The following is a 56,550-nucleotide window of genomic DNA, read 5'->3' as shown; positions in this document are numbered from 1 at the left end:
TAAACAGCTAACAATTTGTTGAGTGCTTACTACGCACCGTCATAACCACTTTACACATATTAACCCATTTAATCCTCACAAACCTATGAGGAGACACTGTTTTTATTCCTCTTTTTACAGGAGTGAAAGCCAGACCAGACAATTAAGGAACTTGTCCAAGGCCAAACAGCTTCAAACCTTTCCTCGGCCTATCTGTATCTTTTTGTTTCTTTTAAATGATTTGACTATTTTAATACTCGTTTTCAGAGGCACTTCAGAGGATCAGTTCCCTCAAGTTCTCGATGTAGGGACATTCTCCCGGAGGCGGGCAGGGAGCCAGTTAGGATGCTCATCTTGTATAACGAGGGCCCTCAGGTCAAGGGTATTTTAGCATGTTTGTTGGGGTCCCTTAGCCCTGAAAGACAAAAGATTGTCATTTATAAGGCTAAGACAGTGGATGGGGCGAGAATCAGAGTGTGCTACTAACAGACACATTTGTTTCCAGGCCCAAACCTGGCATGTGTTTCAGGAATGGTTAAAGTTTGGGGGTTAGGGACAGGAGAGGGGGACTAGTGATCACAACTTTGCAGTCAGATCCTTTTGGGGAACGAGAACAGAATCTAAAACAAAAACAAACCAAGAATGAAAACAGCAAGGGCTCTCCCACCGGGGCCTCCCTGAACACCCAACAGCGAACACCCTTCTTCAAGGGCTTCCAGCGCTGGGCCTCTCCCAGCGTCCTGGGGACAGCTCTCTTTCTGGATAACTTTTCCTTGGAACAGAGCCTGTTGTCAACAGGAAAGGCTTTATTTGGAATAAGCCTTCACGGAGGTCAGTGGATTGAACTTTGAGTATCAGGTCATGTGCTGTGAGGGACACATGGGGGGATGAAGAGAATATTCTCTGCAGTGGAAAACGAGACCAGGGCACAGAGGAGGCCCGCCCGGGCTTCTTGGTGGTCAAGCGACTTGGGTCTACCCTTGGGGGTGGGGGTGGGGGACTGATTTCTGAGCGCTTGGGGGGGGGGGTGTGTGGGGGGAAGTCCAGGCTTATCAAGGTATGATGTGCGCGCTCTCTCCGCCTGCAGTTCACCTGGGGAGGGAGGCCTGGTGAGTGGAGGCGCTGGGAGGGGTCCGGGGGACAGGGAAGGCTGTGTGCCCTGGGGCGCGGGGGGGGGGGGGGTGACACAGCGATGATGATGATGATGATGATGATGATGATGATGATGGTGCGCGGGAGGCTTGGGCGGATGGCGATGCCGAGGGAGGGCTCGGCACCCAGCACCCTGCAGCTTGGGCGGGGCTGGCCCGGGGCCCCACCCGGTGGCTGCGGAATCCGCAGGGCGAGCGGCGTCCGGGCACGTAGGCCAGGCTGTCCACGTCCCCCGGGCGAACCCGCCCCGCGGCGCTGCAGGGCCTTATCGGGGCCCGGGGAGGGGAGGGGCTGGGGCCGCGGGGGTCGGGGTCGCGGTCGCGGTCGGGGTCGGGGCGGCGCGGGGGGGCGCTCCGGACCCGCCCCCTGCGCCCGCCGCTCGGGGCGGTCCTCGGAGGCCAGACCTTGGCCGGCGGCCACCTGCCGGGCGGGGCCGGGCCCGGGCCGGGCTGCGGGGCCTCGGAGGCGGCCGGGGGGCCTCGGAGGCTGCGGCCGCGGCCCCTCCCTCGGACTCTGGACGCGCGCGGGGCCTCATAAGGCGGCGGCCGGGGCTCGGCGCGCAGGGGCGCCCCCGCCGGCGGCCGCGATGGGCCGCTATTCGGGCAAGACGTGCCGGCTGCTCTTCATGCTCGTGCTCACCGTCGCCTTCTTCGCGGCCGAGCTGGTGTCGGGCTACCTGGGCAACTCCATCGCGCTGCTGTCCGACTCGTTCAACATGCTGTCGGACCTGCTGTCGCTGTGCGTGGGGCTGGGCGCGGGCCGCGTGGCGCGGCGGCCCGGCGGGGGGCTGGGGGCCACCTACGGCTACGCGCGCGCCGAGGTGCTGGGCGCCCTGGGCAACGCCGTGTTCCTCAGCGCGCTCTGCTTCACCATCGCCGTGGAGGCCGTGCTGCGCCTGGCGCGGCCCGAGCGCATCGACGACCCCGCGCTGGTGCTCGTCGTCGGCGCGCTGGGGCTGGCGGTCAACGTGCTGGGGCTGCTCATCTTCCAGGACTGCGGCGCCTGGCTCGCCTGCTGGGGGCCCCGCCGCCGCCGCCGCCGCCGCCCGCCGCCGGGACCGCGGGCCGACCTCGGGGCCCCGCGGGGCGCGCCCGGACCCCGGCCCGGCCCCGGCCCCGGCCCCGGCCCCGGCCCCGGCCCCGGCCCCGCCCGCGCGTCGGCCGGCGGGAAGGAGGAGCAGGCGGCCACCGTGTTCTCCAACGTAGCAGGTGCCTTTCGGTTGCATCCTCCGGGCCTCTCCGCCCTCCCTCCTCCCGCCCGGCCCGAGCTCGGCATCCACGCCCTCTTTCTCTTTCTGGCCGTTGCGGCTGCTTCTATTTTGTTGGGGGAAAAAAAAAAATCTATGCCTTCTGCAGCTTTATTCTCCGCTGCTAACGTAGCGTCTTCCCCACGGTCTCCTTTGTTTCTCTTGGGTCCTCAGGCCTGACCTCCGTCCTTCCCTCCTTCCTTTCTCTCTTTCTCGCTTTCTTTCTCCCTCCCTCCCTCCCTCCCTCCCTCCTCCCTCCCTTCCTTCCTTCCTTCCTTCCTTCCTTCTTTTCCTTCTTTCCCTTTTCTCTTTCTTTCTTTCTTCTTTCTTTCTTTCTTTCTTTCTTTCTTTCTTTCTTTCTTTCTTTCTTTCTTTCTTTCTTTCTTTCTTTCTTTCTTCTTTCTTTCTTTCTTTCTTCTTTCTTTCTTTCATCTTCTTTCTTCTTTCTTTCTTCTTTCTTTCGTCTTCTTCTTTCTTTCCTTCCTTCCTTCTTCTTTTCCTCCTTCCCTTCTCTTCTTTCTTCTTTCTTTTTTTCTTCTTTCTTTCTTTCTTTCTTTCTCTTTCTTCTTTCTTTCTTTCTTTCTTCTTTCTTTCTTTCTTCCTCTTCCTTCCTTCCTTTCTGTCTTTTCCATCCTTCTTTCTTCTTTCTTTCTTTCTTTCTTTCTTTCTTTCTTTCTTTCTTTCTTTCTTCTTCTTTCCTTCCTTCCTTCCTTCTTTCTTTTCCTTCCTTCCCTTTTCTCTTTCTTTCTTTCTTCTTTTCTTTCTTTCTCTTTCTTTCTGTCTTTCTTTCTTCTTTCTTTCTTTCTTTCTTCTTCCTTTCTCTTCCTTCCTTCTTTCGGTCTTTTCCATCCTTCTTTCCTCTTTCTTTCTTTCTTCTTTCTTTTCCTTCCTTCCTTCCTTCCTCTTTCTTCCTTTTTTTTTCTTTCTTTGTTTCTTTGTTTCTTTCTTTCTCTATCTTTCCTTCCTTCCTTCCTTCCTCTCCTTTCCCTTTTTCCCTTTTTCCCTTTTTCCCTTTTTCCTTTCCTTTCCTTTCCTTTCCTTTCCTTTCCTTTCCTTTCCTTTCCTTTCCTTTCCTTTCCTTTCCTTCTTTTCCCCTTCCCCATTATTCTGTCTGCCTTGGAGCATTCATTTTCTCAAAAATCAGTTATTATTGGGCAACAGATAGCACCCCCCCAACCCTTAGCCCCTCATTGGATGCTGTCTGCACTTTATTTTCTCCCTCCCCCTTTGTGCATCGTTTTTTCCCCCTGGGAGTTAACGGGTTGGGGGATGGGGGTGGGCTCCCACTTTGCTCCTTTTTGTTTGTTTGTTTTAACTTGGATGGAAGTGTGAATGGAATGTAAAAGTGGCTCACAAGGCTCATGTCAAGGCCCAAATGTACTCTTCTGGGCCGTGTGTGTGGAGGGGGTCTGAGGAGCTTAGGAGTTTAAAATAACGGAACTTTTTTTGAGTCCATTGGTTCTTTTTGTTTGTAGAACTTATACACAACACAAGGTTTCTTCTTTGAATGCAGGTGATTCTCTGAACACCCAGAATGAACCAGAAGAGACTATGAAAAAGGAGAAAAAGTCTGAAGCCCTGAATATCAGAGGTAGGGTCGACTTTGGCTCGATTTGAAACCCTTTTCTGTAATACATAATGACTGTGTTGTACCCTTCGTTTCTGTTTGCCTTTTAATAACGTGTGTTAGAAAGGAGGCCGGTTGCACGAATAGACTATGACCCTAGCCTCTTGCCTAATCATTGCATTGATTCTGAGTGACACACTAGTTGCTAATGATTTATCCTTGCTCCACTTAGAGCCAGGCCAGTGCTACCTGCTTCAGAGCCTCACAGATCAGTGGCATGCTATTACTTTACTTGGTTTTGTCCACTCCTAGATATTGTTAACGTAAAATGAGGCCTGTCTTAATTGAATGTAATTGTGACACAGGTGAGAAGAGGGTAGGTGGCTGCTGTCCAACATGACATTGCTGATTGACTCTCAGGCCTCAACGTATTTCTGCCAGAAATCTGCGTCTGTGATGGATCTCTTGACTTACTTGAATCTGTATTTCCAGGCCCAAAGGGGAGGGTCTGGTGAGGCACATGAAAGGCACATTACTAGCCTTCTCTCTACCATGCGCTCAAGGTCACCAGCGCTGGGCAAAGGTTAGCTCAGGGAGTTCAGAGGTGCATCTCTCACTAGACACCAATATTGTATGCAGCATCTCTTCCAACTTCTTGAGCAGAGGCTTTACTTCAGATTCACTCCAGAAGGGTCAGTCCCCAGTCTCGACTTTGAGGATTTCAATAAAGATTATGCAACCCTTTACTTTCAGATGATTTGGGGGAAGCCTATGATAGGGCTTCAGTGGAAACAATATTTTTAAAAAGTAATAATCGGGAGACATTTTCATTTTTGAGAGACTCCTGGCTTTTTCTATAGTGTGATACCTGGAATGGATCTCTAGGGCAAAATCAGAAAAAACCCCAACAACAATAACAGCCATACACGAGCTTCTAAAAATTTCCACATGAATCACTTTTTAAAAATTGAACAGCAACAGGGGAATTTCTAAAGTGCTTGGTGGTGAATCTTTCTGGAAAGAGACATCTAAAATGAAAAATCTCTACCCTTTATCTTTCTTTGGGTTCAATATAAAAATATGTATATAGTATATGCTATATATAGTGTGTATCAAATACATACTATAATATTATATATGTATCATAGATTTTCCATAGCATTTTAACTTTTCAGACAACATTCAGTTAATTATTCATTCTTATGTTGCAGAGAAGGAGAACAGGTAGGTGGAAAGATGCTAAGAGGAATGAAGAGTGGGACAGTACATATTGTGACCCTGTTTGGGAAGCATGTTTTATGGCAAATTTGTATGATCTGGCTAATCTTTAAAGCTGTTGGAACTCCTAGGTGGAAAAATCGGGGGGGTAAAGCACCTCACTGTACCTGGCTCAGCCCTGTGGTCCACAGGTACTGACCAGTGTCCATCTCTGGTTTCTGGCAGAGGTGAATAATGCAGTGCCTGAAAGATTGGGATTTGGGCTCAAGATGCCTGGGTTTGGGATCTTGGCTCTGTCATTTAAAACTCTGATTTTGGGAAAGTTTTTGGACTCTCTAAGCCTCCAGCTCGCTCTCTCTAAAATAGTATCTACTTCACAGGTGGTTGTTAGATAAAGGATGTGATATGGGAGGAAAAGCAGCTACCCTGTTTAGGGGGTGCATGCTTGTGCCAGGCACCATTCATGAGTGAGTTGCTTAGCATTTGTAAGAATCTCACCGGGTGGGAGCTGTTGTCTCTCAGGTAGTGAGAGGAATTGCTGGGCTCAACCCTGTGCTGCCTCTGCTTCAGTGGCCTTTCCACTTTCAGGCCAAGGGGGAGGCTGGCCTCAGCTTAGGTCCTACGTCCTCATCTCCGAGCCACAATTCAGAGAAGGCCCACAGGATGTTACAGCTGGAAAGGCCTTAGTGGGAATGGACTCCACCCCCTCGCTTTGCAGGGTGGGAAGGTTTCCTTTGCAAGGAAACAGGGTCCCTAGAGTCCGGTGACTTCCCAAGTCACCCAGGCTAGCAGCAGAGGCAAGTCTGGCACCTGCCTTCACATTTCCACCGCTTCCCAGTTTTGGACGCTGCCTGTACGCTCCAGGAAAGATGGTTTGTTTCTCCAGTGTAGACAGTCCACTGAGTGGTTACACTTTTGCCATTTAAGTGGTTGCTCTAGAAAGCACGACTGTCCTCCCAGATCTGCAGGGGAGCAAACGACTGATGGGGATTCTCGTGAACAAAAATCATTTCTGGATTTTAATTAGTGTTTCTCTTATTTCAATGGAATAAAACAAATGCCTTCTGAGAAACACAGTCCATCTTCTGCAAAGCACAGTGAAAGCACAATCCTTTAAAGATTCTCGTCAATTGTAGCGGTTGGTTTTATTTGATGGGATCAAAAGGGATACATTAAAAAATGTTGCAACAGCATGTCAGAAAGATAATTAACTTTTTGTATTTCAGTATAAGTATAAATAGATACACCACAACCCTGACATCATTTGAAAATAAGTCTCCTTGGATGAGATGCTTCTTTCTGATTGTTTTTTTCCAATAAGAAAGATCTCTCATCTTTCCATAACCACTTGTTATTGCCCAGGGCTAGTGCGCTGTGTTTCTGGTTTACCAACAAACTCAACGACACTGATGGCTTTTCCAAATGCTGGGACACATCAGATTTCAACTTATGTCAAATTGCTGTGTTATAAGCCAGTTTTTCTGAGTTTTTTAAAGAATCTCAAGACAGGAAGTGAGGCCCAGCTGTTAAGATGTCCTGTCATTCATTGTAAAGCTACCTTGGGAGCAGTTTGACTAATTGGATGATTGAGCTGCCTGCCAATCCATCTTTGTCTCTCAGGTAATGTTGCCTGGCTTATTTTCTGAATCAGAAAGGTGATCAGATCACTTCAGAATCTGCTCAGAGATCTTCACCGCCTCCAGAATAAGGTCCTAACACTGCTGACATTCGCGGGCTTGCTGTGCCAGTGTCAGCACTCCTTTCTAGGCATTTCTGCCCTCTTCTCCTTGGCTGCCCCATCATCTCCGAGACCTGTACTGTCTCTCTCCTACCCCCGCCCCTATTCCCATCCAGTGCACACTTACAGTGAGATGAGAAGTGCTCAGTTCAAGTTGAGCCTCTGCCTTTTACTAAGCTAAGTGACCTTGGACAAGTAACTTAATGTCTCTGAACTTCAGTCTCCTTATGGATCGACTCTCGGGACTTTCTCTTCGTGGCTCAGAACAGGGCCTGGGGAGTAAAAAGCTCTCTCAGGGGTGTGAGGGGAAAGGGGACACAGAATTAGAAAGAATGGAATTGTTTAATGTATTTATTGAATCAGGATCCTATTCTAATACCTAAACACTCAGCCAGAAGGAGATACATTTTACTCCTATATTATTTTGGGGCAACGTGGCCACAAATCGCATTTAGTATGTCCACAGAATGCCATTTTGTCTCCGATGCTACTCAGCTACTCAGAATCCTAAAAAGTATTGCCAAGAGGAAGCTTTAGCTTCATTAAAGCATTTTCCAGGTGAGACCATTCACTTGTAACCATGAGTGAGCTATTAGAATTTTGGATTATTATTAATTCTACTGAATGGATCTGTGGGATACTTGGAGAGGCAAAATGAATCTTTTTTTTTTTTTTAAGATTTTCTTTATTTATTCATGAGAGACACAGAGACACAGGCAGAGGCAGAAGCAGGCTCCTCACAGGGAGCCCGATGTGGGACTCAATCCCGGGACCCTGGGATCACTCCCTGAGCCCAAGGCAGCCGCTCAACGGCTGAGCCACCCAGGCGTTCGGGGCACCGGATCTTCTCTGTTAGGATTGCATATTTTCTGGATCATAATTAAAACCCTTAAGAGTGGTTCCCTGCGTTAAGGGCAGCCACAATTTGGGTTATTGTCTCTTTGATTTGAATCTTATTGTGACAAATGGCTCTTTCTTCAGTGGCAGTGCTGCCGGAGGCTCTTCCCGAGGACGCCTTGAACCAGATCCAGTTTGAATGACTCGGGCTAAGGGGGGAGTAGCAGAGGCATGTAGGGAAAGGGGAAACAGACTCAGGAAGAGAGAAGACAAGGAATAATAAGAACCGCTCTTTTGTTATTAGTTCCCTCTCCTCTTCAAAATGCTTAAAACAATTAATTAATTAATTTTTAATTATTTATGATAGTCACAGAGAGAGAGGCAGAGACATAGGCAGAGGGAGAAGCAGGCTCCATGCACCAGAAGCCCGATGTGGGATTCGATCCCGGGTCTCCAGGATCACGCCCTGGGCCAAAGGCAGGCGCCAAACCGCTGCACCACCCAGGGATCCCTGCTTAAAACAATTTAATACCAGATATTTGTCTCAAAGAATAAGAAACTATTTGCATAGCCTCTTTTCCGGTTTGGTGGCTTCTGATGAGTGGCAGGTGGCAGTGGTGTAGCATTAGGAACCCGCACGGTCCCTCTTCCCACGCGTGTCTGCAGCTCAGAATCTTCCGAGGCTGTTGCAGGTTCTCTGGGTTCTGGGATGGTGGCCTAGGGCTTTGTTTTCTATGAAGTAGTTGACTTTTTTTTTTTTTTCATTTGAATCCATCCTGCTGTCCTAATCAAAAAGAAAACAAATAACAACTGATATATTCTTAGACTTGGGAACCCGGGTCACTGCGTGTTCCCAGCTCCCAAATTTGGATCTGTGCTTTAGTGGCCTTTCTTTCTCCCCGGCAGGTGTACTTTTGCATGTGATGGGCGATGCCCTGGGGTCGGTGGTGGTGGTGATCACGGCCATCATATTTTATGTGCGTCCTCTGCAACCTGAGGACCCATGTAACTGGCAGTGCTACATCGACCCCAGCCTGACTATCATCATGGTTATCATCATTTTGTCATCTGCCTTCCCACTCATCAAGGAGACTGCTGCCATTCTGCTGCAGATGGTCCCCAAAGGAGTTAACATGGAAGAGCTGAGTAAGTCAGATGCTTCTTATCTAGAACCATGCCCGCTTAATGCTCTTCAGGCCAAAGGGCCAGCGCTATTTCAAAGCAGTGTTTGATTTATGTATCCTGAAATACTTTAAATCACCTGGCAAAAGAAACATCTATCATATGTTTTGTAGCCTAGTAGGATGACTCACAGCTCCAAGAACCAAAGGTCCTTTGCAACCCATGACTGATTCCACTGCAAAGTTTTGAGTATATAATGCTTGGGCAGTACCTGTTCCTCGGCTTTTACCTTCATGTCAAAGATTTATTTTAATTCCAATAAGATTACCCTGCCAAGAACTTGATCTTTAATCTCCTTATTCTGAAAACATGAATCACTGATTCGTATTCTAGATCCTGCTTTCTTGTTAATTGATTTTTTTATGGGCACGCAAGTCACCATGTCTAATACCATAAAAAGGACCGTGTTTTAAATTCAGATCATTCATGACCTCGTTCAGTAATGAAATCTGTTCCTTTGCTTTGCTCAAACAGAAAATCAAACTCTTACCTTAGTCAGGCGCATCTGTCCCTCCATATTTTGGAGACTTTGCAGAGTTCTAAATGAGAACTATCCAGATGTTGACAAGAAACTGAATGTGCGCCTTTATTTCTAATGGTTCTAAATGGAGATTATGTTTTTATAGAAAAAAAGCTTTCTTGCATATTTGCTGTTACACTCTATCATTGCTTCACCAGTGAGCCAGGAACCATGCAGATAGAGCCCAGCCCTCTATGAGGCTCAAAGTTGGAAGACCTTACATCATGTCAGATCCCTGAAATGAGGTGTGAATGGGTCTTAATACATTGTGTGGCCACAGCTAGGCTTTCCCCTGGGAGGGTGTGATTTATGGTGGTCAGTGTAGGTCGTAGCCCTCCCAGCCCCCTGTTCAGTAGCATGCACTGGGACCAGCTGGTCCAGCCATTGCTAACAGCTGGTGCTTCTACAGTCCTTCCCCCTGGATGTTCTTTTTGCGTTTTGGAGCCTCATCTTTGGCAGCATTGCTTACTTTACGGTCTCAGAGTCAGTTAGGTGTGGCCAGCGCTCTGGCTGCTTTACTGTACAGAGGTAAAGTAATCCGCCTTCATTTCCTGCAGTCTGCCCAGTGCTGCAGGGAGAGGAGCTAGGAGGTGGGGAAGGAGATACCGGGAGCAGATACGCAGCATTGTCTCCACCTTCCAGAAACTTGTTTCCCAGCTGAGGGAACAAGATAAACATATCAAAACAATTTGTGATATATAATGGCTTATCTTGCCTTTTAACAAAGTAAGATATATATATTATATTATATACACACATTTAAAAATAGATGATAATGGCAGTAGCAACACTTCTCTGGCACTTATTACGTGCTAGTAGTGTTCTCGGTGCTTTATTTATATTCACTTATTTAAATCCTGAAAGTAAACCTATGGGGAACTATCATTATTATTCCCGATTTACAGATAAGGAGACTGAGGCACTGCAGGTTAGGTAAAGTACCCAAGACCAGTCTAAACTGGGATTCAAACTCTAATTGGCTACAGGGTCTTTGCTCATAATCATCATTCAACATCATCTCTCTAAATACATGCTCATTTGAGAAACTATGGAAAATATAGAAGACTTAAATTAAAAAAAGGAAATCTCTCATAATCCTGTCACCCAGAAATTACCACTTTTAATTTTGAATCAATCCATCAGTAAGACAAAGCTTTATCTGTATAAAATGTGTGTGTGTGTGTGTGTATACACTGATGCTTGTTTTAAAAAAAGAAAAAAATCGTGCTGTATATACAGTAAAACTATTTGCTTTTTCACTTAAAGATACCTTCTGTGCCTTTTCTCATATCCTGAAATATGCAACTTACTTATTAATGGCTGTCATATTCTTTTATATAATTGATTTAGCTATTTCCTTATTTCCATTTTTTTTTTTCGTTAATACAAAGAACATTGCTCAAACCATTTTTGTACATGAATCTTTGGGTATTTCCTTTTAGGTTAACTTCCTAGTACTAGACACGCAGGTGAAAGTTTTTGGGCCTCGTTGCCAAGTTCTCTTCTTTCAAATCGGCATCCTACTTTATACTCCTGACACACCCTGGGTGTCTTCCCTTGTAAACTCAACAACCTTGGAAATTTTGGGGGGTGTTGTTAAAGTTATTTTCTTGGATTGTTCTTTATGGGTTCATGATGGGTGGTATAGGGACTCGGAGAGGAGAAAGAAGAGTATGGAAACATGTCCCCAGATCGGTACAGCTCTTTTTCTTCCCATTGTTGTAAATCCATCGTTGAGAATGCCTTCAGGGACCATGTCCCTCTCATAGAGGTACCTTGTTTCCAGTAGCCTTAGCTAATTGTTCGCTCTCCCTCGTTGTAGTGAGTAAACTCTCGGCCGTGCCCGGGATTAGCAGTGTACATGAAGTGCACATCTGGGAACTTATAAGCGGAAAGATCATCGCCACCCTGCACATCAAGTATCAGAAGGACAGGGACTATCAGGACGCCAGTAGGAAAATTCGAGAGATCTTCCACAGTGTGGGAATCCACAACGTGACCATCCAGTTTGAGCAAGTGGACTTGAAGGACCCCGTGGAGCAGAAGGACTTGCTGTTGCTCTGCAGCTCCCCCTGCATCTCCAAGGGCTGTGAGAAGCAGCTGTGCTGCCCCCCCGGGGCCCTGCCTCTGGCCCACGTCAATGGCTGTGCGGAGCACAACGGCTGTCCCCCTCTGGACACGTACCCAAGTGATGGCCTCAGGAGGCGAGAAACAACAGAAGTGGCTATTGAAGTATCGTTGGACAGCTGTCTGAGTGAGCATGGACAAGCCCCCAGCAAAAGTCAGGAGGACCCACATTATGTCAACAGCACGCATTTTTAATCTGGTCCCCGCATACACAGACTGTATAGACGAGGCGCTCTGGTTTCTGGAAAGACCTCTGTGGGCTCTAGGCACTGATCAAAATCGTGGTGCGCACGCTCTGTGTTGTTTGGGATGTTAATTGCATGTGTCTGTTAATTCCTCTGTGCCTGAGAACCCCTTTAGGTCGTGCTGGGGGTCTCATGCTGCTCTTCAACAAACTGGCTGTTTTAGTTTGAGCATTTATTTTAAGAAGCAACCTGCACTCGCATACGTGTCGGGGACATTGAGGGCTGGGACCCCGTGGTGGTGGACACAGGATTCAAAGTGGTTCTTGTTTTAAAGTGATTGGAACTTGTAGCTGACTCTCAGGTGAGCTCATAGCCCAGTACACTGAAAAAGCCTAAAAGCCATGATAGCTTCCCCCCCCCCCATTCCATTATCAGATCATAAAAGAGGAAAAAGTTGGACAGTCCCGTCACTGTGGAAGTTTTTTTTTCCTTGACTCATTTTCGAATACATGTAAAATGAATACCCATTAAAGTAGAAAATATTCTCAGAACATTAGAGGAAGTGGAGTTTATTGGGGGAAGAGAGGAAGAAAATGCTTTCTGACTACCTCTTCATTTTGTGAGGTGGAGAGAAAACGAGTGTTTACTTTCCGCTGTGAAATGAACTACAGCTATAGGGTGCTTCAAGTGTTTCATGCATAAAATACTTTTCTTTTTCACTTGGAAGTGTGGGAATATTTGCACTTCCTAAAGTATGATGCAATACTAATATTGCAGAACCAGTCCAGTTGGGATCGTTCTCATTTATTGCTTAACAGTTTATTTGTCCAAATTTCCCTTGGGTCTTCTTTTCCATGATCACATTAATATATGTAGCATTTACCAGGAGAAAATGGGTATCCCTAGGAGAGAAGCATATATGGCCCTGAGTATTCATTCCTGCTAGATTGACTTTTCTTTCCCTAGACATATTTTGAAGTATTTATTATAGTTGCCAACCAGTAACTTGTTGGAGAAGTGTATGTGTAGGGAAAAATGAGAATTAATTTAATTGCTGCCTTTTAATGCATTTTGAGGAGCTTCCAATTTCCTTTACTTCCTTTTCCACTCTGACCCATGTTACCAATTTCAAATAAATTTATTATAATTTGATTTGGATCCATAATCGACATACTAATGGATTAGTAGTGGAGAACCACCTGTCACATATCGAACAAGTTGAGGCAGCAGAATTTTAATCAGAACAGTTTCAAAATAGGTCTGAGTAATGGGAGATGCCCTCATAGAGAACTAGAGTCTTCCTTGATGGGTTGCAAAATTGACAATGATCATCTCTCAGGTTGCAGGCACTGGGTCCTATTTAGAATCTAAACAATAGTCAACAGAAATGCTGGGTTGTTAATGGAAAAAGGACGCACGTTTTGCAGCACTAATACCATTTAAAAAATGTCTTTGTGTTCACTCTAAGGCTGAAATAAGTAAGCAGCTGTGATCAGTAGGATAGGAATTTTTTTCATTCCTTGAAATTTTAGAATCTGTTTTTAAATTTGCCATGAATTAGGTAAATCCCATTTTTAGTCCTAGGAGTTTATTGGACTAGTCTGTATGGCCAAGTGAGGGGTAAACTATAAGACAGCATTTTTATTTTTATATTTAATACGAAAAGTACAGCATGTACTCACAAAAACAAAGCAAAAACAAAAACGGGAGAATCTCTTTGAAGCTCACCCTGTGATGAGTGAACCAAATTCTAGACAGATGTTGGTTGAGGTGTCTTGACTGGAACCAAAGAAGAAATCTGTCCCTCACTTCCAAATTTGAAGGTCTAATCTGATTTCACATCGTTCTGCTTTTATTAAAAGGGGAAGATAATAAGTTTATAGTGTCTGTGCAGCTGGCTAAAGAAACACACGCTAGTTTGCATCTAAATAATGTTCTTTAAGTCTCTGAAGTTTCTTTTTAGGAAAGGAAAAGGCACTTAATTCCAGTATAACTAAATTGACCTCAGAAAAGTTGCTTGATGGACACTAATTCACATACAGCTAATGTGAAATAATCCCTTTTGAAGACAGTTTGAGTGCGTTTAATGTGTTCCAACAAGCTAATTAAGTGCAATATTTTTCTGTGGGGTTAGGTGGTTTCTTTTGTCCTCTTTGGTGCTGTGATGCCTGCAGTATGGTATTTTTATTATTTTTTTTTAAAGATTTTACTTATTTATTCATGAGAGACATACACAGAGAGAGAGAGACACACACACAGGGAGAGGGAGAAGCAGGCTCCCTGCCGGGAGCCTGATGTGGGACCTGATCCCAGAACCTCAGGAACATGCCCTGAATCCAAGGTAGATGCTCAACTGCTGAGCCACCCATGCATCCCTTTACTTGGGTTTTGCTCTCCCTTTAGTTGTCTTGCATTTTAATTCTCCCAAGGAAAAGCAGACTTTTCTTTCCCTCTTTGAGTCAGCCTTGCCTGGTGGCAGTAGGCCTGATGAACAGTGGCTTTACGAACTCCGACTTTCTGTCTTTTTTTAAGGAAATGAAAATAACTTTTTAAAAGTTGAGGGCAACCTCTGTGTGTCGGGTCGGGACCAGCCATCCTGAGCCCTAACCTGGGGGACACAGAGAATGGCCCTTGCTGCTGTCCTCTGTCCTCCTATCTCGATAGAAAGAGTCCTTTCCACATTATTTCAGCACAGGCTCTGGGAAGCACTGTGTCTGCTTTTATCTTCCAAATATCAACTTTGGTTGTGAAAATAGAGATTAGGGTTTTTTTTTCATGACATTTGGCCCATGTCTCATGGGCCAAAATGTCCCATGATATTTGGGACAATAGATATATTGTCCCTCTAATTTTTGCTAAAGTATCAATAAAATAGGGAGACATTGTTTGAGGAAGAATTAAAAATATTCTCTGTATTGGTTACTTTTTTTCCTTTTTGCCACCAGCTGGCCAAACCCTAGTGGGGGTAAATCAGGAACTCCAAAGTTCAGTAGGATAGAGTGCTTTCAAGATCAAAGAAATCACTGAGGTGGATTTGGGATTATAATAAGGCAGCTGCCCTGTAGGCAGTAAGAGTCTTTGTTATGCTTTCTCAGCATTATTGACATTTTCAACTGGATTAATTCCTTGTTGTGTGGGGCCGTCCTGTGCATTGTAGGATGTTTGGCAGGATCCCTGGCCTCTGCTCACTTAGATGCACACTCATGAGTTGTGACAACCAAAAATGTCCCCAGACATTGCCACCAGTCCTCTGAGGGCAAATTGGCCTCTATTTCTGAGCCACTGACTTATCCTAAGAGTAGTTGAGAATTATTGTTGGTAAAAGTCCCTCCAGAGCCCGGTAATCATTTTAATAGAATCAGTTCTGCACAATTCACTCTTCAAAAAATATTTTTAAAGCAGAGATCAAACCGTTCATCAAAATGACAGTCATCTCTACTTAGGAACTTTGGACATTTAAAGAAATGATATAATTTTGTGGGGGCAGCAAAGGCTTTACAAATCGGATTATGCAGATGAGTCAGTATAACAGCGAATGAGATGAAAAGCATTTGCTCTCACTGTCATGTCGTGACCCCTTCAACTCACGAATGTCCTCGGTCTGATGAATTCACTAAAAAATGAGACCAAAAGATTCCAGGAGGATTGATTCCTGGGGCTCAAGTATTTAATTCTCCACCAGTTTTAAACATGATGGTGTTTCTTCTTTTGGTTCCAGATAAGCCCCTCATCTTGGTGCCAAGGACAAGTTCAGATGCTAAAACGAATTCTGGAATTGTCTGTGGTTACCTTAACCCTTTGCCAAATCGTACCGTTTTTTTTCCAGGAGGTCAAGAGACATTTCTCGCTTTTTTTTTCTTTTTCTTTTTCTTTTTTTTACATTTCTCGCTTTTAAATGTATCTTTACACTCTTGCAATTGAAGACTGCAGAAAAGGACTGTGTTAGAAAAAAAAAAAAAGAGGAAATGTGACCTGATTTACGTTTTGAATTTAGACTGAATCATGAATATGCCTTTTCTATAGCTCTGCTGTTCACCTGCTAAGTTGTTACCTGTTTGTGCTTCTGAGTGTGTTTGCACATGAGTCGCCGTGGGTAGGAATGAAAGTATTGCATCAAGAAACTAAGCTGCTCCAATGGAAATTGCCTCGGACCCCAATCCTCACCGTAATCTAAATGTTAGGAATTTGGAGTTTAGCTAATGCGATGTGTCATGTTCAGGAGCTTCTCTTTTCAAGTGTTTTATTCTGGACCTTTTTGTTTACGTGGAACTTTCTTGAACATTGCTGGATGGATCAACTGTCTCCTCTTGGTACAAAGCCAGGCCATGAGACGATGAACCTGTTGTGAATTCTGGTGGGAATAATCCAGGGAGGACGATGATTTCTGGAAGGTGAGCTCTTCCTTCCAGGAGGTCTGAAGTTATGTTACAGTATTATGATGGAGTTCTGTTGCTTCAAGTCTTCCTCTCGTCCTCACAGGCGATTTTGCCAAAGTTTAATTGTCACATTTGTGGGAACTACTAAAACTTTAAGATACAAAGTTTAAATAACTCATTACTAATTGCATGTGAAATGCCCCCAGTAATGTGTGCACATTTGCATACCTGTAACAGTGAAAGTTGTTCAATGGTGCTGTAAAATAAATAAAAAAAAAAAAAAACACCACACACACATCACATGACTGAGGTGTTTGTGGAAATCAGATGGATACGCGAGAGAGTTGAACTCATTTTGTCTTTGTCTCTTACTCTAGTCATTTTATTACTCAGTGATGCTTCAGATCAGTTTTCCACTGCTGTGGGGCTTGTCTCCATCTCTGTTTCGCTCCCGTCTTCTCTGTGCCCCTCTGCCACTCTTCCCCACCTGCAGTGTCACAGGCCCATCTTGGCACAAATGTCCCAAACTGACCCAGCTGACTACTTTCTGTAGCCTGGACTGACCTGGGTTTCTAGTGGGGCTTGTGTGGCCTAGGGCTGCCCAAGGGGGTTTGTGCAGAAGGGGAGCTCCTGGCATTTAGGGAACGGTGGAGAGGCTAGGCTTATTTTGGAGAAGTCCTATAGATTTTAAGGGGATCACAGTCTTCAGTTCTTCCAACTGTTTTTAACCGAATCAGCCAATCAACTGATAGCCAGCATACACTTACTAGAAACTGTGCAAGTGGTTCTGGCCTCCAGGAAGCTAATAGCCTGCCCTGGAAGCTAAGTAAGGCAGTCCGGCTCTGTGGGAGTTTAAGGAGGCCCACTCTCAGCCTGGGGGTAGGGGTGGAGGATCTTGTGCTGAATGGGTCTGGGGGCTCAGAGGCACACCTCCCAAGCCCCGGGCTGCATCAGGACAAGAACAGAGCTTCACATTTCATGACTGTCCCCTTCTGTCAGCAATGAGTCTGCAGGATGGAACAGAGGACTCAGCTGGGGGCTCAGAGTCCAGGATGTCAGACTACTCCATCTAGTGGGGAACCTGCCTCCTCTGGGTCTCCTTCCTGCGTGCTGTTTCTTCACAGCACTGTGACTTTGGAACATCATGTCACACATTCACTCACTTATTTCCTGTCTCTTCCACTAGAATAAGTCTGTGTATGATCCACAGCTGTGTTCTTTAGCCCCCATCTAGTGCTGGGAACAGTGACACAGGACCTGGCACCAATAAATATTTATCAAACAAATGAATGAATACACACATGAATGAACGAATAGGTTCAACTCTTGGTGTTAACAGTTACAGGATTCGGATAAATCATTTAACAGCATTGAGCTTCAGGTTTTTTTTTTTTTTTTTTTTTTTTTTTTAAATAATGATGGCCTGTGCTCCCTTCCTTGTGGGGCTGTTGTAGGAGTCCTAGGAGACAGGAGAGCAGAGTTAAATGTCAAGTGATTTTGTTATCTTATGCTTTCAACCTGGCATTCACATTTTTCCTGTTCTTATCCTGCTTCCTCCCATCTCGGTAATTCCATTTTGTCAATTAAGCAGCATTTAAGGCGAATTGGCATGACACAGTGGTACAATCAACGCGAGTGAAGACGAGGAGGAAAGGCTTCACAGAAGATCTGGCATTTGGAATTGGCCTTGGAGTAGGTCAGTGGGTGGAGAGAGGTGGAAAGGACAACCCAGCCTGAAGGCTTGGACGTCCTTCTTTAGGCAGCTGGCCCCAGAGCTTTGGTGGGGAGCGGGGTGCAGATGGGGGAAAAGCCAGGACTACCTATTCACAGGGAACGGTTTCATCCAGAGGCTTCCCCACCCTGCTCTGGTGCTTTGTTGGTCAGCGTTGGAGCATCAGCTGTCTCCTGTCCTGCCCGGAATCCTGAGCGCCCCCAGCTGTGGCTGAGCACTTGCTGTGCATGTCCCTGGGGTGGGGGGAGTGTCCTCACTCCTCCAGATTCCTGGGCAGTTTCTCCCAGTCCCCTGATCAGCCTTCCTGGGTGCGTTTCTGCCTCGACCCTGCTGCCATGCGTAACGCTGCCTCCAGCTCATCCTGGGTCTCCCCAGTCACTGGGCTGCACTAAAGTCCACTTCAAGGACTCCATGTCAGTCCCTGCTTCTCCAGTCTTGTCCCCGACTCTCAGGTTCGGCTTGATCATCTCACATCTGGTGGGAGCCTGCCCACCAGCCACCTCCAAGGTCCCTGTCAACTGTCCTGGAAGGACCGAGTTGGCCTGTCACTGGGGCCTCCCACCTGCACGCCCCAGCCTTATCTTCCCCAGCAGATGAGAAGCACATAGAAACCCAAAGAAGTTAGAACAGCAGAGGATGTAAAATAGAGTGGTGCGTGAGTTGGGGGTGAAATCATACCTGGTCCTTGTGTGCTCCAAAGTCATTTTTACTTTTTCCAGTTTGCAATTACACCCACCACGTTACTTCCTTTCTGCTTTCTCTCTGTCTCTGTCTGTCTGTCTGTCTCTCTCTCTGGCCAGTTTCCTCCTTTTCTGTTAGTATGCCCCGTGCCTGGGAGGTGATTTCCTGTGGATGACAGGCCGCAGCCCTACATGCCCGGTGTCCTGATTCAGGAGCCCACTAGGAAACGGGCCTACCCTGTGCCCAGAAGCAGAGCCACGATCTTTCCCATCTTTTTTTGTAAAGCAAAAGCGGGGGAGGCCTCTGTTGGCTCATAGTATCACCGCATGACCACCAACGTGGCCTCGCGGTGACAGTGAGCTCCAACATAGAGCAAAACCATCTGGCACGCCGCACTGGTTCTTTTAGGCTTGCGGGTGCAAGAGGGCAACTGGCACGGGGTTTATACCTGGGGGCTGGTGGTGTTTTGCTTGCAACCTGGGCGGTGGGGAGCATTCTCAGAGTGGCCGCGTGGACGCGGGCTTGCAGTGGGAGTGGTAATAACCAGGCCTGGCACCTGCTCAGAAAGCTGGGACCTAAAGAAAGTCATGCTGAGCGCGGTGAGTTTGTGGCTGTCACCTGACGTTCAGAGGTATTTGGAGTGTCACTTCTGGAAGGAGTGATGCTTGGTGCTTGCTTTATAGCTAGACTTGCAAAGCAGGGTACGGCCTGAGTGGGGAGACGTGATTTGGCCCATTGTACCACTAAACCTGTGCTACAGAAAAGAGCTTTATGGGGAGATTTTGTTACACAAAGTAACGTATCCTGTGAAGTATAGCCTGAAGTTTGAGCATCGTGGCTTCCAGGTTGGCCTGCTGGTAAATCCTGGCTCTACCACTGATGAGCTGCTTGACCTTAGGAAGACTACATGCTGTGAATAAAATAAGTTCTCGAGGCCTGTGTTGCCATCTGTAAAACTGGGGAATATCCTAATTCCTGGCTCTCGAGATTGCTGTGAGGGGGACAGGAGACTGCCCGTCGGGGGCTCAGCACAGGGCCTGGAGCTGAACATGCTCAAGGAATGCTAGATCTTTAAAATGCCCACTTTATTTGTGTGTGTGTGTGTGTGTGTGTGTGTGTGAGTGTGAGATTTTATTTATTTATTCATGAGAGACACAGAGAGAAAGAGAGGCAGAGACACAGGCAGAGGGAGAAGCAGGTTCCATGCAGGGAGCCCGATGAAGGACTCGATCCCAGGACCTGAGGATCGTGACTCAAGCCAAAGGCAGATGCTCAACCACTGAGCCACCCGGGTGCCCTAAAATGCCCACTTTCATAGGTAAGGTTTCGAGTGGCTTTATTCTTATTTTAACTCACTACTCACAATGGAAATGCCAAAAATGTATAGTGTAGACCAACCTGAGTGTCCGTAGCCAGGTAGATTTGAAAGTCCTTGAGGGAGGAGGCCACATCGCCCGACATCGCCGGAGAATAACACAGACCTGAGGACATGACCAAAAATCCCAGACATCTTATTCCCAGGAAAATAAAATAGATTCAGTGCTGAAGGGCTTCATTATCAACACCAGGGCTCAATCCCAAAGGACCCTAACAGTATCCTACTGCTGCAGGATCACTGGGTCCAGGGTTCAAAGGTCAGAGGCAGTGAGGGCTTCAGGTGAATCTGTGTGAACATCCATTTCTGTCCCTGACCTCCAGCCGGAGACCACCAGGGACACGTCTGTGGCTGAACATGGGGGGTGTATGCTCGATGCAGAGGGGACACTGTACACCCCGGGGACCGTGCAGTGCTTCAAAGGGGGTGTTCACTGGGACCTAGTACAGCCTTTGGGCTGGTTAGGTGATTGGGGGAAGACTCAAGGAAATGGGGCTTTGTCCTGAATGGGGTGCTGCCAATATTACCCCAATGGTAATAATTCCATGACTGGGTCTTTTTTTTTTTTTAAAGATTTTACTTATTTATTCATGAGAGACAGAGAGAGAGAGGCAGAGACACAGGCAGAGGGAGAAGCAGGCTCCACGCAGGGAGCCCAATGCAGGACTCGATCGTGGGACTCCAGGATCGTGCCCTGGGCCAAAGGCAGGTGCCAAACCGCTGCGCCACCCAGGGATCCCCGATATAGTATTATTAATGACACTCACTGTGTTGTGCACTGGATCCTGAGGGCTCATTTATTTTATAGCTGGACAATTTTTACCCTTTGACTCCTTTTCCCTATTTCATCCATCCCCAAACCTCTGCCTCTGGCGGCCACCAATCTGTTCTCTGTATGACTGGGTATCTCAATAAATCCTATCTATTAGGTAGAAAGGATAAATCAAGGGTCACACGTTAATTGTTTTTTTTTTTAAAAAAAGCAGCAGTCACTCATAGTGTGCAGGACGAGGGGGTGTGCTTAGCAGAGTGTGTTTTTGTTTTGATCTGCACTTAGACAAGAGCACAGAGTGGCCTCTTGTCTGTTTTCTTTTTTCTTTTCTTTTCTTTTCTTTCTTTCTTTCTTTCTTTCTTTCTTTCTTTCTTTCTTTCTTTCTTTCTTTCTTTCTTCTTTCTTTCTTCTTTTCTTTCTTTCTCATTGAAGTATAGTTGACACACAATGTTATATTTGTATAGTTCTCCACAGGAGAACACCCTGGCTCAGCTGTGAGTTCCAAGGCAGTCCTAGCAACACCAGTGCTGGGCTCTAAGTATCAGTTTCCAGATGTCAAGAGGTCTTTGTCTCTTTCTCATATTTTCCATACTTAATATATTTGTGCGTTTTCTTAAAAAAATATTTATTTATTCATGAGAGATGCAGAGAGAAAGGCAGAGACACAGGCAGAGGGAGAAGCAGGCTCCCTGTGGGGAGCCCCATGTGGGACTCGATCCGAGGACCCTGGGATCTCACCCTGAGCCGAAGGCAGATGCTCAACCACTGAACCACCCGGGTGCCCCTATTTGTGTGTTTTAATGAAGAAGGCTGTGAGCATTTAAGTCTTGATTAAGAGGCTACCTAAAAGCTGTTTGACCCTGAGCAGTTCCTTCATCTCTTGGAACATCAGTATCCCTCACACCTTCTACCTGAGGTAGGATACCTACTGCTGGGGTGTTGTGAAAATTAAGTGAAATCATGCAAGTTCCTGGCAGAGTCAGTGATGTTAAAATGTTAGCTATTTTTGGGTGAGTCCCTCTGTATACTGCCTCCATGACTGGCTCAATTTAGAACATGAGTCAAATGCACTCTCATTTTGCCTTATTTTATTTCATTGTGTCATGGGACTATTAAAAAAATCTTTTAAAAATATCTTTAAATATGATTTTTTAATCATAATAATTAATCATTAATTAATAATATCTTTTAATACCATAACTTTAAATGCCATGATTAGAAGACCTGCAGATGCCTTAGTTGTTTGTAGGTGTTCATAGAAAATATTCTCATGTCACCGCAGTCACCACCACTGTCACCACCACCACTGTGACGGTGTCAAATAAGAAGGATTAAAGAGTCTGGCGAATGTGTGTGTGGTATTGCAACTTGTGAGTGGCCAGACTATTATCCAGACACCCAGGTATCTGTCAACTGTCAATAAATGTTTGCTGAATGAATGAATGAATAAGTGAATGAATGAATGAATGAGTATAAATGGTGAAATGTAGATCACCTCTCACCTCGCAGTCTATCAAGCAGGTATTTTCGGTCTTTGACACCAACATTCAAATGAGACTCCATTGTACAGATTACAATTCACGCTCAAGACTTCCATGCAAAGAATGCACTGGCAAGATATCTGTGGTTTCCAAGAGTCAACAGGGTTTGGGGGAGCAGATCTCCTATCTCCTCTGGACAACGCCTGGGCTTGGGCTGCCACACCCGCATCCACTGCAGGTCATAACAGCTGAAACAGAGGTTCTGAGGCCCATTGCTCATTTGATAAGATAGTGTCCTTTGCTACTTTGGGTTTTTTTTTTTAAGATTTTATTTATTTATTCATAAGAGACACAAAGAGAGAGGCTGAGACACAGGCAGAGGGAGAAGCAGGCTCCATGCAGGGAGCCTGATGTGGGACTCGATCCCAGGTCTCCACGATCATGACCTGAGCTGAAGGCAGATGCTTAACCACTGAGCCACCCAGGTGCCACTACTTTGGGACTCTTGATGTCTCTTGTTCTTCCTTCTTCCTCACTTCCCTTTTTTTTTTTTTTTTTTTTTAGGGGGTAATACAGGATTTATGGAATTTTTCTAATTATAATGGAGATCACATCTACATACTATTTAGCTACTCTGCATGGGTACATTAATCCTAATGCATTTAGATTTATGATGAATAGGCTTAATCATACAACCACACACATACACACACTAATTGGTTTAAAACAGTGGTGCATGCATTATACTCCTCCTAGAAAGCTAGTTTTGATGAAAAAAAAAAAACATTAGTTTCAAAAATCAGTCTGATTTTGAAAATGAACCAAGATACCTACTGTCTGATTCTAGAATCTATTTTAGCCATTTTGGACAGTTGCTATCTTATCAGACCACAGTATGTGTTTTTCAAAAAGAAACCGATGAAGGGCACCATCTGGTGTTTACTTTGACCACAGCCAGCTTCTTTCCCCTCCCCCCAAAAAACTTTGGCCAAGAGTTCTCCATTGTGAAGACTGAATTTATTCTTTCTGCTTTAGAACATTTTCAAAAATTATTAGATGGTAATAAAGCAAAAAAAAGTACAGATACATATAAAGGATTTGAGATCATTTTAAATCTCCAAGGAAAACGTTCTTAACAAAATAAGTCTTCACACTATATGTTTTGTTCTTCAACTTGCTTTTTTCGGTTAGCAATATATTCTCACTGTCTTTCCAAGTCAGGACATAAAAATCTACTCTGTTTTTATTAACAGCTACATAGCATTCCATCATGACTGTAAAATCTGTACTCCTATTAAGAAATTTTGCTTCCTTTAGAAAATCATGTGGACTTTAAGTTCCACTGGCATTACTCTACTATTTTATGGGTATTACATGTGTGTGTAAATTTAGAATTAATGTCATTAAAATGTTTCTGCTTTTTGCACCCCCTCATAATATTTAATAATGAGTATATGGTATTTAATAATATCAGAGAAAAGTTATTTAAGATAGTACATGTTTCACAAATATTTTGCTCAGTTCTGAATTCCAGTAATACTTACTGTTCCTACTACCCCACCTAAGATTTGATTACGTGTCTCATCTCTTCAAATAAATAGTATGTTCCTTGAGAACATGGATTGTATCTTAATAATAACAACACTGGCTCAACACTTCTACATGCCAGATACTTGACTTGTACTTGATTGATCTCGTGCAATCTTCGCAAAACTGCAAAATCAGTTCACTCCTTTAGTAGCAAGGAGAATAAGGCTCAAGAGAGTTAAAATGATTCACTCAATTCAGCTGTGGTGAGAGTGGATTTTTAAGCCACTTTGGCTCCAGTGCCTGGCCCTTTTCATTGCCCTGAACTATTCCCTACTTCAGAATCCGTGCAAGGATAGACACACAATATGTGTGTAATTACAACTCGTTGGCTTAAATATGGTGCAAGTCAATACTTCTTCTAGAGACACACCCCCGCCAGCATGCCCAAGCCAGTCTCCTCAAAGGCCAAGTCTATACAACATGATCTGACCACTAATAATTCCTTTCTTTACAGCATTAGCGATTGAATTCTCTTCAGCCTGTTGGACCTGAGATATCACAACATGGAAGGAAAAGAGGCAGCTGGGGAAAAGGTATAGTGGTCTTCGGAAACAAAAACGTTTGCTATAAGACAGAGGGTAAAGCTCAGTGGATCAGACTACTAGATCATGACTACTATGAAGCCCTGGTTATTGATACTGAGATGTGGGGGTGACTCTTCATTAATCTCTTATCTAATAGTTGTTCATTAGAATTCAGAACTGCTTTGTCACAAAAGAGGGCTTGCATTAGGAACTGCCGGGTGCTGGGAAAGCAAAATCTCTGGATTTTTAAAATGTTTTTGATGTGCTATTCCTTAGGAAAATAACCACACCTCATGGTGATCTTATCCAGGCCCCGGGAAGCAAGTCATGTCTTGCAGTTTAGTTGTGATTCATTCTTCCTTCCTTCTTTCCCTTCTGTCTCTCTCTCTTTCTTTCTCTTCCTCTAGTGCTCTTTTTATGAGCATCTCTAAGTATGTTAGATATACACTTTATTGAAGTTCTCATTTCATTAAATCCTAATATAAGGAGTTTTACTTCTGCGTGCCTTCTCAATGTCTGGGGAGAATCTGGATGCTAGAACGTGCAAAGTTTATGTCAACTCCAGTGGAGATAATTTGGGAAAAGGGGGAGCTAGGTATTAGAAAGAGAAAAAAGAAACAGTTGACAGAGCAGAATTAGAGCTGCTTGCAAGGATGTCTTAGGAAAGAAAAGCAAAGGAGGAAAATTAACTGTGGCCTTGAAACTGTACATCCCTGGTGTGTCTGACAGGGGCCAGGGCTGAGGAATAAACGACCAGGGGAAGGGCTGAGAAAACGAACAGTTTCTAGCAAGCAAGTGATGATATGATGAAATCATAATATGGCACCTTAATACTTGTTTACAGCATATAAATAAACATTAGTATTATCTATATTTGGTATTTTCTTCATAGGTGTATTTTGGTGTATATAAATATTTATTAGAGGTTTCCCCCTTTGGCCTCATTTCAACTTATATATTTTTTAAAGATTTACTTATTTATTTTAGAAGGGAGGGGGAGAGAGAGAAAGAGAGAGAAATGGAGCAAACACACAGAGGGAAAGGGCAGAGGAAGAGGGAGAGAGAGTCTTAAGCAGACTCCACATTGAGCACAGAGCCCGACCTGGGGCTTGATCTTATGACCCTGACATCGGGACATGGAACCCAAAACCATTAAGTCAGACACTTAATTGACTGGGCCACCCAGAGGCCCCTCATTTCAACTTGCATGAATAAGGGCTTAAGTTTTTTCAATGGAGAATTCTTCTGAGAGCTTTTAGAAACCCAGCCCCAATATTTGAGGAGAATATGCTGTTTTATGAATGGTTCATAACATCAAAATAATAACAATGCAAAAGATAGTCATGGATTTGAAAGAAAAAACACGATTCAGTATTGCCAGGTCAACTTCATTTACAAACATTTTGAAAAGGGCAGCCTTTACTTAAAAGGAAAAAGTAGTTTGGGCTGAGCGGAGACATTCATCATAATAATTTACCAAAATCTGTTTTTGAGCTTCCCTGATGCACATTCCCATTTTCCTTCCCTCTGGCCTGCCTCCACTGTAGAGGTTGGAAATGCTGAGGGCTTACCCACCCAGCCTCACTTGCCACTAGGGATGCCCATATGGCAGATTTGGCTGAGGACCAGTATAGGAAGTTCAGGGTGGGGGTGGGGAAAGTTCTGAGAAGGCTTTTGTTTTTCTTGACAAAAAAAAAAAAAAAAAAAAAGGAAGCTTTTACACTTCCCTTCCTCTCTTCTTTTTCTGAATACAGATTGGATGCAGTGAGCTGTGACAGCCTTGTCATGGTCAAGAAAAGTCAAGTTTCCCCACGTCATGCCTCCAACAGAAATAAAATCATACAGAAATTCAGGTCCTGATACCATTGTGCTACCAAACCAAAGGCAGTAGCTGCCAACCTCTAGGCTTTTTAGATGAGAAGAAAAAGCCCGTATTCTCTTAAACATATTGTTGGTAAGTTTTTTGTTACTTAAAGGGAAAAGCATTCCTAATGGATTCATAGTATCCTAATTTCTTTATGTCTTCATTGACCAACACTGGCCTGTTCATGGGATTTGTATCAATACTGAACAGTAATTATGAATAGTGAGCATTGTTTCAGTTTTGTCCTGTATTCTCAAGTCATGTTTTCAAGAATCGCAGTATTTTCAATTAAAATTTCCCTGTGATAAGCTGTTCCATCTATCCAAAATTATCTTTAGTGTTTGATATTGGAAAAGATATTTCATGAAAGTCAGGGGGAAAACGTGTCTTTGTCAAGAGTTATCATAGCCTCATTTGTACTTGGAGCTGAACAATCTCAGTATAAATCCCATTTCATTCTGAAACGCTGATGCAAGGGGGCAGGCCCAAGTTCTATCCAGTTTATAGATGGAAAAATAGACTCAAATAGTAAAAGCTCTTATGTAAAATTTCACAGCAACTCAGACTTTGGGCAATAGTAGAACGTTTGCAATCTGTTAGGATTAAGCATTTCTTAATCTTTTAAGTTCTTAACAGGTCCTAGAAGTTCTAGACTTACTTTTCCTGGGTTTTTAAAATACCCTGGGATGTGGACAGGTAGGTTCTCACAGAAATGCACATATTTAATCTATTTAACATATCTTTTATCATATAGTCCTTCCTTCCTTCCTTCCTTCCTTCCTTCCTTCCTTCCTTCCTTCCTTCCTTCCTTCCTTCCTTCCCTCTCCTTCCTTCCTTCCCTCTCTCTCCTTCCTTCCATCTGTCTTCCTTCCTGTTCTTCTTTCTTTCTTGTTCTTTATAGATAGCAAACAGTGTGCGGTGGAGCCATATTCCTGAAGTAGGACTTAGGTATGGAAAATGATTTTAGGCAATACATGGACAAACATCTTTTATTTGAATATTTTGAATTTATTTTAAAGTTTATTGAAATATAACTATCACACCAAACTTGTAATTTCACAGTTGTGTTATGCAGTCTCTCCTTTCAATATATTTGCAAAAACCTGATTTAAAGAAAATTCTGAAATAATACTAGTGAACTTTGATTAAGGACTTACTATAGTGCTTTAATGTATATTTATTCATTTGATCCTCAAAACAGCCCTATGAGGTAGGTGCTATCACCCCCCATTTTAAGTACAAGGAAACATGTACTGGTCACATCTGTTGCCTAACATCACAAAGCTACTAAGATTGGAACTTAGGCACATTGACTTCAGGATTATGTTCTACCCATTAAACCATACTGCCTCTCAGGAAATAATAGAGTGCATGGTACAGGATTTTCAAAGAAATCGTGAAGATGATATTTGAGGTTTAGTGAAGATTGATACTGAGGTTTAGGAAGTAGTCATGTGATGGAAAGGGCATGGGCTTTGGAGTCAGGCAAATCTCAAATGCTGTATTGGTTATTGATCAGTTATGTGTTTCTGGACACATCACTAAACCTTTATTAAAATGATGGAGAGGGGGGATCCTTGGGTAGCTCAGTGGTTTAGCGCCTGCCTTCGGCCCAGGGCATGATCCTGGGGTCCCAGGATCGAGTCCCACGTCAGGCTCCCTGCACGGAGCCTGCTTCTCCTTCTGCCTGTGTCTCTGCCTCTCTCTCTCTCTCTCGAATAAAAAAATAAAGCCTTCAAAAAATAAAAAAATAAAATTATGGAGAAAATGTAAAGTGTTCCTCCTACAGTAAGTGTTAACACACATTAATTCCCTCTCCTCTCTGTGAATCTCAGTTCTCTCATTGGCAAAACATCACAATCAGTGAATATGGAGAATATTAGAAAAAGTAACAGCAGGGCGCCTAGGTGTCTCAGTTGATTAAGTGTCTGCCTTCAGCTCAGGTCATGATCCCAGGGTCCTGGGATGGGGCCAGTATCGGGCTCCCTTCTCCCTGGGAAGCCTGCTTCTTCCTTTTCCTCTGCCTAGCACTCCCCCTGCTTGTGTTCTTTCTCTCTCAAACAAATAAGTAAAATCTTAAAAAAAAAAAAAAAGAAATAAAGGAAAGAAAGAGAGAGAGAGAGAAAGAAAGAAAGGAAGAAAGAAAAAAAATAAGAAAGAAAGAAAGAAGAAAGAAAGAAAGAAAGAAGAAGAAAGAAAGAAAGAAAGAAAGAAAGAAAGAAAGAAAGAAAGAAAAAGAAAGAAAGAAAGAAAGAGAAAGAAAGAAAATAACAGCTATCAATGCATGGCAGGTGTCTGTAAAAGTACAGGTCTTCTATTGTTGGTGGCCATTCATAGTTGACACTGACATTTGTGATCCCAAGAAGCGAAAGGAAAGACCCTGCTCTCCTGCTCCCCCCAGCGACCAACACAGGATCAGCCTGGTGAATTTCACTGATGTCAAACTCCCCATGGGTCGCATGGAGTGCAGGGCGACCAGAGCCAGGAGGAGAGTGCATTCCTTGATTGGAGACAAGCTGATAGGAAAGGGGTTGTGTCTCCATCAGAAGAGAAGGGAGTGGGAGATGAAGACAATCTCTCAAGGTCCCTTCCAGTTCTGAGAGTCCATATGTGGGCAGGTTCACAAGTAGTTTGTTTGCTGTATGTTTTGTTAAGTGACGTTCCTGACCTGTAAGATGTAACTGTGGGCAGAGCCAGCTTTGGTTCAAAATGGGAAATGCCTATAGCAACAGTCTTGTGGTAAAATATTTCCAGATTTTACAGCTTTGAACCCATTATCCCATAAGGAATAATATAAATGGCTCCAGACTGTTTACCCAAGTGATTACAATGGCATTTGGCAAAGATAGGGCCATTTTATTCCTCACAAATGATTAAACTCCTGTGACTAATACAAGGACAATTGCATTTTAAGGAAAAAGATTGATTTGCTCAGCATTTAAAAAATAGATGGCCTGATTTTGTGGCTGAAAACAAAATTTCATGCATTTCAGTTGAAAGGGTTTTTAAAGCCCACCCCAGCCCCGTCCCTCATAAATGTGTGTGTGTGTGTGTGTGTGTGTGTGTGTGTTTTCATTTTCCTTTTCTTCTTTCATACTGTAGGAAAAAGCAGAGTCTGGGTCTGAAACTCTACATTCCAATCCCTGTTCTTCCATTTAAGACCTTGGGTAATTCACAAAACTGTCTGGATCTGAGTTTCTTATCAACAAAGTGAGGGTAACAATACCTGCCCTGTCTGCCTGATGGGATGAAGGTAGGTGTTATCATGTAAGATAATATTTGTGAAAGTGTTTTTGAAAACTATGAAATGCCACAAAATGCAAGGTATTCTGTTATTCCCTGTCTTGGAACTAGATGTCAAGCAATTTCCCCTTCCAAGTTACATGGAGCTTTCCTATTGCCTCCCTAAAGCTTAACTCCAAAGTTGTATAGGGGTAGGGAGACTGTGAAGCTCAGCCTTGTCCAGTTCAAGCCTTGACGGCTCCAGAAGCACAGTAGTTTGCTCATTTTTGTTTTATTTTGCAAACACAAAATGAAATCTCATCCATTGGGGGAAAGCTAGGGAAAATAGGGAAAAAATAAGTAATTTAAAATATTAACACTATTTTATTATGTTTTTCCTATGAAAGCAGGAAGGTTTTTTAAAAGATTTTATTTATTCATGAGAGACACAGAGAGAGAGGCAGAGACATAGGCAGAGGGAGAAGCAGGGCTCCCGGACTCCATCCCAGGACCCCAGGATCACACCCTGAGCCAAAGGCAGATGCTCAACCACTGAGCCACCCAGGCATCCCTGAAAACAGTAATTTTAAGGCCTGCCCCGTGGGCTCACCTAGATGTTAGGTGAGATACAAAGGAAGCTTTTGATGGACCTTTAGTTTAGTTTTTTTTTTTTTTTTAAATTTCATGTAATAGAGAGAGAGAGAGAGAGAGAGAGAGCGTGCACTCAGGAGAGAATATGAGCTGGGGTCGGGGGAGGAGCAGAAGGAGAGGGAGAAGCAGACTCCCTGCTAAGCAGAGAGCCCAACCACTGAGCTGGATCCCAGAACCCTGGGATCAAGACCTGACTGAGGGCAGATGCTTCATCGACTGAGCCACCCAGGTAGCCCTAATGGACCTTTAGTTTAATACATGAATGTGGGTGCGTGATGCTCCAAATGCATAAGGAAAAACTAGAAGAGGCACTCTTACCTGGGCTTTCACAGGCTTCTTAAGGAGTCTACAAATGTGTTGTCACAAGGTCCTTGAAATCAGATGTCAGGGCTTGTACGTATGTGCATGTGTGTAAACTTTCCATAGGGAGAATCCAGAGCTTTCATTCAGGCTTCAAATGGTCTCTGATATAAACAAATAAACAAACAAACAAATAAAACCAACCAACCAACCAACCAACCAACATACCTTATGAGCTGAGTCAGAGAACACAGCTAAGTCACAGAGAAATCAAAGTAAAGATTCGTAGCACACTGATCATTATGTGACGAGGTAAGAAAAGCCTTTCCAAGGGAGACAGAACGTAAAGACTGCTAACTCTGGGAAACGAACTAGGGGTGGTAGAAGGGGAGGAGGGCGGGGGGTGGGAGTGAATGGGTGACGGGCACTGGGGGTTATTCTGTATGTTAGTAAATTGAACACCAATAAAAAATAAATTAAAAAAAAAAGAACCAAAAAAAAAATTAAAAACAAACAAAAAACTAAAAAAAAAAAGAAAAATTAAAAAAAAAAAAAAAAAAGAAAAGCCTTTCCAAAGAACTGATTGAGTCAGGCCCTATGGAAGACAGGTTTTTGCTGGGTCTGCTTCTATGGGTAGATAAGATTAACTGATTAGGTATAGGAAACCATTATGGTAAGAAATTCTAATATCTATACTTGGCTAGTTGCAAAAGCTTTAGAAAATTGCATTGGTCATAACTCCTAATTTAACTGTTGAATCTAGCAATCAGGCTTCAGTTTCAATACATTTTGAAACTTCTCTGAAGAAGATGCAAAGTTAAAACAAACTTTTATAATATGGGGGAAGCAAAAAAAAAAAAAAAAGGAGTAAATGTGGAGAAATAACATTAGTGGGATCTTTGACCAGGTGGTCCCCTTTCCTCCTTTTAGTCAGTTCATTGCGTAACTAGTTTTTCTTCTATCAATTCCATGTTCCCAACTGTTTCTTCAGCAAACATGTTTATTGAGTCCCTCTTCTGTAGAAGGTGCCATGCATAGAATTTAAAAGTTGTCTGTGATCAGGTATTTATTATCTGGCTGGAGAATTAGGAGGCAAAGGGAGTGGTGGAAAGAGCTCAGGAGGCCCTCCCACCATGTGGGGTTTGAATCCCACCTGTGAAACTTTGTTCTTGGGAGACACCGGGGACAAACTTAGCCTTAGACACCCCCCTACCCCCCAGCCCTGAACACAATGGGAATTTGGATTCTTCATTCAACTGTTGAAAATATTTTATCCCATTTTTGGCTAGCCTAATTGGCAGTTAGTCTAAGTCTATTGAGTCTGCAGATTCTAGAGTGGGAATGAATGCCTTGTTGTCAAATGAGTGGCACAAATGTTGCTGTCATTTTAGAGGCATTTGAAGCTATAATAATGACTGGAAGCCTCCAGAGGGGGGTGGCGTCAGCTGAGTGTTGAGTATAGGGCAGGACTGGCATGATAAGTAAGGTAATTTCATTTTCTAAAGTTGGATAGTATTATCATTTTTGAAGTGTGTGTAAAGTGAATGCTCCACGGCTCATGTAAAGGTGGTCACTAGCTTAGCTCAAGTCAAATGATTACACATTCTAAATTGGTATTAATTAATTGAGGATGTGTTTTCCCCCTTTCTCTTAAGAAAGACATTAACATAATGAAAATATTGCCAAGAGTGAATTATGCATGCAAGAGATCAAGTCATTACTGTGTTTTAAGACAACTTTGTGGGGCTAACAATTTGTTGATAACAGTAAAACTGAAGAGAATGTTATAGTTTACAAAGTACTCTTGAATAAAGTGTAAAATATTGGCATAAAGTATGTATGCAACAAGGCAAAGCATGACCTATATTACAGGGTCAGATGTTACTATTCATCTCTTTGTAGATAGGAAAAAAGTTACAGAGAAATTCAATGACCTGCCTGTGGGTTATTGATGAGTTAGATTCTTTCCTCAGTTTCCACGATATTGTGCTTTGTGGCTCCAATCTCTCTGGTTACTTGTCCTCTGTCTCCTTCACTTCATTTCCTTTTCAACTCCTTCCCTATCCTCCGCCTTCCTTCCTTCTTCTTTTTGTTTTAGTTTAATTAATATTTTTAAAAGTTTGGGTTTTTTTTAGTAATCCCTACACCCAGCATGGGGCTCAAACTCATCACCCCAAGATCACGAGTCGCATGCTCTTCTGACTGAGCCAGCCAGGCATCCCCCTTCCTTCTTTTTTTTTTTTTTAATTTTTATTTATTTATGATAGTCACAGAGAGAGAGAGAGAGGCAGAGACACAGGCAGAGGGAGAAGCAGGCTCCATGCACCGGGAGCCCGATGTGGGATTCGATCCCGGGTCTCCAGGATCGTGCCCTGGGCCAAAGGCAGGCGCCAAACCGCTGTGCCACCCAGGGATCCCCCCCTTCCTTCTTTTAATCTATGCTTTCACTTGATTGTGTGGTGGTTTTCACTCCATGAATGACTCCAAATCTCATCTCCACACACGTCACTATTTTCGTAAGCTCTCGAGCTCTGTTCTTAACTGCCTGCTGGACAACTTCCACCTGGAGATCCTAGCAGCACTTCCAACTCAACACGTTAAACACAAACCCATTATCCTTTATGTCAAATCATCTCTTCTTCCTGACCCCCTTAACTTTCTTAGTAACATCACCACCTCCAAATCATCTAGGCACCAAAATAACACAAGCTCTCCTGTCATGCTTTACTTATGTTATTTCCAAAATCTTAACAGAACTTGAGAAGCAGGGTGATTTATTTTACTAGTCCTCATTTTCTGTATTCCTACCTGCAGACTGGTATCACACAGACCTGGCTGCCAATAACAGCTCCTCAATAGATTAGCTGTGGGGATCTTGAGAAGAGGACTTGATCTCCATTTTCCTAGTATATAAAATGAGAATAAGAATATCCATTTGCTTAGGAGGAAAAACATCTTGAGGTAAGAAAGAAGTAAAGAGCCAAGGGAATTGGTAGTAGGGGGAAAGTAAGAGGAGAGTGTCCCCTTATGTTGTCTCTATCTCACTCAGAAGTGGTGTGCTTTTGGGAAGGAAAGCTATGAGGTGAGGCCAGAGGAAGGTAGTGAGAATATACACAGCTGCTCTGCAGGATGGAAGACTGGGGATGACCCCAAGGGAAGGCTCAATGAGGTCAAAGAGGAGGACCAGAGTGCACAGGGAATGACAGATGAATTTCGAAGAGTGGGAAATTGAAGCCTGAGATTGCAGAAGTAGAAGAGTTCTGGGTGAAAAGTGGGTCCCAAGAGTGGGTGGCTGCTGTGGAATCAAGGAATCAAGGAATCAAGGATTCAGAACATGGCCTGTCAGGTGGGGGCATGTAACGTGTGTAGAAGTAGTGTGTGCAAATCCGTTCCCCTACCGTTTGGCTGGCTAGCAAGCAGATGCAATGGAACAGAGCAAGGGAGTAAAGAAATGTGGCCATTTTATCATTGACAAACACCAGCTATTCTTCTAATTATGTGTGCTAAAAGCATCTTTCCCCACTAGGGGCTTACCTTTACACTCTCACTGATGTTTTCTGCTAAAAAGATCTTCTTAATTTTAATGTTATTCAATTTATCAGTTTCCCCCTCCCCTTTTATACAGTTGTTATTTAAGTCATCTTTTCCCACGTCTAGATCACAAAGTCTCTCCTATGGTATTTTTTAAAAAAGATTTTATTAAAAAAATAAAAAATAAAAATAAAAATAAAAATAAAAAGATTTTATATTTATTCATGAGAGACAGAAAGAGAGGCAGAGAGACAGGCAGAGGAAGAAGCAGGCTCCCTGCAGGGAGCCCGATGTGGGACTCGATCCCAGGACCCCGGGGTCATGACCTGAGCCGAAGGCAGATGCTCAACTCTGTGCCACCCAGGTGCCCACTCCTGTGGTATTTTCAAAAGACTGTTTTACAATTCACATGTAGGTATACAGTTCTCCCGGAATTAATGTATGGATATGGTGTGAGGCTGGGGTTAAGTTTCACTTATTTTCTAATATGGCTAACGAATTGATTCTTTAAAAAAAAAAAAGATTCTATTTATTTATTAGAGAGAGCTCAAGCAGGGCAAGGGGCAGAAGGAGGAGAGGGAGAAGCAGGCTCCCCACTGAGCAGAGAGCCCGACATGGGGCTTGATCCCAGGACCCCAGGATCATGACCTGAGCCGAAGGAACATACTTAACCAACTGAGCCACCCAGGCACCCTTAACCATTTATTGGAAATCAGTCCATTGCTCTGCCCTGGTCACCTTTGTTATAGATAAGTGTTCTTGTACACGTGGATCTGTTTCATTGCTCTGTCCTTTCACATTGGTCTATTCATTTATCCTTGCAGTGTGTACCACACTGTTTTAATTGCTAAAGTCTTATAAAAAGTCTTTATATCAGATATAGGATTCTAGGTCAGTGGTCATTTTCTTTAAGAATTTAAATATATGGGCAGCCCAGGTGGCTCAGCGGTTTAGTGCCATCTTCCGTCCAGGTCATGATCCTGGAGACCCGGGATCGAATCCCACGTCGGGCTCCCTGCATGGAGCCTGCTTCTCCCTCTGCCTGTGTCTCTGCCTCTCTCTCTCTCTGTATGTCTCTCATGAATAAATAAAACCTTTAAAAAAAAGAATTTAAATATATTATTCCTTTATCTTCTGGTTTTTGCTGTTTCATCTATTGTTCTACTTTTCTGAAGATAATCTTTCTTTCCTTTTCCTCTCATCTTAAAAAATTCCTCTTGTGCTATTCTTGTCTGTTAATCAAGTATAAAACGTATTGGTATAGGTTTTTTTTAAACCTCTTTCTCTTATCCAGAAGAAAGAGGATCTTTGTTTCTCTCTTCAGTCCCTTGAGCATTAACCAATCAGTCTTTTGCTTGTAGAGAGCACTTAATGGTACGACTCAAAAGAATTATCCTCATCCTGGCTAAAAAGACTGCATTTGAGGGATTCTCAGAGACTTGGCTGAAAAAGCTCCAGCTGCCTGGGTAACTGAGAAGAGTAGAAGCAGAATCTCAGCTTTTCGATCACTTCCCAAGGCGGCTTTATTTTGTTCAGGAAGAGAGGGAATGCACTGTGATTCTTAAAGAAACTTGGTGTTTTTTCGCTTCATGATTACAGGTTTGCAAGACACCCATCCCTTTGCTGCATGTATTTCCTTACAGGACAAAGATGAGTAGATGCAGTGACTGTCTCACTGAGATGGTGGAGGATGTTCCAAATTGGGGCATCCAAGTGATACAGACCACATGAAGTTGCCCAGGGAGCTTTTTATTGCCTCCTTATATATCCGTTCCTATTTCTTGGTTTACTCAGCAAGGGTGTGAGCTCGACTTTTTGGTGCAGAGAGCTACAGCTGTTATGATAGCCCTCTGACAACTTAATAAGGGTTGAATACACACTGAATGTCACTTTCATAGACTTTTAGATTGACTCCTGGGCAAGAAAGAAAAGGTTTAATTTGGGTTCATAAAATTGCTCCTGGATACTATAAAAATTTTTTTCACCACTGCTATAGGACCTGCTTGAATTCTAGTTTATTCCAGCAAATAAGAGATAATCACTACATATTTTTTGAATAGATTAATGAATGAATCTTCCATTCCCCCACAATATCTTCCCAATAAACTTTATGTTGGTATATTATTTGGCAGGGGGATATACTTTTCTATTTTGATCATTTACTGGCAGGTATCTCATAACCTGAAAAGCCCTTAACCCTAAACTGGATTTTTTTTCATAGCAGGTGAATAAGACACACACAAAATTACATTCTCTAACAAAACCACATTTGTTAATAAGATGTTAGGATCAAGCATCTTTGCTTTTCATCATAAATTGATAGTCATCCTATTTCCAATGCAGTTGCCAGTCACATAAGAAGCAAAAATACAAATGAGTTACTACTTAGTAGCTTTTCACAATAAGACTTAAACAGGTCAGTCAGTTGCAAAGGAAAAAGGAGAGATTTGAAACAAAAGTTGGGAGTTCTCAGTTGTTGCCTTCTGCCCCTGCAAGCTATTAAAGATGAACGATAACAAGAGTAGAGCTACGATGCTGAGCATCAGCAAAATTGGGAAAATAAAACAACCGCTTCGGGAAGATTAGATGCAAGTTCATGAAAAGCACATAATCATTTAAAAAAATAGCAAGCACACATTCCTTCCCCTTTGGCAGATGAAAACAACCAAGCTGTGGAGAGATGAAGTAATTTGCCTAAATTCTTCCAGCAAGTAACAAAGCTAAGATCTGAACCCAGGTGGTCTGGCTCCAGAGCCTTTGCTCTTGGCTGTGAGGCTACATTGCCTCTCAAAAGATGCCAGCAAGTATATCAAAGACTGTTTATCTTCAAATATTAGCTAAAGACCCAGCTCTCACAGTAACTCTTTGAAAAAGAAAATTAGTACACTATCATCATTGCAGAAAGAGTCTTTCTTATTATCTTTACTTCTAGAGAGTGGAAAGGATTCAAGAGATAATGCCAATAAACTACTTTTAGCTTTCTATAGCTTAAACACAGAGATAATTATTATCAATGCACGTTAGCAGCTGTAGATGCACACAGAAAGGTGCATGTAATAAGTCCAATGAAAAACTGGTATCAGACACAGAGAAAATCAACCTCCTTCCCCCGCCAAAAAGCCCCATACAAAAGGCACAAGGTTCATGGGCACATACCTTTTCCTACGTTATTGATTAGGCTACATTGTTTGATTTTTTTTTCCTGTCAAAGATCAGCTCGAATAATGGCTATGAAAAATCACCAGATGCAAAAGAAAAACATTTCTGTTAGTTTTATTCCAAAAAGACTACAAAAAGTCTCCAAATGATAGACCTAAATCCTGATTTTTAGTTTTCTTGATGTTTCAGAACATAGACAATTTCCATTCAGCTTTAAGCTTTAATTAGTTCCTGGGCACATTCAATGTTTTTTTCCAACATTACATAATCGAATTCACTCATAAAATAATAAGGATGCAGATGCCATTAAAAATTACCCCCAAATAACAAACATTATACATAAGGCAGACATTTCCTTATATTAGAGTAAATGGATTTATTAGATGTGGTTATTGGTTACACAGTAAGAGAATTGATATCAATGTAAAATGTTATTTGGATACTTTTGATTTGCAAAGCGGCCAAGAATATTAACCAAACATTTTGATTCAATGGCTAAGGGAAAACAAATCACTGATAGTGGTAAAGGATTGTAGGAGAATTGTATTAGGCAAATGAGCTTTTGACTTCCAAATTTCATGCTGACAATAATCTTGTTACATTTCTTAAAACCTTTAGTTTATCCAGCGGTGCCTGGAACCTAAGGCAGGAAATTTTAAGAAGGCAATTTTCAATATAGATTTATAAACATGACACTCACTAATAAATTTTAAGCTTGAAATATTTTTAAAGTGAAACATTCATTTGATTGCCAAACTAACAAAGTACTTATTCAGGGATTTAATTTCCTCTTGTAGAATCAATAATACACTTGGCTTTAATAAGAAGATTACAGGTTAAATATTATTTAACTTGTGCATGTTTATTTATTTTCTCGATACCAATTTTTAGACCTTTGGCATGATAACTTGACATCAAACTAGCAGGAAGATGACATGACATTTGTGAGTTCAGTAGGTTTTTTCTGTGTGTATAAAATGGAATAGAAACAAACGGAAGGATATAAAATTCAGTATCTTCTTCCTAAACCTCCTAAAATCTTGTTTATTCTCTTGGGAATCTATCCCCTCCCATTTGAAATCTCATGTCATCTAGAAGAATTCACTGTGATATTCAAAGCTAAATATATTTAATCCTTAGACTCCCTTCTGCCTTAGTTCAGGAATGGTCAGTTGTACTAAGCTTGGTGAAACCAAGGTATCAACATTTTCTCTTCAGGGTAATTCTCTATTTCAGTGTTATTTATTCCTGAAGTATTAAATTTATATACATCACAAAATTGGATGTAACCCTTAAAAAATTTTTTTTAGCACATTCTTTCATTTAATGGTTTTGAGTCGAGTGAGTAATGGGGCTGGACTTGGTTTTATTCTGAAAATGCTCTCGTTGCAGTGAAATGACCTGCCCATGATCATGATTGAACAGCTCAATATTTTAAACTGTGAGCAACTCACCAGCTTACCTGGTTGGTTACAGTGCAATGAAATATCTATATATCTTGAATTTTTTCCCTTTGATTTTCTTTGAAAAAAGAATCTGAAGAGCTATTTGATAACATGATAAAGAAAATAATCTTTCTGATCTGATTATAGTTTTGTGACTGTTAATGAAAACATATTTGTAACATGAAACCTTAGTGTATTAATTAATCCACTCACAAAGAGTTAAAGCTTTTCAAATTGTAAAAAAAAAAGGACTCTTTAATATCAAATGCTAACTTTTCAAGCCTTTAGTAAATAAAATATTTTTATTTTATTGATGGCACTTAGCACCTTGTAATTCCTTAAGCTACAGAGAAAATTTTCTGAAAAAAGAAATTGGCTTAGAAAAAATTTTGAAGAGCTTACTCTTTAATTGCTCACAGAAGGACTACAGAATTCTGAAGTCTCGCCTGGGATTAGGTCCTGTGTGTGAGCTAAGGTTGTGCTTTCTATTTTACAGGTTTGTCATGAGATTTATCTGAGCAAATTCAGGATTTCCAAGGTTGACTGTTTTAGTCTAATAGAGTTCATTTCTGTCCAAAATTGATAAGTTCATATTTATCAATGCAGAGTATAAAAACAAAAAAAGAAAACATTTGTATAAATCACTGATTAGCTTAATAATTTTTTGACATGGCTGAGTTTAATATGCAGCAATATAAAACCAGCGAAGTTTCTAGAATAAAGAAAACAGAAGAGGTGATTTCAAGATCAACATCAAAAGCATCCAAGATCTTCTCAAATTTTAGATTTAGTAATGCTTCTCTCCCACCTCTATTCAATTGTTTTCTAAGACATTATTTTTCCAGAGGTTGGCTAACCTGTAATTTTGAAAGTTTACTTCTTAGTGTATTACTTTTACTAATATTTGTTAAATACTCGTTTTTACCTTCATCAGCTTGAAATATTTTCTGCATTTCACCCAGTTCATATTGTAAGAAATGTGTATATTATGCATACATTTTGTCTCTGATTTCCTTAAGACTAAAGGTATAATATAGACCTGTAAGTTAATTTCTCTCATTACAGAAGACACTGATCGTTCTTTCCTCTTTCCCTCTGAATTTATACCCATATTTTGCAATTTTCTGCTATTAAAGCTAATGTTACACACAAATCACATTGTGTCTAAAAGTTTAGTTTTGTAAGATTGTGAGTGATTGCTAGACTTCTCTCCTTCCTTGATTTATTGTCATTGATTATATTCCTGGTGGCAGGACCTGATTTTGCCCATTTCATTTAATTTGGGGAGAGTCTGAGTTTTCTGGCATTGATTTAAACACTTTCTTCTCTTCCAGAAAAAGGACTGCCCCTCATGTAAGCATCAAACCTTAAAATTAGCTGTTGGTTTCATAAGATCTGTATTTTATATGTTCTTGGTATATTTGCATATTTTTTTGCAGGACCAGGAACAATGAAAACAGGGAAGGTTGAGATATGAACACCATGTTCTTTCATCTCTAGACACTTTAGAAAGGAGAAAAATCCCCATAAATGCAATGAAGAGACTACTTGATATTTTAGTATGTAAATTTGTTGTAGTAGATTTAGTTAAAAACAAAATAAACACTCACTTTTGGTTTGGAGAAGAGAAACCATGTATCTAGAGTTAGAAGGGGAATCCTACTGAAGCTGCAAAGATGTTTTGAGTAAATTCTTATCTGTTGCACATTATTTTGGCTTTGGTGGCCTGAGATACTCTTACCATTGCTTGAGAAAGTAGCCTATTGAGTACTTTAACTGAAAATAAGCATCTTAAAATTTTTTTTCATCTTTAAAATTTTAAGGGAGTTCGGATTCATATAAAATACTGCAACCCATCTTAAAAAATTATATTGTTTGCAAGTGATGGCTATGAAGGAAAAAACTGATAGTTTTATTGTTATTGTTATTACTATATACATTTATTCTGGCTTTGTTACTCACCCTGCGGCCCAGAGAAAGTTTCCATAGGTCCTCTTGAATTGGATGAGTTTTTACAAATCCTCTGTCCTTGGATAAGTTCACAATCACAGCAAAAAAAGTCTGTAAATGCTGAGTATACCTGTTGAGAAAAATTCTGTGCTTTTCTCTGCAGGACTGCAACAGATTCTAGTGAGTTTTAGTAGTTATAAGCAGAAATTAATTCTGAACCTTCATCTCCGTCCTGGTAGCGCCCCCTATGTTCAGGATCTGGAATATACAACAAATGCCTAAATCTGGTTGAGTGAGAAGCCAAAACCAGTGGCTTCAGTCTGGGACTGTTAGTGACAGAAATGGCTTTAACTTGCTGTGTCTCACTGGCTGCCCCGCTGCCCCCTGAAGACCCAGTGCCAGTAATCTCTTGTTTGTTTTCTTTCCAGCCTCCCTCCTGTTTTTTTTTTTTTTGGAAGGCATTTCGTAGACTACTTTACACTGAAATATAACGTGCGGAGATTTATTATGCTGCTCCCTTGGGGAGATTTGCATTTTAATTGCAGGCAGTGCTGTAAAAAAGGGGGTTTGTGAAGTGTGGGATTTCAGGGATCGCTGAATGAGTACAGAAGGGCCAAGATTAGGATGAGGTGAGTGAGGCCAAATGAGTCAAGTAGAGGGTCCAATTCCATCTGTGTTTAAAATGTCAATAGGTTGCTCATCATGTTTTTTTTTTTTTTTGCATTGATTTCTATTTCTTTTTGTATTGGAAATATGATTTATCTTGATTACTAAGTTTTTGGCTTTGGCTCTGCATGCCCCACCACCTGCCCCTGCCTGCCCCCAGTGTCCTACTTGCCTCACCCTTGCCCTGAACCATTCAGTAGGAGGTGGTCTTTGTTTTGAACTTGCCATTTCTAGAATTCTAGATATCACACTACCAAGTTGCCACCCACTCCACCTTCCCATTGAACTCGATGACCATGGTGAACAAGCAGTTTCCCTGTGTCTATCAGCAGCACAGTGTAAGCAAATGGAACCGAAAACTTGCCACCAATCCACTGATGTTGGAAGGGTTTAATGGGTTCATGCAACAAGGGCGGAAGAGGTCCTTGGGTTCAAAGGATCATAAAATAATAAAGTTGTATGACATTCTTTGTGCTACTCTAATAAAAAAATAAAGAACCTACCGTATGCGATGTTATCTAAGGTCTTGGAATGATCTTTTGCTGTTGTGCAGCCAAGTTTTCAGTAGTCATTATTCTTAACATTTCAAGATGTAGTCAGATTGGAGAAGAGCATAATGTTTAATAATAGCTTCCTTGAGAGCACCATGGAGGGCTTCCTGGGGGTGCCCAAGCTCAGCACTCCCGTGTCTGAAATGTGGCCAGATTTCAGCCTTCAAAGGTCAGCATCTGAAACTTCTGGAATAGGGAAGAATAGTTGAGCCATGTTCCGCAGCCTGTAGGAACCAGAGGTGGTTCTGTTTGAGTTGAATGCATAATGTGTTTTGGAGGAGTTAGTTTTTTCCATAGGTCAAAATTTCCTGGCTTTAACAAAATAAGGAAGCCAGAAAGCTTTTAACTGCAGCTGGGCAAGAAGACAGGGCTAGGGAGAGGCTGATTCTGATGAAAAGCAAGAGTTTAAATTCACGTAGGTCTTTGCTTTTACGCCTGAAAATAGATCTCCACCTAATTTAGACTTTCATTTCAGTATGACTGGGGCATCATCTTCATTGTGTTCATCAGGAACTAAAATCTCGAGGGTCAGGTTCTAATAAATTCATTTGAAATCTGCCTTGAACTCATTGTGGGAGAAATCTGGCTATAAATAATAAACCAGTCTCGTAGTTGACACAGGCTTAATTAAAACAATGTTGGCAACCAGGCGTGTTCCTGATTTTCTATTTCCACAGGAGTCAGAGAAAAGGAGTCGTGTAACATCATATTAGGGAATGACTTCCTGTTGTTTTTAGAAAAGCATTACAACATATTAGATACTAGATGATAATAGATATTGCTTTTCTTGATATCATTTCCATGGGAAACACCTGTGTGTTTCCAAGGGCTCTTTTGGGATACATACGGTTTAAATATGGGTTTAATTAATTTTTACTTTCTAAGCTTGAATAATCTATCTTGTAATTGGATAGGAACTCAGATAAAAAAAAAACCTCTGTACTTTATTTAATAAGACTTTCAAATTAGTGTTTTAAAGTTGAGAAAACAATTTGGGTTAAAGGGTTATTAGCTGCCACACAAAGAATCTCATAAATAACCTTGTGCGATCGGAGTAGATCATTAAGATTGTGTCAGTTAAGCATCTCTATCAGGTACCTCCCCCTCGGAAAAGCAAAGTGAGACTCCTAGAGTTAACATGCATAATAAAGAACTTTCATGTGGTCAGTTGCAAGTGTCCAGAAAGTCACAAAAGTAATTCTACAAAAGTCCCCATTTGTCTTACTTTTCTATAATTAAACTTTCCTTTATTCAACACTGACCCTTACAATGAATAGATAATATGTATGAATTGAATTTATCTTCCTCAAGACATTTAAATGCTAATATCATAATAACAATGTTGTATTCCCTTTATTGCCTACCCCTCCTGACCTCCACCTCTTTTTTGGCTGATGTTCAAGTAAGCAGATTCTTGTGATTTAGCCTTGGAAACTGGCCACCATTTTAAATACTATTACCATGGGAAAATGAAGAAACTTTGCAAAGTAATATCTGCATTAAAGAGTTCTTCTATTTGTTATAGAGGATCATGGACCCCATGATAGTTAAGGTTTCTTACTGAGGTATCAAAATGAGCTCAGTGTAAGACCACTTTAACCCAGGGGTGAAAATTTCCCAATACTTCAATATTTTCCTGATTGGAGTGGTGGTAATGTTAATGATTCAATTTGTTGATATTGTGTAACAAAGCGTGTCAATATTCGAAATATCTGTGTAACTCAATCAATATTTTCCACATGATCAATGATATTATAAAATCAGGCACAAGTCAAAGACTCATGTAAAGTATGAGATATTGATTTTTAATGTTATAGAGTAAAAGCTCATTGGTAAGTTTTCAGATTCTATGTTGCAACTAACTTTAAATAAATGATCATTTCTTGTGTTTTTGTGTAGTATCAGAGAAGCATATCCAGGGGGACTGGCTGACTCTGTCTGTAGAGTGTGCGACTCTTGATCTTGGGGTTAGTGAGCGCAAGCCCCACATTGGGCATAGAGATAACTTAAAAAAAAAAAGAATGCTATCCATGATGATCTGAAATGTCTATCAAAATACTCCTTTTCCCAACTACATCTGTGTGAGGCCAGATTTTCTCCATGGACTTCATACTTCAGCCAGAACAACACATTGAATGCAGACGTAGCTCAGAGAATCCAGCTGTTCTCTATCAAGCCAGATACTTGCAAAACCGTAAAACAACACCACTCTTACTTTTTCGTTGTCATTTGGAAAACATGGTTATTGTTAATAGAAATATGGTTTTTACTTATCATGTATTGTGTTATCTCTCAATGTATTAATAATATTTAAAAATATCTTAAATTTTAATTTCTAATATGATAACAATTGAAAGCTATAACCCACATAAGCTCTTTGGCAACTTCGATCATTCTTAATAGTGTCAAGAGAGCGCTGAAATCAAAAACATTTGAGAACCTCTGTACTAAAGCATCCAGTGTGGTAGCCACTTCCTGATAAACGGATATGGTTAGCATGATTTTGTACGCATATGGAAGTAGGGTGAATTTCTGTAACATGTCAAGATGAGCAGGATCCCTGCCGAATGTATTATGACAAGGAGCAGGAGAATTGTCTTTACCGTAAGGCAGGACAGTGTGTTTGCCCTTTCTATGTAAGGGCAAACTGCTTTCCATCCTTGCTCCAGATTGCTGTTGATAAGAAGCATTCACCCAACTAGTAGGCACATATTAAGTGACAAAGTCTACTCATTGCTCCTGTTCAGATACAGCTTTAACATGGCCACTGAGGTTTGGGCTCTCACCTGGTTAAGAGTATGGCAGCTCGCTGTTACCTGCCACTATCCATCTCATGGTTACAGACGTCAGATAGATGAATGAAGGTGGGTATGCTGAGGCTCCACGCTCTGGCATCCTCCAGGTTTTCGATGGTGGTGATAATCTCTGACGCCCTGAAGAAGCTGATCTTGCTTCTGATTTACTGTCCTTCAGTTTCAGAGGCTTTCACTTTGTTCTTCCTCCCACAATGGCCCTTGCTCTATAAATAGGGGAACAAGTGGAAGGTTTCATGGCTTCTCAGTCCATGGTTTCACTGGACCTTCTATGAGATAGACTTTGGCCATTTATTGTCTATATTATAACCATTTACTGTTTTCTTGGATGTCAAAATCTCCTTTTGACCTGAAGATCTTTGAATGAAAAGATGTGTTGTCCCACTGCCTCCCTCCACACCTGTCCCAAATTCAACAGTGATACACGGAGAGGATAATGACAATAAACACTCTCATTCAAAAAGGGGAGTCACATAGCAGCCACTGAAATCCCCCTGGGAAGATGTTTGCAGATCCTCTTGGAGTGAGGAGTGTTTCTTTATTAGGCCCTGCTCCTGCTATTTGGGGTGGCTTCCCCAGGGAACACTGTCCTGTATGTCTCTTAGCTCTGCCCTCTGAGATATAGTTTCTTTTCTATCCTACTCACCACTTCTAAAGAGGGCAGTGGAAAATATGTCATTTAAGCAATTTTTTTCAACCTGATTTAAGAATGTTAAGTCCCAGAGACCCTTTTGTGTTTTGAGCAACCTCATTCACTTTTAGTTCAGGCTGGTGGCACTTGACCCAATGCGATGCCCTTATAAATACTGTAGCCTTCTTATGAATGTGATTCCAAGATCACTCCAGTCAATAAAAGCCATATTCATAATTATTTTTGCGATGTGCCTCTGAATACTTATTTATTGTTATTTAGGGATTAGGCTTCTTTGGGACAATATCCTTAACATTCGTACAAGTCATTTTGTCTGGGGAAGAGGGGCTACGAGGCATTGTCTTAACTCTTCTCTTTTTTGAAGATTTTATTTATTTGTTCATGAGAGATACACACGGAGAGGCAGAGACACAGGCAGAGGGAGAGGCAGGCTCCCTGCGGGGAGCCCGATGCAGAACTCCATCCCAGGACCCCGAGATCACAACCTGCGCTAAAGGTAGACACACTCAACCGCTGAGTCACCCAGCTGCCCCGAGAAACCTCTTTTATTTTGCAACTCAGCAAGTTATGACCTCTCCCAGTCCCTGAACATTATCCTTGCAACCAGGCCAGTTTTCCTTTAGCTCATCTCTTTCTTGCCATACTGTATCAAACGCACCTAGGAGCGGTCAGCTGACACTATGGGCACGTGGCCCTGGAAATCATCTTGCTCAAATGCAGACGGTTTTTCCCAAATTGCCACAGTTTTACCCACTGTTTTTCCACCACACAACCTGGATTTCCACTTTCCCAGGCTGTTCATGGTGGTTTCCTACTGCTTTTTCTATGTTCTTCCTGTTTTCCAGTCTCCAAAGCCAATGTCACATATTGTTGGTTTTTGCGATGGCAGTTCTACCCTTTTGTGACCAGTTTCTGAATCGGTTATCTCTTGCTGCACCGGTGCTGCACGATAAGCAACCATCGAACCCCAGTGACACACTTCAGTGAACATTTATTTTTGCTTCCAGCTCTGAGGGTCTGCTGGTTCTGCTGCTCAGAGTCGGGTTCAGCAGGGCTCAAAAATCTAAGGTCAGCTGTGAGTCAGGCAGGTGACTTTATTAGGAGATTTTTGGGGGCAAGTGTGATATTTTGATTTCTAAGAAGAAATATAGATTTGATCTTTGTCTTCCATTCTGACACAGAGCTTTAAAAACCCTTGGAATTCTCTAAGCCACGAGAGGCAGGTGTTTTTTGTTATATTAGTGAGGTGACTTTTGGATCTCACCTAAGCTTGGGGGTTGATTGCCAGGGCAACCAACTGCATGATTAGAAAGTTGAAAGGGTTCAGTCCCAGTCCCCTGATCTGGGGAGGGAGAGAGGCTGGAGATTAACTTCAATGATCTAAAGGCAGTGATTTAATCAACTGTGCCTATGTGATGAAGCCTCCACAAAACCCAAAAGGACTGGATGGGAGACCTTCCTGGTTGGTGAACACGTGGAGGTGTGGGGAGACTGGCATATTCCGAGGGTGTGGAAGCTCTGTGCCCTTTCCCTATGCATCTCTTCCATCTGGCTGTTCCTGAGTTACAGCCTTTTATCATAAACCTGTAACCCACCGAGTAAAATGTTTCTCTGAGTTCTGTGAGCTGCTTTTATTCTAGTAGATTGATTGAACCCAAGGAGAGAGTCATTGGAACCTCCTGTCAGAAGCACAGGGGACAACCCGAGCTTGTGATCAGTGTGTGAAGTGGAGGGGGCCAATCCTGTAGGACTGATCCAGAATCTGTGGGATCTGACATCATCTCTAGATCGATAGTGTCAGGACTGAGTTAAGTTGTAGGACGCAGCTGATGCCTGGTGATGGTGATGAACTACTTCCCCATAGCATTGAAATTGGTGATTAGATTTATCATTGGATCAGAATCTTAGCAAGAAGCATCCCTTATTTATCCTTGTGTGTACTCCTTCCTCTAACATTGTGTCTACACAAAAAAGTGAAAGTGCATCTCGGGATATATTTATGAGCTTTTCTCCAATGTGTTCAGAATTCTTGTCCTCACTGATCGGCCTGGGGCTTCTTCCTGTCTAGGGGAGAAGGAATATTTGACTTCTGATATCAAAATGAGATTTCTCAATTCTTTTGTATCTCTTTTAAAATGATGAATGGCCAGGCTCTCAGAGTTACTGTATAGTAAAAGGAAGGGACACCAGCCAGCATGGCCATTGGTCTTGCTTTGCTATGATACTGGTGACATCAAAGGTCAGAGGATTATGATAGGAGGGAAGGGAAGAGAGTGAGGAGGTGAGGAGAGTGGTTAGATGGGTGGGTTTTTATTTGCCCTCAGAGTGTTAGATAGATTGAAGAGAATACCAGTGACCTAGGGGTGCTGTCCTCACTGTCTGAGAGAGGAAAGTGTCTCATGGGCTGCTCTGGCATCAACCTTGAAAGGCCCTATAAGCTTAGGATCACTGTATTGAGAGGCAGAGGGACATCCTTGGCCTTAACTTTTCTGAGCTTCCCATGGTCTACAGAGGTCAAGGATAGGACCAAATGGTGTGGAGGGGGTGCTGGCAATTTGGCTAGAATGAGTTAGTGTGATGGGTGCAAGGTGGCTCTTATAGTACCTGCAAGACAGATGGTCCAGGCTGGAGCTGAGTGGATGTCACATCTGGCCTTCTAGGAGATCAGTTGTGCTAGGAAGGCATGGAGATGAGACAGAATCATGAAAGGAAGATGGTCCTGGCTTCCCGGGAGCAGGTCCTGACTCTGTGGACCAAGACGTTGACTATGAGTTTACTAGTTCCAAACTGACATTGTGCCCAGTAGGGCTCCTGGCACCTGCACAGAAGATAGATTCCTTGGAGGCCAGAAGAAGTAAAGGAAATCATGCCTTAGGACCCTGATCCTCCCCTTCTGTCACAAGGCTCTGTGGGCCACACCTCTTCATGACGCTGCCTTGGAGAAGAAAGGGGGATGATGGTGTGAAAGACCAAACAATCTAAGACAATGGACAATTTTTCCTGGAGAGACCAACATTTACTTAAAGGAGATGTCTTTAAGACATTATTCCCATTAACCAGGGGAAGTAGAATAAGAAGGGAAGCAATATTGAAATGAATATAATACTGAGGTTAATATTTATTGAATACTTATTATGCATGAGGCATGTGCTAAATTTAAATTAGGATATTAAAGCAGAGAGGTTTAGAAATTTCCCCCAGGTTGCACAGTTCTTACCAAACCAGAATTCAAAACTAGGCCATTTGAAACCAGAGTCTGTGTGGTTTTTTTTTTTTTTTTAAGATTTTATTTATTTATTCATGACAGAGAGAGAGAAAGAGAAAGAAAGAGACACACACACACAGGCAGAGGGAGAAGCAGGCTCCATGAAGGGAACCTGACGTGGGACTCGATCCTGGGTCTCCAGGATCACACCCCGGGCTGAAGGCGGCACTAAACCTCTGAGCCAACTGGGCTGCCCAAGAATCTGTGTTTTCTCCTTTGCAAATTCAAACTGTAGAATGAGATAAATTTGCAATTCCATTTCACAAACGGTAATAAGTACTTTCTGGATAAATAAAGTTGTGGTAAATCAGATTAATAGAGATTACACTTGCCCGATTGACATGTGGACTTGGGTTTGAATCCCATTATTTTGAGAACCGCTGAAGAAGTAGTTCTTGTCTGACCATAAAGTTTAAGTAGGGAACCACCAATCAGAAAGGTAGGCAACTTACTCATCTGTTTCCTGAGCCACGAAGAATTGGGACAACACTTTGATGAACTCTGTTGAAGACTCAACAGAGGACTCAGCACTTCTGTTGAGAAGTGTTACTTTTGAGATTTTGATATCACTTCAACCCAAGATGGGCAATAGACCACGTCGCTGGAAATAAAGGGCCTAAGAAGAGAAAGTAGAGGGTGCATGAGGTGAGTTTAGCTGCTGATACAGGCTTCCAAAGCTTGGGGGGGGGAGGTGGGCGAGTAGCTGAGGCAAGAGGTCTAGTCCCAGGATGGCACAGCCTAGCCATCTGAATGTACAAAGAAGCAAAAACTGAATACTTTAGGTCAAAATTACATGTGCTCCTTTCAATGTAAACATATTTTTTAAAGGAAATGTACCTTTATATTTTCACGTGTCACTCTGTGCCTCCCACAAGCTTTCCACCATGAAGGAATCCAAGCTTTCCAAAGATTCGCTAGTCAGGAAATATGTCACATGCTTTTCCAGGTTTGCTCACTGAATCCTCACAACATCTCTGGAAATGAGGCATCATTAACTCCTCATTTAACACATTAGAAAGTAAGGCTCAGTGAGATTACCCTTCTCAAAAAAACCCAGCTGGAGTTAGAATTCAGCTCTAGGTTGGTTTGATGCCAAAGTCAATGTGTTTTCTGCCCTCCGCCTATCTTGAGCTCCTCTTCTCCATCAGTCAAGTGGTTTCCGATTCTTCCACTTGGCAGTCTTGGACTTGCTGATGCTACTGCAACTCAACCATACATACCTCCTCCTCTACAATATGGACCCAGGATTCTAAAAATCCTAGGGCAGGATCATGTAAAATATGTGTGAGCCACTGCAAAACATGATTTACTCGGCACTTTTATCTGTTGATCAAACAAAATGGAAGCTGAACATAAGTCCTTTCTTTTAATTGTAAATATAGACTCGGTTATTTAATCTTTCTCTGCACATTGACTATCACCTGTCCAGAAAATGCTGTGCTGAGCACTGGAGGTGCTGGTGGGGCGTGTGGGCGTTACAAGGGTGTGTGTGTCCTAGGTCCTACCATCTGGGATATTACTATGATCCTTGACTGTGGAGAGTGAATTCCTCTTTCTTGCCACACACACACACACACACACACACACACACGACTTAGACTGTGATTATGTGTAGCTAAATTACCCTCACAACCAGGGTTTGCCAAAGCAAATACTGAGAGTAATAGCAGACAAACCTGGTAACCTTAGGTGTGAGACCCCAGTGTGATAACAGCCCCATAAAAGCTGCTGAATTGGAGTGACCCAGGATTGAGAGTCTGGCCGTCCGTTTACTCTGCTTAAAGGTGTTTCCTGAAAGCAATTCTCTGGGGAAGGAGGAGTTAGCCTGGGATACTCAGGTAGAAGGGACAGATCAATAAGGGGAATTCTTGTGCTTTTCCTATTGTTTGATGACTCAAATATTTTCAAAGAGCAGCCTATAAACAGCCTCAAACTAAAGAGCCTATGTCACAGCCGGGCCTATCCGAAGAGGGTCATTTTAAGTGTCCAAGCTTTCTCTCCTGTTTGTTGGCAATTGGAGGGACACAGTCTACACACCAGCCTTTGTTTCTGGACACAACTCATGGTTTCTGGGGCTTGTTCCTCTTGAGACACACGTCAGCAGAGGGAAGCTCAGGATCGCCCAGAGGCTTCCTGTGAGCAGGCAGGAGGGAATGTCTGGCCCTGTAGGGTAGAAGGCCTTTTCTGCTCATGGGGTGGCTTCCAAGGTTACCAGAAACAAAGGGAAGAATATTCTGGTTTATTTTTGCTGAATGGGAGCATACAAATATTGGCTACTTTGTTGGATTTACTGATAGTAGCTCGTGTTAGTTCATTTCTTGATTGAATTGTGGAAATTCCGAGCAAACACATGAACAAGCAGACACATCCCTCTTCCCTCAACAAAAGGGACAGAAGTGAGTCTACGTTTTACTATGAGGAGGCATTGACGTCAGTGTTGAGCACACTGCTGATTTACGGCGGACATTGCAGCCCAAGTGGCAGACAGCACAGTGTTAGGTTTTTGTCACATTAAAGGTGGGGTTGGGACCCACTCTCCCAGAACATGTACTCTAAGCTCTCTACCTTGGTTTCCTACACTGTCATAACCATCCTGGAAAGAAGATGAATTTCTCCGAACCCTCTATAATCCCAGTCCTCAGATCCCATCTATCTAGGGATATCTCTGAGCACTCACTGTCCTGCATGTGGATTCTTACCCATAGATTAAAACTCAAAATCTAGCATTTAAAAATAATAGAAAATTGACATACCTGGATGACTGATTGAGCACCTACCTTTGGCTCAGGTCATGATTGATCCTGGGATCGAGTCTTGCATCAGGCTCCCCACGGGGAGCCTATTCCTCCTCCCTTTGCCTATGTCTCTGCTTCTCTGTGTCTCTCAGGAATAAATAAACAAAATCTTTTCAAAAAATGATAGAAAATGGAGGATGTAGATTTATTTCTACAAAAATTGCCACCACAGGAAAAAAACATATATTGCTGAAGATTCGTTCTAAATTCAATTTATACTTTGCTTAAAGAACCAAATTCTGCATTGACCTAAAAATTTAATAAAGTATCATGACAGAGAAACTCAAACATTAATTTATTATTATTATTATTTTGCATGGAGAGCCAAACACAGGGCCTGAACTCATGACCCTGAGATCAAGACCTGAGCTGAGAACAAGAGCTGGATGCTTAACCAACTGAGTCACCCAGGCACCCTTCTATTGCATTTATTTTTAAGAAGACTTCCTAAAATAAGTCCTCTTATTTTTTTTATTGTTCCACTGATTTGAACTTAAAGCATCAAAATTCATGTAAATATATATTCCCCTTTGATTCTCAGAGAAACCTAAAGTATCTAATTTTCAAACATGTACAGAGTTGTAATATAAGAGTCCTTGAGTGGAGCGTGATATAGAGTCCAGTGTGTCTTCTCAAAATTATGAATAGGAGTGATTATGTCTTGAACCCAACTTCCATTTATTTAACTTTATTCCCATTGCTCCTTTCTTCCACATTCTCCTCATCCCTTAATATTCATTGCTTCCCACCCCACCAACACCCTAAAAGAATATAATTTAAAAATTAACATTGCATTATTTATCAGTATGAACATTTTGGGTCTGCCTCTGAAAGTTAGAAAAAAAAAAAAGCATTGCCTCTAAATAAAAAATGTAAAAAATGAAGTTGATCAAAGGTATGAAGATGAACTCCATGTAAGCTGAATATTTAAGCCTTCGGTTTAATTGAAGGCATTATGTTTACTTTGCTTTATTAAGACTTGGATAATCTGGGCATTTCAAGTCCTTTACAAATGAAGGAGTCACATACAGAATCTGGCTAGGACTCCAGATTTAAATTATGTTGCTATTCACCATAGGAACTTGAGTACAGGGGAAAAAAAAACAACAACAAAGGAAAAAAGAAAGAAAATACAATTTGGGATTGGAGTCAGAAACTCTGACTGAAGTGAGCACTGTTCAATGACAGTGACAGCAAGTGCAAACATTGGTTGCCATCTACCGGATGTCGATGGCTTTCCTTCTCTCTCAGGGACTGGCTGGCTGTGTGACTGGGGAAGCCTCATAAAAGCCTTTGTGAAACCCAGTTGTAAGTGATTTAAATAATGCTGTGTACCCATCTCATCTCATAAGGATGTTATGACTCAAATGAGATAATAGGTAACGTGAACGTAAGAGCTAAAATGTATGGAGCGCTGATTATGTATCAGGCCTCGTTCTAACCACTTCGCATGTGTTCGTGCGTTGGTTGTTGTCAACTCTCCTACAAGGTGGGAAGTAATCTTTTATAGACAAGGAAACCAAGGCAAAGGAACTTTAAGCATCTTGTCCAAGATGATCTGTGTGTGTTTGTGTGTGGTAGTATTTCAACAGAAAATCCTCAAGTTAAATCTCATTCATTTGGGGAATATAAAAAATAGTGAAAGGGAATGAAGGGGAAAGGAGAAAAAATGAGTGGGACATATCAGAAAGGGAGACAGAACATGAGAGACTCCTAACTCTGGGAAACGAACTAGAGTGGTAGAAAGAGAGGTGGGCGGGGGGTTGGGGTGAGTGGGTGACGGGCACTGAGGGGGGCACTTGATGGGATGAGCACTGGGTGTTATTCTATATGTTGGCAAATTGAACACCAATAAAAAATAAATTTATAAAAAAATAAAAAAATAGATTGGGATGTCTAGTGATTCCTTGGATCTTCATTCAGGAGCTCACCATGAATTTGCTTGTTGTCTGATGGTACGGAAGGAGCAGCTCTTGGGATTGGGAAGTTCCATAGACTTCCTGTTCCTATCTTGTTATTCGGGCAGCTTTGTCACAGTCCACGCGTGGTTCCTCTCTCTTTTCTCTTCCTGCCAAGTTTCTGCCATTCACTGCACCTCTGCGCTTTGCCAATTTATGGCCAACTAGAGAGTCTAGCCTTTAGGAAGAAGTGACTTGCACACTTTTCAATGCCCAAATGACCTCAGTAGTTTGAATGCCAGGTGCCCTGGGCTCACCTTCAATCCAATGAGAGGAAGGCCAGGCTCATTATGTCACCTTCTTCTCCCATCACAGCTTTCATGATCACCCTCTTTGTGCCATGGTATTATTATTGTTGGCATGGTTGTTATTTGCCGCTGAGGCTGGAAAACCTGATACCACGCGGTGGAGACGATCAGAGCACGCTGTGGACCCAGACCACTGGAGGTTGAGCTGCAGCCCCGCCACCTATATCAACTGGGTGACTCTGGCCAAGTTATTCAACCTCAGTTTATTTGTCTGTAAAAACGGGACACTAAGAATTCCTACTTCATAGCTCTGTTGTGCGGACTCAACAGTTAATATTATGTGGTGTGCTTAAGAGTCCTGGCACCGAGTGCTTGTAGCAATAGTAATAATAAACAAATAATACCACATTATATGAATAATTTATATACAGTATACAATAATAATTACTTATCATCATAACTGTTAATTTTATGACTTGTCTGTAGACTCTAGAAGCTCAAGGTCCTTCTGTTTTTTCACCCTTGAAAAAAACCACTGTCTCTACAACTCATCCTTTGGTTTCCTATTAACTTTTCTGAGAAATGCCTTTCATCATTCCTTTCTCTTGCTCACCCCATGGACTGACCTTGGAGTGAATAGACAATAAACTCACACTTCTTTGGTTGCCAGTCTAGGCTCTCCACAGCCTGGCCTCCCCAGATACCCCAGGCCTGCATTTTATATTGGATGGTTTCTCAGTTTAGTTTCAGAGACAGCAGCACCATCTACTGGACAGTTTTTATTCTAAGTAAAACTGAGCATCAACCAGTCCAGACTTTTAGAACTTTTAGTATCATTAGATGCCACAGGTCAGAATCACTTTGAGAGCCATGATGCAGATTCCTGGGCCCTACCCGAGGCCCACCTGGGAATCAAATCAGCACTTAGTGGTGGAATCTGTGTAGAAGATTCTTCCTAAAGCTGTTCTGAAGCAATTCTTCGGGTTATTCCTGGATGATCCCAGCCTCCTTCTGGAGCCTCCCACCTGGGCCTGCCCCTCCCCGTGCAGTACCTTGTGGTACAGTTTCCCCTTCCCTCCCCACTCTTAAGCAAAATGGCTTTCTCTATGTCTCCTTCCCTTCCAGAAGTCTATACAGTTGGAAAGCAATATGTTAAAATAAGCAGTTTGAAAAAAAAATCTCAATTTTAAGTGACATAGTTTGAAATTAATTTATAGAATTTGAAATACACGATCGTGATAACAAAATAAATCAATACGGAAGTGTATGAAAGTGAAAAGCAAAGCTTTCTTTTTACTCCCTTCATGCCCACCAAACTCTCTATTCCCAAAGCCACTGTTAACAGTTGGAATGCATCTATCTTTTAAGATGTTTTTTTCTGTGTCGAACACCACCCACCCTCTTTCAAAAATACTTTTACCGAGATGTCATTGGCCTAGAATAAACAGCACATATTTGAAACGCACAATCTGTTAGGTTTTGACCTATCAGATCAAAGGCCCACACCTGTGACACCATCCCCACACCAACTATCTCCCACCCCCAAAAGTTTAAAAGCAGGAACACCAACTTGGGGCCTCTAGCTCTACAGTGATGGAGACATTTGACCCATTTCTGTGCTTCTAAGAACACATGCAGAATATCCCCAAATCCAAATTCTACTTCTCACACTTGTTGAGTTGAGTGCATAAGTATTTTCAGTGCGCACTCTGCATTCCATGGGGTTTAACACGAGAAAAGTTGCTTTTAAACACCCAGCTGTGGGACACCTGCGTGGCTCAGTGGTTGAGTGTCTGTCTTTGGCTCAGGTCATGATCCCAGGGTCTCGGGATCAAGTCCCACATCAGGGCTCCCTGCATGGAGCCTGCTTCTTCCTCTGCCTGTGTCTCTGCCTCTCTCTCATGAATAAATAAATAAAATCTTTTAAAAAAAAACCACCCAGCTGCTGGTGAACAGTTGGGGCTTAAGAGGCTGTCCCTCACTCTGATTCACCTGACCCATCAGTGCTTTTTTTTTAAAACCCAAGGTGGCTATTGGTGCTAGCTTTTGGTTCATTCATTTATTCTAAGATCCCATTTTTTTTAAAAAAGATTTTATTTATTCATGAGAGGCAGAGGGAGAAGCAGGCTTCATGCAGGGAGCCCGACGTGGGACTCGATCCTGGGTCTCCAGGATCATGCCCTGGGTCAAAGGCGTCGCTCAACTGCTGAGCCACCCGGGCTGCCCTAAGATCCCATTTCAAAGAAGAATAGAAATAAGACTGTGGACGAGCCATGGAGGTGTCATGGATAGTTAACTATGGTTTCATTTTGAAAACCTTTGAAATCATGACTCTAGAATGCAGAGAGCTTAGATGATAAGAGCAGCGACAATGGAGTCCAGCTGTATGTTTATGCATCATTTCCTAGTTCTTCAAGACCTTCCACATCATCTTATTTGACCCTCAAGATAGCCTTGTAGTAAAGGCGTTGGCATCTCTCACCTGCATTTCCAAGGCAAGAAGACTGAGGTGCAGGGAGGTTAAATCATGCGCTTTGGCTTTAAAATCAGGACTTGTGACACTCCTGGTTCTGAGTACGTCCCATTATACTATACTTACCTACTCCTAACTCTCATTTTGCACTTGAGAAAACTGGATCCCAACGAGGCCAAGCAATGTATCTCAAATCACGTGGTATGTCAAGAGCGGTATCAGAAAAACAGTGCAAGCCCCTTGACCTACAGCCCAGCACCGGCACCCACCCTAGTTCCTCTCTCATTTTGCCCAAACCCCAACAACCAGGGCATCAGTGATGAACATAGCTGATGAAACTCTGTTGGAATTACTGCTCTGAGTTGTGAAAGCAGGCATGTGAAGCCTGAAAGCCTTTGCAGGTGATTCCAATACCCACCAGGAGTGAGATCAGCCCATGGCAGGGCCTGACCTTGAGGCCAAGAAAGAGGTGGGGAGGGAGGGGCACCACCCAGAAACCTCAGGCCAACCCCCTACATACTCTTGGGTTTGGCTCTGGCCCACATTCTCACTCCCGGGACGCCAGGCCGAGGGAGCCACTCCAGCAAGGCTGTTTCACACCTGCCTTCTGACCTCTGGGCCGACCCTCTCTCCTTACTGCAGGAAGTAGGGAAGCGGCCATGGGAGCCAAGGGCTTTGTAACACATCCTCTGCCAGGACTGGGATCTGTTTCCTGAGCAGCTCTT

At 42.5% G+C, this 56,550-nt stretch overlaps 1 protein-coding gene and 1 long non-coding RNA gene across 4 annotated transcripts; one reads left to right on the top strand and one right to left on the bottom strand.

Annotated features, from left to right (window-relative positions):
* Window positions 1-1,652: 1,652 nt before the first annotated feature.
* SLC30A10 (solute carrier family 30 member 10) lies at window positions 1,653-16,459 on the top strand. Its single transcript, XM_025420980.3, has 4 exons — window positions 1,653-2,339; window positions 3,891-3,968; window positions 8,644-8,883; window positions 11,262-16,459. The coding sequence occupies exons 1-4, from the start codon at window positions 1,718-1,720 to the stop codon at window positions 11,759-11,761; spliced, it is 1,440 nt and encodes a 479-aa protein (XP_025276765.2). The 5' UTR covers window positions 1,653-1,717; the 3' UTR covers window positions 11,762-16,459.
* Window positions 7,582-40,616, bottom strand: LOC112643126 (uncharacterized). 3 transcript variants are annotated; one of them, XR_003125638.3, is made up of 5 exons: window positions 40,417-40,616; window positions 30,338-30,483; window positions 19,939-20,021; window positions 9,909-10,096; window positions 7,582-8,521 (listed from the first exon to the last, which is right to left on the bottom strand). It is a non-coding gene; the product is annotated as an uncharacterized LOC112643126 (long non-coding RNA). The 3 variants fall into 3 exon arrangements; XR_003125639.3 differs by lacking the exons at window positions 7,582-8,521; window positions 9,909-10,096 and adding an exon at window positions 15,698-17,586 and having other exon boundaries at window positions 40,417-40,613; XR_007409143.1 differs by lacking the exons at window positions 7,582-8,521; window positions 9,909-10,096 and adding an exon at window positions 17,598-18,705 and having other exon boundaries at window positions 40,417-40,614.
* Window positions 40,617-56,550: the final 15,934 nt, after the last annotated feature.

The sequence above is a fragment of the Canis lupus genome, chromosome 38 (genome assembly GCF_003254725.2).
Source record: "Canis lupus dingo isolate Sandy chromosome 38, ASM325472v2, whole genome shotgun sequence".
NCBI classification, from domain to species: domain Eukaryota; kingdom Metazoa; phylum Chordata; class Mammalia; order Carnivora; family Canidae; genus Canis; species Canis lupus.
Note: the sequence above shows the minus strand (reverse complement) of the source record. Positions and strands in the feature narration are given on the sequence as shown.

Coding starts and splice junctions, on each gene's coding strand:
- SLC30A10 (XM_025420980.3), top strand. CDS start 1,718: ATGGGCCGCTATTCGGGCAAGACGTGCCGGCTGCTCTTCATGCTCGTG. Junction 2,340..3,890: donor CGTGTTCTCCAACGTAGCAG/GTGCCTTTCGGT, acceptor CTTTGAATGCAG/GTGATTCTCTGAACACCCAG. Junction 3,969..8,643: donor TGAAGCCCTGAATATCAGAG/GTAGGGTCGACT, acceptor TCTCCCCGGCAG/GTGTACTTTTGCATGTGATG.